This window comes from Schistocerca cancellata, unplaced genomic scaffold, assembly GCF_023864275.1.
Source record: "Schistocerca cancellata isolate TAMUIC-IGC-003103 unplaced genomic scaffold, iqSchCanc2.1 HiC_scaffold_799, whole genome shotgun sequence".
In the NCBI taxonomy this organism is placed as follows: domain Eukaryota; kingdom Metazoa; phylum Arthropoda; class Insecta; order Orthoptera; family Acrididae; genus Schistocerca; species Schistocerca cancellata.
This window is the reverse complement of record NW_026046810.1, coordinates 4710596-4782684: the sequence shown is the minus strand read 5'-3', so window position 1 is coordinate 4782684 and position 72089 is coordinate 4710596. Positions and strand designations below refer to the sequence as shown.

General features: G+C 42.8%; 1 protein-coding gene across 1 annotated transcript; it reads right to left on the bottom strand.

Moving 5' to 3' along the window:
* Window positions 1–23184: 23184 nt before the first annotated feature.
* On the bottom strand, window positions 23185–68894 carry LOC126143451 (ankyrin-3-like). The gene is made up of 4 exons (XM_049915379.1): window positions 68692–68894; window positions 44275–44848; window positions 39908–40054; window positions 23185–23572 (listed from the first exon to the last, which is right to left on the bottom strand). The coding sequence occupies exons 2-4, from the start codon at window positions 44835–44837 to the stop codon at window positions 23185–23187; spliced, it is 1098 nt and encodes a 365-aa protein (XP_049771336.1). The 5' UTR covers window positions 44838–44848; window positions 68692–68894.
* Between the last annotated feature and the right edge of the window lie 3195 nt (window positions 68895–72089).

Sequence of the window (72089 nt, the reverse complement as noted above, 5' to 3'; positions counted from 1 at the left end):
TTATGGATTCCAGAATTTCTTATTTGTCGGAGTACTACAGAATGCGACAGTAGCAACAGAAATACAGTGACACAGAACAGCACTAACCAATTGCAAAAACGCTGAAAATAATGAAACTTGGACTCGATATGTTGAACTGAAATATGTAACTCAATTCTCGTGACCGGTTCGAACATTTGTCACCTTTTGTGAATTTTCCTTACCTCTGCAGTGCTTCTTTTTGGAATTCTGTGTTTATTTCTCCTTATTTCCTGCTTATGACCTCTTTAAGTTTTCTATTTTTTTATAATTGAATTTGATCAACTATAGATAGCTTAGAACCTAAGACAATGGTACGTCGTTTCTCTTCTTCCCAGAATCTCTTTATGCAGTGGCTGGCGGTCTGGCTCTGTTCATTTGACATCAGCCTCCTAGGTTGTGAGTTTTGTTGTCGGACAAGAAATTTTGCACTACTGACCTGTAGCCTGAAATTTTCCCCGTCTTGTCTGGTGTCTTCGGTGACGTTCGGTTTTGTCGTATCCTTTTCTTGGCTGTTCCAGCCACCTCGTGATTTTTTTAATTTGGAAATACGAGATTAAAATTTTTCTCCAATAGCCGGTAGTCATTCGTACAATGACCGTAAAACTTTCATCTCCTCTTTCTTATTGTGTCTGCGACTGTTCCTATATTTCCCTATAGCTCTTCATTTCTCCATTTCGTCAAGCTATTAGTTTAGTCCTTTTGTGGCCCTGAAGTCTTTCTGCATTTCCAGTTCTTCTCCTTCACCTCTTGTACTCGGTGTTAGGCATTTAGATCTGCATGGTGCATTCGGTGTAATTACTGTTGCGTGGTGTTAAATTTTTGCCTGGAATGATACTGATTTTTTATTATAACGGTTTTGGGTGAGTTTGTTTGCTAATTCAATTTTCCTCGATCTTTCTTTACTTGTGATGTTGTCTAACCATTTGATTGTATCCATTCTCCCACATAAGCTTATCAACTCTTTTGACGTTTCCATTTTGTGTTTGTATATATTTTTCTCTATTGTGTACATGTTCAACGTATTCCGTTTTCGCTTCCTACATTTGTAATCAGGTTGTAGCTGCAATTCTGTACAGTGTTTCTATCATTATCTTTTCATCTGTTTTGTCCCTAGAAATCATAGAAATATTGTCAGAAAAAACAAGATATTTCAAGTCAGATCATGCTTTTTCTTGTTCTAGATGGATTCCTTCGACGTTTTCCTCTTGTAGTTCTCTGTCCCTCCCTGTCATGTCCTTGTCTGAGGTCAAACTGAAGACAATCGATGAGAGCCCATCGCCCTGCCCAACCCTGTGTCAGTTGTGAAGGCTTCAAAAACTTCTCCTACGAATTAAACTTTTCAACTTGCGTCTGTAAGTGTCTGTTTGACTAATTGTCCTCTGTTAAGGACACTGACCGTTTACACAACCGTAGGCTTTTTTTGAAATCAGTGAATATAACGACTGTGTTGTGGTTCTACATTGTTCTGATCCTGATGATTCTTTTCAATTTAGAAATTTCCTCTGGGCAAAAACTATTTTTCCTCAATCCCGCTTGGTACATCCCAGTTGTGCTTTCTGATACGTCTTCTGCTTACCCAAAAGCGGTTCTACAATGAAGTTGGATACATGTGTGTGCCCGTCCTGTCTCCCTTCTTACGTGGCGGATGGATTGTGGCTTGCTTCCAGGCGTCCGGTATTCCTCCTTTCTCCCAGCAACATTTCATAACCCCGTAAAAGGTTTCAGCTGGCCGCTCCCACCTAGTTTTCACATCTCAGCCAATACCCCGTCTTCTTCTGGCGCCCTGTTGTTTTTCGGCTGGCCACTGTATTGTTGAGTCTAATGCAGTTATATGGCTCTCAAGGCGGGATTTCCTTTAGAGTCTGTCTGAAAGATTGTCTTTGTGTTGGTTCCTCGCACTTTAGAAGGTTGTTGAAGCATTTTGCTAGTAATACAGAGTTGTGTTTGTTGTTGGTAGTCATTTTGCCTTTTGAATCTTTGAAGTACAACTGCTTGTACCCTGTTATTTCTGATTTGAAAACTTTTTAGAATTCCCTTGCGTTGTTCTGTCTGAAGTCTGTATCTATCCGTTCCCCATATGTTCCTAATTATGTCATTTTGCCATTGTTGTGTTTGATTTTAAATTGCCCCTGCTCGAAACACCCACTTTCCCATAACGAGCACCAAAAAATATACTGAGATCAGTGAACACAGGATTGTCGTAGCGAAACTGAGTGTTGAAACTCCCTGACGAAAGATTCGTAACCCAAAGACTGGAAACTTGCACAGGTCACACCAATACTTACGAAACGCAGTAGGAGTAATCCATCAGTTTACAGGGCCATATTACCAACGTCTATTTGCAGCATGATTTTGGAACATATATTGTGTTCGAATATTATGAATTATCTCGAAGAGAACGGTCTATTAACACACAGTCAACACAACCAGCTTTTATTCACACGAAGTATTGAGTATTGTTGACAAGGGATTTCCGACTGATTTCGTCTTTCTAGAGTTCCAGAAGACATCTGACACTGTATCTCACAAGCGGCTTGTAGTCAAATTGCGTGGTTATGGAATATCGTTACAGGCTGGACTGTGACTTTATTCGTGATTTCCTGTCACAGAGTTCACAATTCGTATTAATTGGCAATTGATCCTAAATAATGAAAAGTGTGAGGTCATCCACATGAGTGCTAAACGGAATCGGTTAGACGATAAATCAGTCAAATCTAAAGGCCGGAAATTGAACTAAATACCTAGGAATCACCGTTACGAACAACATAAGTTGGTAAGAACGCATGGGAAATATTGTGGGGAAGGAGAACCGAAGACTGCGTTTTATTGCCTGAAGATGCAACAGATCTACTAGAGAGACTGCCTACGCTACGGTTGTCCGTCCTCTTCTAGAATACTGCTGTGCAGTGTGGGATCATTACCAGGTAGAATTAACGGACTTCATCGAGAATGTTCAGGGAAAAGCAGCACATTTTGTATTGTCGAGAAATAGGGGAGGCAGTGTCACTGACATGATACAGAATTTGGGGCGGCCATATTTAAAACAAAGGCATGTTTCGTTGCGGCAGAACCTTACCACGAAATTTCGATTACTAACTTTCTCCTCCGAATACGAAAGTATTTTTTTTTTCGCCGACATCCACAGGGAGAAACGATCATCATCATAAAATAAGGAAATCAGGTCTCGCTCTGAAAGATACGTCTGTTCGTTTCTTCCGCATTCTGTTTCAGACTGGAATAATAGAGGATTATTGTCAAAAATGGTTCGATGAACACTTTGCCAAGCACGTAAGCGTGATTTGCAAACTGTCCATGTAGATGTAAATTACGAGTTTACTACGAGTGATATTGTGGTGGACAAAGTGCATGGCACTTTCACTTGCACGCGTGAACTGTGATAATTTGTTTCATGCATGTATGATTTTTTTATATTGTTACTTTCTTTTTTGTTAGCTCAATTTATTTGCAATGTAGCTTATAGCTATGTAATTAATCGCATGAGCTGCAATCGAATTTTATTGTATGTATGTATATTATCTGTCTTTTTTGTGATGCATTCTTTGGTTTAGGATTGAACCTCATTGCCTTTAGATGTCGCCTCTAAGTAGCATCTGTGAGTCAGATATGGCGTCTAGCAAAGCCATAGAGTAGAAAAATCTCTGGTGTGAGCATTGCGTGATGTGCATGTTGTCAACATTAAGCTGAAATTGTCGCATGATCTCGGGATGCCGTCAAGTCTCGTCATGTGAAAACATTCCACGATGCATTTCAAATGGCGGCATTCAGACAAGTCGTCAACAGACCGTCACGTCACGTCACGTCACGTCACGGCAGATCAAGGTTTCCCGGGAAGGAAATGTCGACAGTATCATCGTCTGCTATCAGCGTAAGTTAACTCGTTGTATAGTAGTGGATATTGTGCTTTTGTAACTTTTTACTCTTCATTTTCTTATTGTGTTTTTATTTCGTGGCAAATCAAATTGTAAACGTTCGACGCCGACTTGGAGGTTTTTTGCACAGCTTTGTGAGATATCTGAAAGCGAAAAATTATTTAGGTTTGGCAATAACAGAAGAGACGCCCACTTTCCCAAAGCACAGAAATGTCGATGTTTTGAGGTGTTGCTTCACGCCTCAGCACTTCAGCAAACAAGACTGATCAAGAGCACAAGTTATGAGGTTTGCTTTGGCCATTCATAACCTTAGTTTCTCAATTGAAATACTGTACTCTGACACCGACTAAGCGAATTGACGTTACATGACGTGACAGACAGAGTGAATACACGCTGACGTGGCGGTGCTGTGACGTGATGTCTGCTCATTTTGCTCATAAAAACTGTGAGATCAATTTATTCCAGTTATCAAATGCAAGTTGTTATGGTGTCTGCAAAACGAGTGTCCCTAATACACAGTACATACGATTGGAATCTATCTGAACTAACGATTTGGCGACATTCAAAATTTATAGGACGTTTTACGCACAAACCTATGCCACCACAAGAATACACAACCAATGTGGCAATGTATGTCGACAACAGAAAATAAATTCTGTCCATGTGAATCCTCACTCTATGGTCAAAGCGGAAGGTGAAATCGGGCACTAGAATATGTTCACTGTTTTTTTCTGTTTATCATTAAATGAGGCGTCCTTATCATCCTTGTGCCAATGCAATTCACATCCTTAACACCAGTGCAGTACTCCCACGTTATCTTTGCTCCTCATCTCCCTAGAACTGAATTAGTAGAGACTGCGCGAATTTGAGCTGCCGGTATGTTGATTCATGTCGCTGTCATCTTTGGCATTCAGGCCATAGGCTTTACACTGTAGTGATCTGCCACATATCGGTTACAACGCAAACTATTTTTATGGCAAACTTTCGCAATTTTCTGTGCCATGGTATGTATGAAACATGGACATTTTTCTCATTTAAACCAGTAAAGATGTGGATATTTCTTTCGGCATGATGTCATATTTTTGTGCTACAAACATACTTTTTACACCTTGTGCTCACATATAACACTGCCCTTCCACAGATGTATTTATAAATGTATTCACAGATAACATAGTTCTTCCAAAGATGTTTGATTTTATGTACCTATGATCTTCCTGTGGACTTGGATTGTCCAACATAGACATGTTATTCATTTTTGGGCATGTCAACCAGTATCTTCCATAGTATAATTTCAGAACAGATTCATTAGACATATAACTACTGTACTGATGTTCATTCTGTGGCTCGACTGTTTAATGACTGGAAACCATATTTGCTACCTGTCTGTCGTTGACTTAGACCATTAAAAACTTTCTTGGTGCTGGAACATCCATTTTAGATCTTGACGATGCCTTCACATACACTATGTGGTCAAAAGTATCGGGACACCTGGCTGAAAATGACTTACAAGTTCGTGGCGCCCCCCATCAGCAATGCTGGAATGCAATGTGGTGTTCGATTTGTTATCATCCACAACTCCAAATGGATTACACGCTTTCTCTTTAAAGTACTTTAATCACCTCATGAGGTCGCAGTAACCTTGAAAATTAAATTTCAAATGGTCTTGGGAAATCGTAAATTAAAAAACAGGAGAAAAGTTGTGCATAATTCGGGCTAAGCTTGGCAGCACTTATTCAGTCGTATTTCACGCTAAACTGCAGCAGCGACAGAGATGTCGTTCAGACGCCGACTTCAGTTCTCCAGTCGCTAGGCTGGAGTGAGGGCGGCACTGTTGCAGGGACGTCGCTGCTGAGGAAAGTGGAAGTGGAAGAGGAAAAGGGGTTCATCTCGGAATCCCAAAGTGGGAGGAGTGAAGATTAAAGAGAAAGGAAACAGAAATAAACACGGAAACACTATCTGATACAACGTTTCTGGCGATTGGCAAGCCAGTGTTGGACGCCATTAATTGGAAAGGACCTAAATAACTCTTGGCCCCACCCGATTCTGCCGAAAGCCCGCAGAAATTGACAGGTGTGTGGTATTAACGTCGTACAAAAACAGTACATTGCCTCCTGTGGGGTAAAAGTTCGTCACAAGTAGTGTTGCTGTATTTGGCATTGAATTGTACATTTCAATTAGCAGCTTCAGAGTGAATAATGTAACAGTTTCTGAAACAGCCTGCTGGACATCCAGTACTTACCGCCGTCCAGAGCGAAAACATTCTGAGGCGAATTACCTCTCTAAGTGTGCGTCATCATGGTTTGGTGCAACTTACAGAATCGCGACCTTCGATCGTATGACTAAAACGGAGAATGTACTTTATACTCGAAATTGTGGAGAACATTCCCAGGTTCGCACGAATAAAGCGAGTCGGAGAATATACTTCGCCGGAGAAATTTCTCAGCTTGAGTAAATGAGTGGGGGGAGGCGGTAAAACCAAACATCATCCTCCGATTTCGTATGAATAAAACTGGAGGACCGAATCACGAACCGAGAACATTATCCGTTTTTTGAAGTGTGCTCTGTAGCATAACATCGAGCTGAATAAGTCCTGTTGACGTTAGCTTTTACAGACTTTTTGGTAGTAGAGGCAGAGTTTATATTGCCTGGAAGGCAAGAAGTATACGTACCCGAAGAAATACAGAAGAGAGAAACTGTAGAAACTTCTACGAGTTTTACAATAAAAACATTATTTGCATGGCGAATTACCTTCCAAAAAATCATGAAAGAAGAGATGAGCGACCTTTCAAACGAAGTGAAAATTAAAATGTTTTTGTTGCTATTTAGCAGACTCAAGTTTTTACACTGATGTACGAGAAAACTTTGGTATACACAGAACAAGTGTGAAACTGACATTTACGGATATTCATCATCATGTCTTCTCACACCGTAAATCTTACAGTTTGTTACGTTAGAAATATAGGCGGATCAAAAAAAGTAACAGCTGGTTGATTACAAAGCTAGCGATCTGCTTCTCCTAACGAACCCCACGAGCGATCGCCTACGTCCTTGACACGCAAGCACACCATTCTGCGTCGTATTAAGAGAAAATTATCTCGTCTTAGAAAACTCTGCCACGGTTCTGGTTTGGAGTAGATGAAAAATCATGTAATTTTAAGATTTCATTCACATAATGTATTGACCTAACTTCAGTAACAGAAAAGGTTCGTACAAGTCGTATATTCAATACGATCGCAGAAAATGCATTTCTCCACATTGTGTTTAATCATCTTAACAATTTGTTGCCGCACATAAAAGTGAAATCGAAACGTAGTGCAACTCTTTACAGAACACACTGAGGCCAGTCCCATCTTCGTACACTGAACGGTTTGCCTGTTTGAGCGAGCAGCATGAAGTCTGACGTTACGCGTGCGTTCTGTGCGTGACACGGCAGACGACACACACAGAGAACCTTCTCAGGGAGGTGGGGAGGCAGTGGGGAGGAAACCATCTCGTCGGAGAACACGCTTCCAATTTTAGATTCATGCGAAACTGAAAACTTTCTGAGAGAATATTCTTTTGCTCTGATAATCTTCTCCGGAGAAAGATGTCTTTTTATGTATACGACTCCTTATCCTCACGATTTCTCCCCATGAATGCGAAATCGAAGGGAGTACCCACGACATAAACTAGAGCAATTGTGGCGGGAGGGGGCAGGTCATACTATTCGCAAAGAATTGGGAGTAGGCAAACCAGGCATCATTTCTTGATAGAGAAAACAGAAAACTGGCGACAAACTGCTTTCAATAAACATTTTAAACATAAGAATGCATTCGCTTAACAATACAGTAATTTAAGTTCTTGGATTGGACTCAGATGTTTCTGATACTTCCTTTTTTTTTTAATCTCGCTGTATTCTTTCACGCAGTTTCTATTTACAAACCAAAAGTCAAAATTTAATTACTACCTCCGGTCCCCCTGCAGGAGCAGCCTGTGCTTCTACAAGTAATTCCACACTCATCGTGTTTCGTCCACTTGGGTCTGCACTCAGATGGTCGAGAACCCACGTCGTGTGTTCACTCACCGACTTGCATTGCAGGACATCCACAACGGGTACCACAACTCTAGAGACCTCGCTACTACTATTCTTCGAACAGAAGATAAACTACACCAACGTTGCCTTTAACATGTGGATAACTGAAAACCACTTTCTGTTACTTGGTAAGTAATTACATGACTAATCTTTTACAAATTAAATGCCATTGTCTGACACACACACTACAGATTCATACACGTCATGTAGTAATACGCTTATTCTCCTGTTCTTCATCAGCAGCATAACGAGTACCGCCTGCCTGCCACCACTAACTCTGCAGTCGACTGCATTTTATCTGCAAACAGAACATGCCCTGCTCGAAAGCTGCCTTTGAGATGTAGGGATGTGTCTTTCTTTCTTTCTTTCTTTAATTTGATAAAAATGATACGTTTATCTAAAACTACGTATAGTAGATTCTCGGATTGAATGACAAAGAGTAACAAACATTTCTCACGAATATCGAAATTACAATTTACACAGATCTGTCGGTAGTAACATGTCAAACCGAAAAATCATAATCGAAATTGGTTTTACACTGTGCTAGAAAAGAAACATTAAAATACAGTAATCATTACATGTATAATGCATTATGAAAATATCAATAGGTAAACATTGTGTTGTTATGCAAGAGTACAATAATGATTTCTGCAGAGTGTGTGTTTCTATGTACTCGAGTAAATGCACGTAAGTATACAGGCTAAAGGAAAGGAACAATGTGTTGCTGCATTCTCTGTTGTCTGTCAGTCACAAAAAAAAAGATAAAACAAATGAAAATGTGTCCACAAAACCTTAACCTATGCACGTGCCAGTTACTTATAATTACCCCAAATGCGAAATTTAAATGTTATCAAGAAGAGTACTTAATACCTATGAACAACTAAAGTCAATGTGCAGAATAAAAACAATTAAGAAATTCTCTCTTTCCGATGAAGTCGATTAAATGTGGGCGAAAAAGAATGATAAAAGATATTATTCTGTGAATGAGAAGAAAATCGATTAGTGGAAGCAAAGTCACAAATTTCATCAAAGCAAGTAAATCGTAATAAGCGTCTTCAAACCTTCAGGTTGTTATTCCCAAAGAAAAACAGGCATATGTCTGAAAGAAAGTGTTTATCTTCCTGTAAATTCATAGTTTTGTCTTACCGCTTTGTAACACGTTATCGCAAACCATTAGAAGTTCTAGAATGAGAGTTTCACTCTGCAGCAGAGTGTGCGCTGATATCAAACTTCCTGGCAGAGTAAAACTGTGCGCCGGACCGACACTCGAACTCGGGACCTTTGCCTTTCGCGTGCAAGTGCTCTACCATCTGAGTTGCCCAAGCATGACTCACGCCCCGTCCTCAAAGCTTTACTTCCGTGAGTACCTCGTCTCCTACCTTCCAAACTTCACAGAAGCTCTCCTGCGAAAGGCAAAGATCCCGAGTTCGAGTCTCGGTCAGGCACACAGTTTTTATCTGCTGGGGAGTTTCATTAGAAATTCTATTCATCAGAGAAACACACCCAAACACAATCATCAAAAAATGCTCCAAAAGTTAAATCATCACGTTATACCTAACAATCCCAAACATCAGTGTGCCACACTTCATATTATAAATCATAAACGTCTGCATAATAATCATGAAAAGTTCGCTATCCTCACTTCCTATTATCTCACCATACCTTTGTTGTAAAAATCCATAAGTCATTGCTACAAATACTCCATCTACACTCCTGGAAATTGAAATAAGAACACCGTGAATTCATTGTCCCAGGAAGGGGAAACTTTATTGACACATTCCTGGGGTCAGATACATCACATGATCACACTGACAGAACCACAGGCTCATAGACACAGGCAACAGAGCATGCACAATGTCGGCACTAGTACAGTGTATATCCACCTTTCGCAGCAATGCAGGCTGCTATTCTCCCATGGAGACGATCGTAGAGATGCTGGATGTAGTCCTGTGGAACGGCTTGCCATGCCTTTTCCACCTGGCGCCTCAGTTGGACCAGCGTTCGTGCTGGACGTGCAGACCGCGTGAGACGACGCTTCATCCAGTCCCAAACATGCTCAATGGGGGACAGATCCGGAGATCTTGCTGGCCAGGGTAGTTGACTTACACCTTCTAGAGCACGTTGGGTGGCACGGGATACATGCGGACGTGCATTGTCCTGTTGGAACAGCAAGTTCCCTTGCCGGTCTAGGAATGGTAGAACGATGGGTTCGATGACGGTTTGGATGTACCGTGCACTATTCAGTGTCCCCTCGACGATCACCAGTGGTGTACGGCCAGTGTAGGAGATCGCTCCCCACACCATGATGCCGGGTGTTGGCCCTGTGTGCCTCGGTCGTATGCAGTCCTGATTGTGGCGCTCACCTGCACGGCGCCAAACACGCATACGACCATCATTGGCACCAAGGCAGAAGCGACTCTCATCGCTGAAGACGACACGTCTCCATTCGTCCCTCCATTCACGCCTGTCGCGACACCACTGGAGGCGGGCTGCACGATGTTGGGGCGTGAGCGGAAGACGGCCTAACGGTGTGCGGGACTGTAGCCCAGCTTCATGGAGACGGTTGCGAATGGTCCTCGCCGATACCCCAGGAGCAACAGTGTCCCTAATTTGCTGGGAATTGGCGGTGCGGTCCCCTACGGCACTGCGTAGGATCCTACGGTCTTGGCGTGCATCCGTGCGTCGCTGCGGTCCGGTCCCAGGTCGACGGGCACGTGCACCTTCCGCCGACCACTGGCGACAACATCGATGTACTGTGGAGACCTCACGCCCCACGTGTTGAGCAATTCGGCGGTACGTCCACCCGGCCTCCCGCATGCCCACTATACGCCCTCGCTCAAAGTCCGTCAACTGCACATACGGTTCACGTCCACGCTGTCGCGGCATGCTACCAGTGTTAAAGACTGCGATGGAGCTCCGTATGCCACGGCAAACTGGCTGACACTGACGGCGGCGGTGCACAAATGCTGCGCAGCTAGCGCCATTCGACGGCCAACACCGCGGTTCCTGGTGTGTCCGCTGTGCCGTGCGTGTGATCATTGCTTGTACAGCCCTCTCGCAGTGTCCGGAGCAAGTATAGTGGGTCTGACACACCGGTGTCAATGTGTTCTTTTTTCCATTTCCAGGAGTGTATAATTAATCCTTAAGTCTTCACATACGACACAGTAAAATTCTTACAGTCAATGAAGAAACCCTGGTTATAGCTCAGGATTAGAGTATCCCAGTGGAAGACGAAGAAATTAAATATCTTCTCCGATAGTTGACAGTACGTGTCATACCTGTGCAAATATTCATACTCTACCTGTTTTATCAGTACTATCTGGAATCCGTTATTGCATACGTCTGTACGTTAGCCTGTAAGAGAAAATGCATTATGACGCGCAAAATTCGATGTTATTGTTTCTCATGTTGCTTTTATCTTTTGTGATGCCTTTGTCTTTGGCGAAGGAGTCGTTACTGTCTTTTACGTAACTTTTGCTTTTAAAATGATGTATTGTAAAGATCGGGGTCAGTTATGTTAGAACACGGAATGGTATATACTCTGTAACAATCATGACACAGTGAAAATAAACATCCGAAATGGCTTGTACTTTTAGTGCTGTATGAGATAAAAATGTTATTGTCATGTACACATACAGGTCAATCAAAGAAAATTTGTAGAAAAAGTTTAACTACTACGTACAAACAGTTGGCGTTATAAGGAAACGAAGTGTTGTGTATCGTTATGGTGTTGTCTTCATGAGGAGTACAAAGTCGAACAATTGAACAGTGAACGGTTTTGTATTGGTGATGTGATGAAGACCTGTCGAAGCTTTCGTTCTGAGTGTTTCAAGATGTCCTACGTTCCGAAGTGGGATTCGTCGATTCCGAAATGGTCCTTTATAAGGTAATGCAAATTTGTGACACCTGTTCTTTGCTTTACTAAGACAATGGGCGTGTTTGAACTAAAACTTACTGTCCAACTTGAAATTTTTTAGTGTGACTTACCTTCTGTTGTAGCGTTTTCCTCTTCTCAGCTGCCTCTTTTGTATTAACTGTTGCAGTGTCTGTCTGTTAACGATGACGTAGACGCTGTGACTTGGGGAGAGACACAAGTTCTTTTATTTTGTCTGGCTGATTTTTATTCTTCAAAATTAAATGTGGCGAGAGCAAAGTTGTATCAGTAGCAGTTGAATTAGTGGTGATCTGAAAAATCTGTCCAATGGAGTGTGTTGTTTGGTTCGTCTGTTGCTGCTTCACGACTGTCTTCCTTGGGTCTGACTGACTGCGAAACGTCGAAATTTAATCCTTCATCTGCATTGACTGTGGCAAAATACGTGTCAGTTAAAAATGATGTGTACCATTGGTTATTTTTTGTGTATGAAGAAAGCTCTAATCTGTTAATTTCCCATTCGTGTATTGAAATGCTCTGCTGAAATTGTAATGCATCTTCATAGTCCGAAAATGGCATCATGTTCTGTTAAAAAACTCATACGCAGCTTAGCTTCAGTTTTTAAAAAGTTGGACGATCCAAAAATCCGCATAAATTGTGTGGCTGTGAACAGCAAATTTTAAGTGTGTGAGTGGTTTTTAACATCTATTCTTTTTCCTGAAACTGCTCCTCTAACTTTAGTCCTTTGTAATGGGATTGTAGAGCGAGAATTATTCGCATTGTGTTTATTGCCCGCTGCATCACTAATCGATGTAACTGGAGATCCGTAGTCGGTCAGCGCGGTGAAATTATGTAAGTCAGTTGGTATGCTTCTAATCGCATGATGCACATTCTTTTGTGGCTGTTCTTTTCCCTGCAATAACGTGACTCTTATGGGTTCCAACGTGATGATATGTTGTTTTACTGTATTGATACCGTAAAAACTGTAAACTGATTAAAACCTGAACTTTACTATTAATCTCTTTAATAAAAGCAAAGTGGTCACCGTGTGTTAATGGTCTGCAAGTAATGCTGTTCGTGAAATGGTGACTGCCCATTGATAATTTTCGTAGCAAACAGATCCTGAAATGGAAACATCTCACCTCGTAATGTAACTGCTTGGAAACACAGTGCTTGGCTGCTCTCTGCGCTCCAGTTGCAAATTTCTGACTCCAGTTGCTGAGAGCCTAATTGAATGCTCCAGACAGTGAGGAAACTGTTTTATACACACCACTGAGTGAGACACTGCTTTGAATAAAAATGGCTTGGGCCGAGGAATTGGTGAAATATGCCTTTAGCGAAATGTTTTTACATTATCGGATATATTATTACCCGTATGCAGTTCATATTACAACATTTATTAACATTGTCAAAGGAAGACACCGATACCAAAATCTTACTCTCACAAACGTCAGTGAAATAATGGACAAAAACCCTGACAGTGAAAATTAAACAATCTTTAATGAAAAATCTCAAATTCCTTTATTTTACTAATTCAAAAATGAAACTAATGTAACCAGCGCGACTACAGTGCCACTAAATAAAAAAAATGTTCCCTTCATTCCTCTTCATACTCTTTTCTGATATCCTTACACCTCATTTCATTCTGAACCGTTAATCGTATCTCTCTCCTCTGTTTCACAGCATTCAAACACGAGGCACTATACTTAAATGCAGGCGCTCTTAACTTCACGCCTGCACTGCCCAGAGTCCCCTGCTCGGCTTCTCAACTTACAACTACCCCCCTGATGCTGGAACTCCAGCGCCCCTCTCTCTCCCCGGCAGCGACGACAAACACGTGGACACCTTCTAGCGACACAGCTGCTCCTCCCTTCTTCCGCTTGGTAGGTAAACAGACCTGGTTAGACACTGTTCATATGAGACCCTGCTGCCTCAAATGCTGTCTCCTGTTCCTTATCAGCAGGTTAATGAGCGCCACGTCGCTGCCGCCATTTATTCTGATATCGACCGCATTTTTTAAATTTTTTTTGCCAAGGAAAGATGCCCAAATGAAGAGAAATAAGTACTTCCTTCTAGCACTGGGTAAGTAATTACATGTGGTTAACATTTTTTTAATATTACTCTGTGCGACGTCAAAGGCTATTATCTACAGATTCCTATTTGGAATGTGGTAACAGGGGGTATTCTGCTGTTCTTTATCAGCATTTAATGGACGTCTTTTAGTCTACTCTGCCGATGACTGCATTTTATCTGCGAACGGAAGATGCCCTACTCGAACAATCTTTTTGAGAAGTAGGGATCTTGAGTACTTCTTACTTTCATTTTATAACAAATAACATCTGGTTAACGTTTTAAACATTACATTCTGCTGCCTCAAATGTTTTCTACAGAGCCCCACATGAATTGTAGTAATAGCACTGTTCTTTTCCAGCATGTCATGAATGTGTTCTGGCTGCCACCATTTCCTCTGTCAACAACGGTGTTTTATATGCAAAGTGGAGATGCCCTGCCCAAAAGCACGCTTTTAAACATACAGAAACCAGTACCTCCTTCTTTTATTTGGTAAGTGATTACATCTGGTTTAGACTCTCAATATTACGTTCCACATATTGAAAATGTTACAATAATTGTGCCGATAATGGAAAAGAAAAGCGTTGTTATTTTGTGTCGCGTCACCAAGACCTCAGTGAGTGTCCCTGCAGTTTCTTTGCCTCAGTCTGCTATCAACTGAAGGCCGCGGCAGGCGCCTCTTGCCGACACGCTGTGGTGACGTCATAACCCCACCGCCCACACACGCTGGCCCCGTAATCGAGTCAGCCTGGCCTTGTTGCCTCTCACCGGAACAACAAATCAACACTTTATTAAAGTCTGGAGCTCAGTATGACACACTAACACGCCAGACTGGGGTCTTCTGCCGTTTTCGAAAAAAGTCACAATTCACGAACGGTTACAGATAAATCGTTGCACTTGTTCCGTTTTACCCTTGTACATTAAACTTTAAAACGAAGTAACACATTATAGTAACCAACTTCACTTAAGTTTACACTGTTATTGCAAGTTTGTAGCTGAAACAAGAAAAATAAAAAAGTTTTACAGCAGTATTTATGGTAGGTAGAAAGAATATTGGACTGGTTTATGTTTTATAAAAAACAAACTGAAATGCATTTATTAAAAAATATCGCAATACACAACTAAATTAATTTACATTTTTTATAAATAATTTGTATACGTAATTGGCTTTCGTGTTGTAATGGTTCTTTATTTACGTGACCATTACGGCACTCCAACCCCAGTTTTCGATGCCAGTAATATCGTACTGCTTTTCTGCGAAGTAGCAGACATATTTTTGTGACAATATTCACATTTGGTTTTATTAGTGTACAGGTACACCGATGTATCGATATATTACAGTGATATGGTTCTTGTGTGTATTCATTTCTGTGAGACTCATAATCTTTGACTTACTTGTAACCGTTTTCGCGTGAATGCGCACAGAGCAGTCTTTGTTTCACTTTGGCAGAAGTTAAGTTGTTATTTCGCTTTATAAAAGAACAGTCAAGTCTGATATTTCGTTAAAGTGGAAATTCAATATAGGACGACTGATAAAAAACTGTTTTCTTGATGTTACAATGAAGAATAAGTATATGTGAATTGCCAGCCGCGGTGGCCGTGCGGTTCTAGGCGCTTCAGTCCGGAACCGAGGGACTGCTACGGTCGCAGGTTCGAATCCTGCCTCGGGCATGGATGTGTGTGATGTTGTTAGGTTAGTTCGCTGTAAGTAGTTCTAAGTTCTAGGGGACTGATGACCTAAGATGTTAAGTCCCTTAGTGCTCAGAGCCATTTGAACCATTTATATGTGAATTTACCAGAAGTTTAATAAAAATGTGGATCATGAACACCAAGTCAAAAATTACTTGTACCATACCCTTATTCTGATCTGGTATTGTTTGATCATTAAGAATTCCCCAAAAACGCATTTGTTAGGTGTTCAAATATTGCTAAAATACAGATCTGGACCTTCTAGCAGTCAAAGTGGAATCAACCTAGAATCAACAAGATGAGCCATAACAACTTGGACGAAATCCACGTGGGAATCCATTAACGGTAAGTGCCAAATTAATGACTCTTTTTTCAGTGACCTCATTATTTCCATTCTGACGATACCATCCACAGTGGATAACTTTGTTGCTGCCCGATAAAGGGAACATATGGTGCGTGAGCAACATTATTAATCTGATTTCTAACTTACTTTGCAAGTGGTGGTATTGTTAGAGTGTGAAACGATTCAAAGCATTCTGCCTTGCACAGCGCAACATCACACACTGGACAAAAGTATGTTCTTTCCGTTTCGACTCTCCAGTTTCTTTTTTAACTTTGTCACCACACGCTTTACACCATCTCCACGGCCTCGCTTTGCTCTGAGTTGGAGGAATTTTTCTTATGAAATGTCGCCCAAGAAGGTTGTCGCCTGCAGTCGAACACTTCGCCGCTACTTGATCCTTTCCAGCCATCGTGGCTAGTGTTTCTCCAGTTAACACACATGAGTTTATCTGGAGGACATGGTTGCCTGTGTAGCATTTTATACATAACTGACGAAGTCGCCTTTTGCCTGTCTCAGAAAATACGGGACTCTATCTTTCCCTTGGAGCTCTCTTGTTTGATGCGGAGGGAGTGCAGAGGTTTAGAGCCTTTGACAATGCGTCCTCCCGCCTCTTTTTCTACATCATTTAGTTACTGTGTTCGTGAAGAGTTACTCACCGCAAAAGGCGCAAAATCTGCATTACGAAACTCTGCACTTGGCCGGTGGCCACCCGAGCGAGAAGCAGAACGGGTACTTCTGCGCATGCGCGGGCGTATCGAAAAAAAAAAAATACGAGCTTACGGAATATCGGACCAGGTTTGTGATTGGATTCAGGATTTCCTAGAAGAAAGAACACAACATGTCATTCTTAACGGTTCAAAATCTGCAGATGTAGAGGTAATTTCGGGAGTACCGCAAGGAAGCGTGATAGGACCCTTATTGTTTACAATATACATAAATGACTTAGTTGACAACATCGGTAGCTCCGTGAGGCTATTTGCAGATGACACGGTTGTCTACAAGAAAGTAGCAACATCAGAAGACTCGTACGTACTCCAGGAAGACCTGCAGAGGATTAATGCATGGTGCGACAGCTGGCAGCTTTCCCTAAACGTAGATAAATGTAATATAATGCGCATACATAGGGGCAGAAATCCATTCCAGTACGATTATGCCATAGGTGGTAAATCATTGGAAGCGGTAACGACCGTAAAATACTTAGGAGTTACTATCCGGAGCGATCTGAAGTGGAATGATCACATAAAACAAATAGTGGGAAAAGCAGGCGCCAGGTTGAGATTCATAGGAAGAATTCTAAGAAAATGTGACTCATCGACGAAAGAAGTAGCTTACAAAACGCTTGTTCGTCCGATTCTTGAGTATTGCTCATCAGTATGGGACCCTTACCAGGTTGGATTAATAGAAGAGATAGACATGATCCAGCGAAAAGCAGCACGATTCGTCATGGGGACATTTAGTCAGCGCGAGAGCGTTACGGAGATGCTGAACAAGCTCCAGTGGCGGACACTTCAAGAAAGGCGTTACGCAATACGGAGAGGTTTATTATCGAAATTACGAGAGAGCACATTCCGGGAAGAGATGGGCAACATATTACTACCGCCCACATATATCTCGCGTAATGATCACAACGAAAAGATCCGAGAAATTAGAGCAAATACGGAGACTTACAAGCAGTCGTTCTTCCCAAGCACAATTCGTGAATGGAACAGGGAAGGGGGGATCAGATAGTGGTACAATAAGTACCCTCCGCCACACACCGTAAGGTGGCTCGCGGAGTATAGATGTAGATGTAGATGTAGAATCCCTCTGCTGACTCTTTGATGCTGGTACCCTTTCTGCCTCCAGATGGCTGTCGCGCTGGACCTGTACCGTACGTTTTTGACAGCTCCGTCACTCTCTTAATAGTAACTGGTTCCAGAACGGAGGAGCGTTCCCTTTGCACAGCTAGGCCACCAAATTTAATTACCGTCAACGTTCATGTCCACTGTAAGGTACAGTGATTGTCACAATGTATCTGTGAAAAAAATCATTTTAGATGTTTTAAACAGGTAAATGAAGTCTAAACATGAAGATGAACAATATTCAGGGCCAACATTTTAATCAGAGTCATTTGTTTTGCAAACAAATGACATATACAAATTACACTGAAATCGGCCTGCTCTCTCGCAGGCGAATTGTTCGATGTACTGACTAGCCTCTAATTTGCATCGTGTAGTGTGTGCTTCGCATACACACATTTACCAAAAGACATGGGACATTCTGATTAAAAATAGTCCGACCGTGCATGTGTAACGTCAGTCCCGGATGGCGCGTAAATATTTAAGCGGAATGTCTCAGCGACAGAACATGCAATTGACGTCTGCTGGGATAAAATTAGACGTTTTCAGGTGTGAACCCATCCCTTAAAAGAACTGCCGTTGCGCTGTTTATTTCTGCATCGGTAGTAATGGCAGCTTGAAAGCCAGCTGATGTCCCTACACCTGCCGTTGAGACTTGCTGCAAAAATAATACATCAAACGTGACATCTTGTATTATATCATCTAGCGCACTAAGTGTAACAGACGTTGTTATCGAAATAATGTTTAGTGTTAGTACATGCGCGGGCAGTCTGACGACGGGAATTCTGAAGCGCGAATGACGCCACCTGTTGCTGTTTTCCACGTGAATAACAGTGTTGTAAGCGTTTTCGCCCAAGAGACAAGACCGAATGTTTACACAGGCTTTCGTTACGTAGAGAGTAATGCAACATGTTACAATTATGTTGCTCTTTCCGGAAATAACTGTTTCTTTGGCGTCATTTTTATCGATGAAATTCGGATCTCTGAAATTTCTTTGTTATTTCGTGATCTGGCGTGCGCAGACGCGTACTTAAATGAAAAAAAGTACCGTAAACTCGTCGCTGTGAAAGCGGGCTTGAAACGCATTTGGTCGGTACACACCTGTCTGAAGCGTATTTCACAATGCTCTTCCACTCCTTCCACCGATACCCGCGCTGTTGGTGCTGCAGAGGAAAGGAAAGCTGAAGCCTGTTTCTCGTCGCTCTTGCTAAGCACAATAATATTCCCAACTTATTTTCTATTTATGGTTACGGTCGTATTCAGTGACACTGTAACGCTCTTGTCATAGCTGATTCCCCGTTCTACCCTAACAGATTCGAAAAGTTCGGCTCTATTTGTCACTTGCAAGCCTAAGATGCTGTCTTCACGACTCGTTTCTCAGATTCATGGCTCGAGGCAGTTTTTGGGTAAACCACTTGGATCAGTTTGTTATGACTCTCTGGCCCTGCCACCAGCCCCGGCTACCCGAGTCTCCCACTGCAGAGGTGGCAGGTTAAAGGTTCCATCTGAAACTATAAATAACCAGGAAGTGCACCCCAGATGTTCTCCGGGTTTCTTACTTTCCATTCAGAGCTCTTAATAGACGAGTAGTTCAAAGATATTTCTAGCATCGCGACTGCAACAGGAAAAGGCCGGAACAGCTGTGGTACTCAAACTATCCTCCGCCACACACCAGAATGTATCTGTGAAATTATCATTTCAGACTTTCCGAATCGGTAAATTATTTCAGAAAGGCGTTATCTTGTGAATTTTGGAGCAGTTTTGACACAAAACGGGATGCGTTACATTTTATCTTCATTTGCACAATTGACACGACAGCAGATCTGGTGCAGTTATTGTTTACAAGTCTGAAGATAAAGATTTACAATATTCAGGACCAATATTTTAAATTGAGTTATCTGTATTGCAGATAAATGATATGTATAAATTACATTGAAAACGACTTCCTCTCTCGCAGGCGAATTGTTTGATGTACCGGCTAGCGTGGATTTCGCATCGTGTAGCATGTGCTTCGCATACTTCCGTACGAAATTTAATTTTTACCGTTTTCTGTCGCACCGGACTGAGATTTACGTATTTCGTTATCAAAATAAATTTTAGCCATTTCTCAGATACCAACCACACACTTTGAAGCACTAGTTTAAATAAATGCGAACGTTTCAAAATACACTCCTGGAAATTGAAATAAGAACACCGTGAATTCATTGTCCCAGGAAGGGGAAACTTCATTGACACATTCCTGGGGTCAGATACATCACATGATCACACTGACAGAACCACAGGCACATAGACACAGGCAACAGAGCATGCACAATGTCGGCACTAGTACAGTGTATATCCACCTTTCGCAGCAATGCAGGTTGCTATTCTCCCATGGAGACGATCGTAGAGATGCTGGATGTAGTCCTGTGGAACGGCTTGCCATGCCATTTCCACCTGGCGCCTCAGTTGGACCAGCGTTCTTGCTGGACGTGCAGACCGCATGAGACGACGCTTCATCCAGTCCCAAACATGCTCAATGGGGGACAGATCCGGAGATCTTGCTGGCCAGGGTAGTTGACTTACACCTTCTAGAGCACGTTGGGTGGCACAGGATACATGCGGACATGCATTGTCCTGTTGGAACAGCAAGTTCCCTTGCCGGTCTAGGAATGGTAGAACGATGGGTTCCATGACGGTTTGGATGTACCGTGCACTATTCAGTGTCCCCTCGATGATCACCAGTGGTGTACGGCCAGTGTAGGAGATCGCTCCCCACACCATGATGCCGGGTGTTGGCCCTGTGTGCCTCGGTCGTATGCAGTCCTGATTGTGGCGCTCACCTGCATGGCGCCAAACACGCATACGACCATCATTGGCGCCAAGGCAGAAGCGACTCTCATCGCTGAAGACGACACGTCTCCATTCGTCCCTCCATTCACGCCTGTCGCGACACCACTGGAGGCGGGCTGCACGATGTTGGGGCGTGAGCGGAAGACGGCCTAACGGTGTGCAGGACCGTAGCCCAGCTTCATGGAGGCGGTTGCGAATGGTCCTCGCCGATACCCCAGGAGCAACAGTATCCCTAATTTGCTGGGAATTGGCGGTGCGGTCCCCTACGGCACTGCGTAGGATCCTACGGTCTTGGCGTGCATCCGTGCGTCGCTGCGGTCCGGTCCCAGGTCGACGGGCACGTGCACCTTCCGCCGACCACTGGCGACAACATCGATGTACTGTGGAGACCTCACGCCCCACGTGTTGAGCAATTCGGCGGTACGTCCACCCGGCCTCCCGCATGCCCACTATACGCCCTCGCTCAAAGTCCGTCAACTGCACATACGGTTCACGTCCACGCTGTCGCGGCATGCTACCAGTGTTAAAGACTGCGATGGAGCTCCGTATGCCACGGCAAACTGGCTGACACTGACGGCGGCGGTGCACAAATGCTGCGCAGCTAGCGCCATTCGACGGCCAACACCGCGGTTCCTGGTGTGTCCGCTGTGCCGTGCGTGTGATCATTGCTTGTACAGCCCTCTCGCAGTGTCCGGAGCAAGTATGGTGGGTCTGACACACCGGTGTCAATGTGTTCTTTTTTCCATTTCCAGGAGTGTATATGACGTCCGTTTCGACAGTGGATGTCTGCCGTGAGTGCTATTGTGTTTGACGATGCGAAGAACACAGGTGGAGTTCTGGGCTGTTTTCCGTCTGCTGACGCGTGCCCTACCGTTCCAAAGTGCCGTAATAGCAGAGTGGAACAGGTGAATGGCGTTAGGCGCGATCCGATTTTTGGGGAGTCGCCGTTTTCTCTTTTAGGATGCTCTAGCGCGGTCACCGCTCGCCGTCAGAAAATCTCTGCTGATTGCTGCATGTTGTAGAAGAGTTTGTCCAATTTAATTTTGTGTTGGGTTTTCAACTTTGAGAAACACGTAGTCTGTGAAATACATGAAAATCTGAGAAGTCGGAAAATTTTGAGGCTTTCGTTGTGAAGCCGACGTACTACAGGGCAGGAAGCACGAAATTTGGATTTAGGAGCCCAAAACATATGATTGTGGAATCGCTGAGAAAGATCTGCCGCAGTTTCTTAGTAAGTGGTGTCATTCCACGTAGGAGTGGCTCTGGATAGTTACTGCTGGTCAACTTACTGTTTCCAGCAATTTGTGATCAGTAGTGCAATTGTACAGTAGTGGATTTCTTTTCCTGTGTATGCGCAGTATATTACATTTATTTATGTTGAGGATCAACTGGCAGAGCCTGAAGTATTCATCATTGCCGTGGAGGTCACTCACCAAGTCAATACTGCCTTCTGGCATTGCTGCTTCCTCGTAGAGAATGTTAAGGAGCTTCCGTGTGTAACGCCGCCAGATGAGGGCAACAGAAGGTCTTGTTCAGAATGCAGTCTGCCACTTTGGTCACACATGCACGCACGGGTATGCAAAGTCTAATTGTATCACAGCAGACAGGGGAATGAATGTTCCAAATGTGGTCTGCTTCCAAAACACCTATAGAGATGCAAAACTGTACTTTGGGAAACTGCCGTATAATTCCAGTGATCGCTCCATGTCTCACGTGATTGAGTATAATTCCCTGAGAGATGGTAGTTTGTTCTGTAAGAGCAGCAAGCGAGGTGTGTGGGAGAGGAATGATTTTAGGTGGATCTTCAATTGTCTTTATTTGAAGGTGAGCTGGCAAGAAGGCTGCAGGTGGTGTGAGCATGATGTGGTGTGAGCACTGCTACCAATGTGACATTACAGTTAAACATGAAAAGTACTTGTGTGGTGCACGCACATAAGTGAATTCGGTGTGAAATCGGAAGTGAAGATAGATTCTAAGTGAACAGATTATATGGCAGTAATATGTGTATGGTGCAGTTTGCACTGATGTAATTTAGCGCCATAGACACTGCTAGCAAATAGTTTGCAGTAATTAGGTAATGTAGCAGACTGTTGGGAAGAAGTGACGTTATTGCGGCTGGGAGACGTGTTACACAACAACCGCTATTCTCGGATTTGTCTCTTGGAAGAGATTGGGCTTTTACGTTTCGAAATACAGGCAGTTGTGAGAGACGTCGGCTGTATTCTTGTAAGCTGTTTGAATACTGTATGCGGGACGAGAAACACAAGACAGAGAGGGAGAGAGAAGTGGAGTTTATAAATGATGGAGTATTTTGCAATTGTTGCTGAGCTTTTGCAGAAATTGCTTGTGAAATGTTTTACATAGTGAATTCTCAAAAGGAAGGTTTGTCACGTTGGTTTACAGATATCTCCTGTTGTTGCATTAGTTGTGGTGTTACTGGGGTGATTGTGTGGACTGCGAAAGGTAGAAATGAATAGACAAAGTGATTTTTTTTCAATTTTTTATTTTAATATCTTGTACAATGAAGTACAGGATGTCATTTTCTCTAGTGGCACGTATTAACGCTCTGTTAGCATCTCGACGATCTCCTGATGGTTTTCCTCCCTGGCGTAGTCCAGGGGGGTCCTCCCACTATTACTCGTCACCCCCCTGTCGGCTCCGGCCTGCAGCAACGCAGCCGCCGCTTCTGCGTGGCCACACCATGCCGCCTCGTGCAGCGGCGTCCACCCCCACTGATCCCTGGCGTTGGGGTCGGACGCCGCAGAGAGCAGCAGCCGCAGCACAGCCGCGTGGCCTCTCTCTGCAGCCGAGTGCAGGGCGGTGTCCCCGCCCCCGCCCCTCGCCCCCACGTCCGCCCCAGCCGCGAGCAACGCCCGCACCTCCTCCACCGCCCCCTCCTCAGCCGCCTGTATCAGCCTCCTCCCTCGCTCTGCATCAGAAAGGCTCCTGCACATAACATCGACACTCTTACTCTCTACTATCGAGACACACACACCAAATTAAGAAAACTGTCACAGCCGCAAAACTGCCAACAATTCTGAATACACTTCTTCTGAGCGACAAATCACAAATCTAGAAATCTCGCTTCTGCGATACGCGTTAACCAGCGTATTACAGACAGATCCACAGAACTAGCCCATAATAAAAAAACTTCAGCCATCTGCCATTAAAAATAGGTGCACTCCATCTTTTAACATATTCATTTGGTTTTCCTCGTAATTCACTCCACAGATCCGCCTCCTTTCACCTCGGCATGCAGTTGCTACCCAATCCTTCATCTACATTCAAACACACCCCTAAAACTACCTTCTCTGGGTACCAATTCCTTCTGTCACTTAGGAAGAAAACACTAGAAACTATACACATCTGTAAGTACTGAAATACAATTTCCTCACCAGATAGCTAAGTGATTCAGACCAGTAACATGGAAATTTCCTGACATACCGACAAAAAATATAAGTCACTGCTTCGTACACAATAAGTTGGTCGACATATTTCAAATACAACAAGGGCACCAGGTAGACTCTCCCTGACACACACACACACACACACACACACACACACACACACACACACACACACACATGCAACAAGAGATACATCCACTGCAACATTCATTTCCATCTACTTACACACTTTGAAAGCCACCATATGGTCTGTGGTAGGCGGTATCCTGCACAACTACTATCCTCCGTCATGTTAACTTTGTGTAACTTTTTGCAATTTTTGAAAATTCTGGACACAAACTAAGTTACACACCGCTACAGGCAGCGTAACACTTTACATTTATAGTTAAAAAGGTCTTCGGAACTGTAAACGTACACCAACTATGTTGCTCTTGAGTAAAATTTCTGTTTCAGTAGTAGTAGAAACACTTAAACCGTAACTTTAGACCAGTCTCAAAAATGTACTATATTTCCTGCATCTAATGCTATGCATAAATTAGATCATGCCAGAAAGAAATCAGGTGCGTGCAAGAAATAGAAACAGACAGTGTTGATTCATTATCGCATGTTCACTTACAAATATCAAAATACATGTACAGATCTGGCATTGCTGAACTTGAACCGATGTCGCGAGAACCTCTCCCCACAGCTGATGCAAGTCAAAGGCTAATCCCAAGAGAGAGCCAGTAAGAAGCTCCAAAGACAAGTGAAATACTAACTAGAAACTACAGAGGTAATAAAACTGGTGCATTTAGTTCAAAATAATCAATGTAGGTGGAGCAGCAACCATATGAAACAAAATTAATAACTGGTACACACAGAAAGTTATCCTAACTGACAGCAGTCATTTCCTCTTTCCGTTCTGCTCGCAAATTCAGCGAGGGAGAAACGACTGCCTGTGTGCCTCTGTATGAGCGATAATGCCTCTCACCCTATCTTCACACGCCTTGTCTCAAGTGTACATTGCCAGAACTAGAATTGTTCTGCAGTCAGCGTCAAAAAACAGTTCCCTAAACTTTCTCAACAGAATTCCTCGAAAAGAATTTCGCCTCCCCTCCATTGATTCAGATTTGAGTTCCTGAAGCTTCTGCGCAATACCTCTGCGCCGCTCGAAACTGCCGGCAGCGAATCTAGCAGCCCAGCTGTCAGTCCTTTAGCTGTCTTCCTTTAATTCTACCTGTTGCCGATACCAAACACTCTAGCAGTACTCGAGAATAGGTCGCACCAGCGGCCTACGTGCAGCCTCATCTACAGGCCAACCACACTTTCCTAAAATTCTCCCAACAAACTAAAGTCGACCTCCCGTCTTCCCAACCACAGTCCTCTCATGCTCGTTCCATTTCGTATCACTTTGCGAACTCTCGCTCACACATTTAAGCGACGCCTCTGTGTCTAGCGGAACACCGCTACTGCTGTACCTCAACATCACGTGTCTGTTTTTCCTGCTCACCTGCATCAACTTACATTTCTCTACGTTTACAGATTGTTGCCATTCGTCACACCAACTAGAAATTTTGTCCAACTCGCCTTGTGTCCTCCTACACTCATTCAGCGACGACATCTTACTGTACACTAGGGGACAATCAGCAAACAGCCGCAGATACCTGTCCACCAGACCATTTATGTATACGGACAGTAACAACGGCCCCACCACCCTTTTATGGAGCACTCCTGCCTCTGGCGAACGCTCGCCACTGAGGACAACATACTGGGTTCTGTCACTTAAGAGCTCAGGTCCACTCACATACATGGGAACCTATTCCATACGTTTCTATCTCTTTCAACAGTCAACAGTAATTCACCATGTCAAATACTCTGAGGACATGTACGAATATGTTATTCAGAGGTGATCGATAAGTGAACCACATCACAGGAAAATCTGCACAATGCAAAGAATTGCGATCTTTGGGGTAAAAATGGCTCAGTCACCTCTATTGCAATCACGGATTGTATTAAAGAGTCGGCACAGAAAGAACTGGGGGCAAATACTGCCCGTCCCAAAAAGAAAGGATTGTAGTTTACACAAAAGTCAGCCTTACCGCTATTGGACGCATCAGAAAGGCGACCGAAAATAAACCACACGGTTTGCCAGAGCCGCCAAGAAACTCCACTAAGAAATTTGGGGAATAAATCCATCATTGCAGGCAGCTTCTCAAAATAGGTAATTTGATCAACCATAGTGACGTTTGTATGGCTAAAAAAATAGTGCTGACATTACACAAATTAGCTGTTGCTGTAAAAACAAAAACATTATTTTCCTTGCAAGAAAGCTGTTTAGCGTAAGACACTGCATGAAATGTGATTTACCTGGAACAGACCTCTAAGTCACGAGCAAGACTCGCTCTAACGGTACCGTGGCACATTGCATTAATAGTAATCAGACGACGACGGACGTTACTTATCACGTTTTTCCCAAGGATGAGCACTTGCGACGTGAATGGATGGTTCGATGCAAACGCAAGGACAAAGTGAATGTGAAACCTGCAAGTGTGTGGTCAGCTCCTTATCGGCCAGAAGATTATGAACGGGATTTGAGAAATGAGCTTCAAGGGTTACCTTCAAGAAAGAAGTTATCATCAGCAGCAATCCCCTGCATAAACATTCCGAACTGGCGTGGACAAGAAATTGTGGAAAGCGGTGATGCAAACGAAAGGGTAAGACGTCTGCACATACATAACACTTTCAATAATTGAAACTGAAAAATTACCACAATACAAATGAATTCACATAAATGCAACGCTTTTTGACGCATTACTATATTGCTTTACGGGAGTGAATGACTCGCTATATTGTACAGGCAATAAATAATGTTGCTTAAGTGTATTTGCTTTTCCTCCTGGATATAATAGCTACATTTGTCCTAGAAATAGCCATTTTTTAAAGTATTCTCGATATGTTAACTATTTTAAAGCTAGTATATAGTTCAAATGACAAAATTAGCATATTTCGTGTAATTTGTTTACATTTATTTCTGTAACAATAGCTGATGCTGACCAGTTGACTTTGCAGCGTAGTGGTATGGTTTCTGACTCCCATGTTGGAGGTTACGGGTTCGTATACCTGTATTTCCTCTTACACTGTATTTTTACATTTTATCAAACTAGGCTATTGTAGCCGCTTATGCCACTGATATTTAATCGCTTTTGTCAATTGATCTGATTTTTAGTGAAAAATTAATGCAGTTGCGTAGTACTTAGTCAAAAATTTTAGGAATAGTAGGCCTACTTGGTAAATAATTTTAGGAATAACAAAATTAAAATCAAATTCATTTCTTAGGCATCTGGAAGTCGTGCACAACGCTGTGGAGCAAGAAGTTTGCAAAAGCAAGCTTTGACGGCTTTAGAAACTGTGTCACCGGAAAAAAAAAAAAAAAAAAAAAAAAAAAAAAAAAAAAAAAAAAAAAAAAAGAAAGAAAGAAAGAAAGAAAAAGAAAAAAAAAGTCGACCGAACCACATGTACAGATTAGTGGAATTCAGAGAACATGGCCCATGCATGAACTTTTAAGAGCTCTGTCACCTAAAGCATACACTTATTTGCGAAAGCAAAAAATTCCTTTGCCGTGCAGGGCAACCCTTCACAAATGGACGAAGGAATTTAAAAGCAGACCGAGTATTCTTGAAGATATCCTGTGTTTATTGAAAGCCAAGTCACACACTTTTACTACTCGAGAGAGAGAGACAAGCTGTTCTGACTTTTCACGGAATCAATGTTGATGGCCAGATATGTTACGATTCATCTGAAGACGTAGTAGTCGGACAACATTCCAATGCGCAAGTTTGCACGATACGTGGGTTGTGTAAGCAGTGGAAACCACCAGTTTACTATGATTTCGACACTGTGATGACCAGTAATTTGCTTCAGAGCATCATTAAGGCAGTTGAGGAATCAGGAATCGGTGTTGTTGCTGTGACGTGTGACATGGGCGGAAAAAATATAAAAGTTTGGAAGGAACTGTCTGTCGATACAGAGAGAACTTATTTCGTAAATAAAGCAGACGACACCACGAGTGTATAGGTTTTCTTCGATGTACCACATCGGTTAAAGTTATTACTGAATCGTTTCTTGGATACAGGCATTACGCTACCTGATGGGTCCAAAATATCTCGGGCAGCTCTACAGGAACTTTTAAAGCATCAGAAGAGTGACTTAACGATAACACACCACATTACTGAAGCGCACTTAAACGTAACTCGACAAGCAAGGCAGAATGTACAGACGGCAGCGCGACTATTTTCACGACAAACAGCTCAGGCTTTGAAGTATATTCTCCATAAAGACGTTGAAAGTAATTTTATTGAACTCGTTAACGACGTCTTTGATGTCTTGAACTCTGGAGTTCCAAAATATGAATGCTCATCCCTGCGTAGTGGGTTTGGAATAAATCTCTCAATTTGAGAAAATACTTTGAACAGATTCTTAGACATCTGTCCAGCAATGCGCGTTGGTGACAAAGAAAGAATGTTGCCTTTCCAAAAAGGTTTTATAACTTCAATGAAATCTCTCTCTTTGGTCTTTTCGAAAGTATGAAAAGTGTGTAAGTTAGCTATATATTAACTTGTAGACTGAATCAAGATTGCGTGGAAAGTTTTTTTCCTAGGGTATGAGGATTAGGTATATTTCATAACAATCCTACACCTTTTGAAGGAAGGAACAGGATACGTATCCTTATACTGACGGGTAATGCAAGTGATATCTCTCTCTCTGGGAACACGCCAGTTACTAAAGAATTAAACACGGAGTCGTCCCAATGTGACGTCGACACGGATCCTGCATCCCCAAGTTTCATTACCAGTGAGCTCTGTGTAAATGTTGCTGACTAAGCGCCACTATGAGAAATCCCAGAAACTGTGAATGTGGAAGAAAATTTAGTGACATTTAGTAACAATGGGGGACGACTCTGTAACCTCAAATGTTCTTCCAGATGCGGTAAAATACATTGAAGGCTATATTGCATTTAAGTGCCACAACATTGATAAATCACTGGGCTTTCCAGGAGCAAAAAGTGAAGGAGATCATGCTGCAGACTGGATATCAATTACATCTCGTGGTGGTCTTTACACTCCAATGGCAGCATGGGAAAACAACAGTGTTGCTGTTTGAAGAAGAATTTGCTGCTGTTCACGGAAATGGACTGTGTAAACAAAAAAATGTCGTCAAGTCTCTGTGGTCTATTACAAAACAAAAGTTTCCTGAGGTTCATGAAGCAGTTATTACTCCTTACATAAAAACGAGAATATTTGTAAGGATTAGGCATCTCAATCAAGGAGCAAAGTTGGAAGCAATGAAGAAATGTGCCGCAAAGACGAAGCAGTTATGGATTGCATCGTTGTCTGATAAACGGCAGTAGAAACAGACTACATTCATATCTGTTTCTTCATCAAACGAGTGAGTTATTTTTCAACTTATTTATCATCTATTTACTGTTAATGTGTACAAAACCTGTCGTGCCCCTTGTTTTGACTTGTACAGATGCGTATCGAACGAAAGCAAAAGTAAAGTGAACGAGTAACATGGCACCGAGTCTGTGGTGCGGCGCACTTGCCGTCTAAGCACACGGCTGCGCCGCGCCAGGGTCCTCGTCGTGACGTCACGGCGCTCCACCCAATAGCAAGCGTTTTCGCTTGAGTGCCCCCCGTGACCCCCCCCCCCCTGTTCTGGAATATCGCGTAGAAGCAGCTCGTGACGTAGCTGGGTAGGCAGGGCGGGCACTCGCTAGCTCGCTCGCTCACGAGGTTTCAGACACACGGTACTCCGCTGTAAACAAAACACCGCCAGGCTAGGCTACGCCACTGTACCAGACCCCTCCACTGTTTACTTGTCTGCACTGCAGAACTACTAAGCAACTGTGTCGTCTATATGCAGGTCATTTCTGGTACAATTTACGTTGCATGCAGACGTGTACACTAATGAGGCGAAGTTAGACTACTACTTTTATATGGCGAATGTCAAATTCTGTCGAAACTGGAATGTCTGTCCTTTCCGTCGTCGTACATCGCGCCGGACCCTTGCACACATTATTAGGTCAGTAGTGCGAAGAGGCAGCTTCGACGTCACACAGAGGACGAGGGCGAAGGCTGCAGCCGACAGGGCACTGGAGGAAGCTGCTCTGGCTGCGATGCCTATCAGTTGGCACAGTGGCACCAGACGTACAGCCGAGGAACGAGGGGTCAGCAGACGAGTGTCACTCCCACCTCGTATTTACATTAATGCCACCCTTACCATCTGACACTCCACAGGGAACTCCTGAGGACGTGATTTCGAACGTGGCTTAAAATATTGTCTTTCTGCGCTGCAGTGCATGGCAGACGATTCTGAAAATCATCAGAAGTACCAGGCTCTTATTATAAATGTATCAATTGGCACGATACGAAATTGCATTATGGGACCTCACTTCATCCACGGGGTGATTAAATAGAAATACGTATGCACATATTCTAACATAACTAACATCCAGCCTGTCCTTCTAGAGGTAGTTCCGTGGACAAGCGACAGTGTATGTGGATCGAACACGGCCGCTGCCCAGACCCTCCCCTGCTCCAGTGACCAATGAATGGAAAGTTTCCCAGCCGTTGTATGGCACGGAATGCTGCAGTACAAAGGCCAGCCAGGTACCCTGATCTGACTCAAATGGATTTCTTTCTACGGGGAGCACTGAAAGATAGAGTCTGACATCAACCCCAGGTGTGTCAGATGATGCGCGCCAGACCACACAACGACGTATCATCCAATGTAGCTTGTCCAGTTCATCTCTCTCTCTCTCTCAAACAGCTATTCCAAATGTGTCTAGCAGTCGATGGTGTGCAATTTGACCATATTATTCATTAAAATGTGAAACCACACTTCACTAAGGAAAGTATTTAGTTTGTGGATGACAAGGCATCAGTTGTTTTGAATAAATGTTTAGCTTATTTAAAATCTATTCCGTCTACGTACAATTTCGAGCAGTTTCTAATTTCTAACTGACAGCAGGTCTTTTGCGCTGTAGAACCACCCTGGTGCTTCCAGGCAGAGACAGGCTGAGCTGACAGAAGGTCATGGGATAGCGATACAGATACAGATGGCAGCAGTATTGCGTATGCAAGGTATAAAAGGGCAGTGTGTTGGCGGCACTGTCACCTGTACTGAGGTGACTCCTGGGAAAGGGTTTCCATCTTGATAGCCGCACGACGGGAATTAACAGGCTTCAATTGCGGGATTATAGAACTTGTTTATGACTGTTCGTATTTTTAAAATGTAGTTTCCAATGTATCGAAATTTAATAAAATGCCGTTGTGGCCTTTTGTAAGTGCTCTGCAAACAAAGTGCAGTCTTTGTTTCACCTTTGCCACAATATTATCTGTGTGGTCATTCCAATTTAAGTTGCTCGTAATTGTAATTCCTAGGTATTTAGTTGAATTGACAGCCCTTAGATTTGTGCGATTCATCGTATGCCCAAAATGTATCGGATTACTTTTAGTACCCATGTGGATGACCTTGCACTTTTCTTTGCTTAGTGCCAATTGCCACTTGTCGCACCACACAGAAGTCTCTCTAGTTCATTTTGTAATTGGAATTGATCATCTGATGATTTTAGTAGACTATAAATTACAGTGTCATCTGCAAACAATCGAAGAGGGCTGCTCAGATTATCTCATAGGCCATTTATTTAAATCAGAAACAATAGAGGGCCTTTGACACTACCTGGTGGAACGCCAGATATCACTTCAGTTCTACTCAATGTTTTGCCGTCTATCTGAGCTGTGACCTCTGTGAGAGGAAATCACGAATCCAGTCACACAACTGAGGCGATACTTCACACGCACCCAATTTGATTAATGCAGGGTGTCTACGCACAGAAGGAAAAAAATTCCCGGATTTTTCCCAGATCTTCCGATTAAAAATACACACTCCTCCGGGTGAAAAAAACTTTCTCCCAGGTGAAAATACACTTTTTCTGTGTTAAGTGAGAGTATACTTTCCCTCAGAACTGTAAAATTTATCAATGATTTGAATGGTTATGGTTTTATACAGCGGATTAGAATTTCCCGGTACTTGAGAAAAGGGAACACAGGGGGGAAAAACACGTTTTGGGAAGTTCTTTGATGTGCAGCAACATATACGTTGCATATTTTAGTATTACAAAAGTACAAATTCGAATTTCACAAAACACTGCATGTTACGTTCCGAAGCATTGAAGTGGACATTGTTATGCGCTTTTGTAAGCAGTCACAGCTCATGTCACGTGATCTCGCCAGCTGATGACAGCAGGTATTCAGAACATAGGACACGTGATATAGTCAGCGAATAGCAACATCACTCAATTAGGGCAAAAACACAAACTGGACAAGTTAATGGTTTAAACTAATTACATAGTGTTGGTACAGGAAAAGCAAAGCTTTCAAATATAATATTTGTCACGAAGATTAATAAGCTACAAGAGAAGCTAAGCTTTCACATATAATGTCTATCTTTCTTGCACATTTGCACTTTAAGATACATCACACAATATGCCAGTAAAATGTTTAACACCAACATAAATCTCTGATGTTCTGGGTTCGAAATTTTTCTAAATAGCTTGTCATCAAAGAGTTGGTCTTTAAATTAGAGCCAAACCCTCTCCGATTTAAGAAATTCATCGTAAATTTTCGCACATAGTTCATCGTAGAGGGAGACCGAGAGATGAATACAGTAAGCAGATTCAGAAGGATGTAGGCTGCAGTAGGTACTGGGAGATGATGAAGCTTGCAGAGGATAGAGTAGCATGGAGAGCTGTATCAAACCAGTCTCAGGACTGAAGACCACAACAACAACAGTTCATCTTGCGTAAAAGGAAATTTACTTTGAAGATAATGATGTTCAAACCACAATTCGTAATATTTCCCCTCGATCTGTCAGAAATAGATTTGTTCCAGCAGCTGCCAGAGAGCTTCAGGTAAGAAGCGTCCCCGCGCTTGCGCAGCTATGACGACGTAGGAAGCCCGTATGTTCTTATGAGCAAAACATTAAAACATCTTACATTATGTCATAAAAGGAACAAGGGATCAGAGGATACTACAAGAGACCCGGAATTTCTTGAACCATACTGAAATGAATAATTTGTGTTGAAGTGAACATGCGTATGTCCAGATTCCAAACGAAGTGGGCTTCGATCTGATATTAAGCTTTTCAGTGTGCTTTTCGGGGTGTAAATTTTCTTGAAGTACCAGCACTGTATTGTCACATGTTTGGTTCTTTATTATGGCATAATGCCATACGTGCTAAAAAATGAAAACTTGCACTTGAAATGGAGCAAACAGTTGAATCAACCGATAGTGTGGAATTAAACACATCGTTTCAAACAAACTGGCTGATTCAGTGGAAAAGATAAATAAAAGCTGAATTTCTTTAGCAAAGTGACAAAAATAACTTCGTTGTTAAGCAAGGCGATTAATGCTTGACAGTCAGAAAGCTGGATATTATATTAAAATCTGGAACTAGTAACATATTTTAGCCTTCCGTAATTATGTGAATGTATTTTAATTCACTTGGTAGTTCCCAACGACAGAATTCATTTTTTTTTCCATTCGCGTGAGAACAGTAAACGAAGAGGAAACAGCAAAATCACTAAATGTAAACACACATCACGTGGAGCTCCCCCCCCCCCCAAACCACTGTAAGTCAAACAGCTCTGCGCATCAGCCCCAGATCTATGATATTTCGTACCAGGTCAATACTGGACGGTTAGATGGTGGCGCCACCCTAGCTGCTTTGTGAAACAAGGTTATTTTTCCTCAAAAATACGAATTCCCCCCCCCCCCCTCACCTCCGAAATTGCCGCCCGGTTCAGATACTCCGGTTTGCTGCGTACACAACCAACAGCGACATTCCTGTTTCCAGAAGCGGGAGAAGGTACTACTCAGACGCGACTCAACTGCACATGCGTGTGATTCCACTCGTAACTGCTTAAATGAATCTGATGTAAACAGTTGTGATGTCATGCTCATCAGAGGTAATTTGTTGTTACGAAGCATTGCATTGTCTTCCTACAGCCTTTCACACATTTTGCTGTTGGCAGACGCTTGTATGAGCACTGTGTTTTATTATATATATATATGACACATTTCCTTTGCAATTTAAGTTTCATTCTTTCATTCATATTTTGTAGATGCAGTATTATTCTGCAGTAGCGGGATACAGTAATACCCTTTGTTAGAGTATCGGTTCTTAACAGTCAAAATGACAAAAAATTAACTGAAAACAAAAGCAATGAAAAACTCCCAGATTTCTAAAAAATTCCCAGGTTTTTCCCAGTTTTCTTCCGGATGAAAAAATTCCCGAGTCTTTTCCAGATGTCCCGGGACGTATACACCCTGTAACAGTCTCATTTGATACCATTCCTCACAAGCCTTCTGGAAATTTAGGAATATGGAATTGGTCTGAGACCCCTTGGCGACAGCACTCATTATTTCATGGGAATAAAGAGCTAGCTGTGTTTCACAAGAACAATAGTTCCTGAATCTGTGTTGGTTACGTATCAAAAAGCCATTTTCTTCAAGATGACTCATAATGTTAGAGTACAGCATATGCCCCAAAATCCTACAGCAAATTGAGGTCAGTAATATGCATCTGTAATTCAATAGGTTACTCCTATTTCCTTTCTTGAGAATTGGTGTGACCTGTGCTACTTTCCATTCTTTAGGAACAGACCTTTCATCAAGTCAACGGTTGTATATGATTGCTAAGAAAGGCACTATTGTGTCTGCATACTCTGAAAGTAACCTGATTCGTATTCCATCTGGACCAGAAGACTTGCCTTTCTTAAGTGATTTGAGTTGCTTCACAACACCTAAAATATGTACTTTTATGTCACTCATGCTAACAGCTGTTCTGGTTTCGAATTCTTGAATAGTTACTTTGCCTTTTTTCGTGAAGGAATTAAGGAAAACTGTATTTAGTAACTCCGCTGTAGTGGCACCACCATCAGGGACATTTCCATTGCTATCGCGCAGTGACGGTGTTGACTGTTTTGCCACTGGTGTACTTTACATACGACCAGAATGTCTTTGGGCTTTCTACCACATTTTGAGACAATGTTTCATTGTGGAAACTATTAAAAGGGAATAAGTCAAGTCCATTCAAAAGACTCCTGCCACATTATCCACATTAAATTACTTGTTTGGCTCCCACGTTTCCCTTTGTATAGGGGAGAAATTTCTGTATTATACAATAGCTTATTGCATTCTGCTCTGGTTAATTTCAAAAGGCATGTCTAAGAGTCTCACTGCTGTTGGTCCCAGGTGTGTGTGTGTGTGTGTGTGTGTGTGTGTGTGTGTGTGTGTGTGTTACTGAAGCATAAATTGCTCCATACTTTATTTTGAAATCCACCAGCTATTGAGTCATCTCCCCCCCATGAACCATGGACCTTGCTGTTGGTGGGGAGGCTTGCATGCCTCAGCGATACAGATGGCCGTACCGTAGGTGCAACAACAATGGAGGGGTATCTGTTGAGAGGCCAGACAAACATGTGGTTCCTGAAGAGGGGCAGCAGCCTTTTCAGTAGTTGCAGGGGCAACAGTCTGGATGATTGACTGATCTGGCCTTGTAACATTAACCAAAACGGCCTTGCTGTGCTGGTACTGCGAACGGCTGAAAGCAAGGGGAAACTACAGCCGTAATTTTTCCCAAGGACATGCAGCTCTACTGTATGATTAAATGATGATGGCGTCCTCTTGGGTAAAATATTCCGGAGGTGAAATAGTCCCCCATTCGGATCTCCGGGTGGGGACTACTCAGGAGGACGTCGTTATCAGGAGAAAGAAAACTGGCGTTCTACGGATCGGAGCGTGGAATGTCAGATGCCTTAATCGGGCAGGTAGGTTAGAAAATTTAAAAAGGGAAATGGATAGGTTAAAGTTGGATATAGTGGGAATTAGTGAAGTTCGGTGGCAGGAGGAACAAGACTTTTGGTCAGGTGATTTCAGGGTTATAAATACAAAATCAAATAGGGGTAATGCAGGAGTAGGTTTAATAATGAATAAAAAAATAGGAGTGCGGGTTAGCTACTACAAACAGCATAGTGAACGCATTATTGTGGCCAAGATAGACACAAAGCCCATGCCTACTACAGTAGTACAAGTTTATATGCCAACTACCTCTGCAGATGATGAAGAAATAGATGAAATGTATGACGAGATAAAAGAAATTATTCAGGTAGTGAAGGGAGATGAAAATTTAATAGTCATGGGTGACTGGAATTCGTCAGTAGGAAAAGGGAGAGAAGGAAACATAGTAGGTGAATATGAATTGGGGGGAAGGAATGAAAGAGGAAGCCGCCTTGTAGAATTTTGCACAGAGCATAACTTAATCATAGCCAACACTTGGTTCAAGAATCATAAAAGAAGGTTGTATACCTGGAAGAATCCTGGAGATACTAAAAGGTATCAGATAGATTATATAATGGTAAGACAGAGATTTAGGAACCAGGTTTTAAATTGTAAGACATTTCCTGGGGCACATGTGGATTCTGACCACAATCTATTGGTTATGAACTGCAGATTGAAACTGAAGAAACTACAAAAAGGTCGGAATTTAAGGAGATGGGACCTGGATAAACTGAAAGAACCAGAGGTTGTAGAGAGTTTCAGGAAGAGCATAAGGGAACAATTGACAGGAATGGGGGAAAGAAATACAGTAGAAGAAGAATGGGTAGCTCTGAGGGATGAAGTAGTGAAGGCAGCAGAGGATCAAGTAGGTAAAAAGACGAGGGCTAATAGAAATCCTTGGGCAACAGAAGAAATATTGAATTTAATTGATGAAAGGAGAAAATATAAAAATGCAGTAAATGAAGCAGGCAAAAAGGAATACAAACGTCTCAAAAATGATATCGACAGGAAGTGCAAAATGGCTAAGCAGGGATGGCTAGAGGACAAATGTAAGGATGTAGAGGCTTGTCTCACTAGGGGTAAGATAGATACTGCCTACAGGAAAATTAAAGAGACCTTTGGAGAGAAGAGAACCACTTGTATGAATATCAAGAGCTCAGATGGCAACCCAGTTCTAAGCAAAGAAGGGAAGGCAGAAAGGTGGAAGGAGTATATAGAGGGTTTAAACAAGGGTGATGTACTTGAGGACTATATTATGGAAATGGAAGAGGATGTAGATGAAGACGAAATGGGAGATAAGATACTGCGTGAAGAGTTTGACAGAGCACTGAAAGACCTGAGTCGAAACAAGGCCCCGGGAGTAGACAACATTCCATTTGAACTACTGATGGCCTCGGGAGAGCCAGTCATGACAAAACTCTACCATCTGGTGAGCACGATGTATGAGACAGGCGAAATACCCTCAGACTTCAAGAAGAATATAATAATTCCAATCCCAAAGAAAGCAGGTGTTGACAGATGTGAAAATTACCGAACTATCAGTTTAATAAGTCACAGCTGCAAAATACTAACGCGAATTCTTTACAGACGAATGGAAAAACTGGTAGAAGCCGACCTCGGGGAAGATCAGTTTGGATTCCGTAGAAATGTTGGAACACGTGAGGCAATACTGACCTTACGACTTATCTTAGAAGAAAGATTAAGAAAAGGCAAACCTAGGTTTCTAGCATTTGTAGACTTACAGAAAGGTTTTGACAATGTTGGCTGGTATACTCTCTTTCAAATTCTAAATGTGGCAGGGGTAAAATACAGGGAGCGGAAGACTATTTACAATTTATACAGAAATCAGATGGCAGTTTTAAGAGTCGAAGGACCTGAAAGGGAAGCAGTGGTTGGGAAGGGAGTGAGACAGGGTTGTAGCCTCTCCCCGATGTTATTCAATCTGTATATTGAGCAAGCAGTAAAGGAAACAAAAGGAAAATTCGGAGTAGGTATTAAAATCCATGGAGAATAAACAAAATCTTTGAGGTTCGCCGATGACATAGTAAATCTGTCACAGGCAGCAAAGGACTTGGAAGAGCAGTTTAATGGAATGGACAGTGTCTTGAAAGGAGGATATAAGATGAACATCAACAAAAGCAAAACGAGGATAATGGAATGTAGTCAAATTAAGTCAGGTGATGCTGAGGGAATTAGATTAGGAAATGAGACACTTAAAGTAGTAAAGGAGTTTTGCTATTTAGGGAGTAAAATAACCGATGATGGTCGAAGTAGAGAGGATATAAAATGTAGACTGGCAATGGCAAGGAAAGCGTTTCTCAAGAAGAGGAATTTGTTAACATCGAGTATAGATTTAAGTGTCAGGAAGTCATTTCTAAAAGTATTTGTATGGAGTGTAGCCATGTATGGAAGTGAAACATGGACGATAACTAGTTTGGACAAGAAGAGAATAGAAGCTTTCGAAATGTGGTGCTACAGAAGAATGCTGAAGATAAGGTGGGTAGATCACGTAACTAATGAGGAGGTATTGAATAGGATTGGGGAGAAGAGAAGTTTGTGGCACAACTTGACTAGAAGAAGGGATCGGTTGGTAGGACATGTTTTGAGGCATCAAGGGATCACAAATTTAGCATTGGAGGGCAGTGTGGAGGGTAAAAATCGTAGAGGGAGACCAAGAGATGAATACACTAAGTAGATTCAGAAGGATGTAGGTACTGGGAGATGAAGAAGCTTGCACAGGATAGAGTAGCATGGAGAGCTGCATCAAACCAGTCTCAGGACTGAAGACCACAACAACAACATTGAGTCATCTTGCAAACATGTCAGTTCACTTTGAGATGGCAGTATATTTTCAGTAGGACCAACTATCTTTGCCCACGTCGGTTGCCCTTTTCTAAAAATAATAGTTAATTATACCATAGAATTATGCAAAACTTCTCCTCGGTGAATGAAATCCACTACTCATCACACCTGGTGACCTCCATCGAATACAGGAGTTTGTTTACGAGTGACGAGCCATACAGTGCTGTACGCATCTCCACTCAGCCACACCCACTGCATTTCTCCCTTCTCGAGAGCAGATACCTCAACCATTAGACCAGCTGAGTGTGTTTGCTGGCGTAGATGGAATTACCATTGTGGATGATGTTTTTTACCCATGATTTGCTAACACTACCACCAGAGATTCTGATGTACATCCTCTGAAGTAAGATAACACATCCACCGATTCAATTTCCCTCTTGCTACTCTTCCCAAAAGTGGATAAACTCTAGAGCAAGTGTCGATGAGGTGTGCTCAGGCAGCCTACTGCTCAAGGAGACTGCCTGCAATAAGCAGCTAATATGGGTTCCTGTTACAGTGCGGCACAGATTTCCAATAGTCACTACAGATGTAACCGACCAGAGAACCATTTAAGGAATATTCGAATTACATTTTAAGCCATACTCAAAACAAGCTGTATCCTCATTACTGTACTAAATATTAACTTTGTCATTCTTACTTGTATTTCTGTTTACCTTTCTTTCGCCATTTCTTCCCGAGTGTCTTCAATAACTTATATCTACAACCATTCACATAGGTTTTGTTGAGTGGAATTGTGTGAAAAATCCACACCCATTTACTTCAGAATCAATTTGTAAGACACACAAACGTCACTAAAAACAAAATCTAGATTAAACACATCAATACATAAAGAATTTGGAAATGGGTATAATTTGAATGGGACACTTCCTACATAACTACAGTTGAGTGACTCTGAACCGAACGTAATTCTCACGGCAAATACAGAGAACGAGAAATCTTCTGCATATGTGCTCAGTCTTCAAAATATCATAGCCAAAAAAGTGAGAAAGGAGTAATGTTTAATGGCAACTGTAACCTCTATCCAAAAACTTAAGGAATCTGTATTTTATTTTATTTACTATATCGGCTGGTTAATGCCAAAATAAGCAGTACTGTGAGGGTAAGACTTGGGCACGTGTGGCAACACAACTCACCGGAAGCGAGAGACGGCTGCGTCATCAGGTGGAGGGGTGTGTTGGGCAGATGTGGGAGGCGCAGCTGCAGCAGGAGTCCGGCTGTGGCCGCTGTGGGGTTGACGGTCAGAGTTGGGGGTGGGCCCGCCCCCTGTGTCGGTCGGCGAGCTGCACAGAGAAACACTGTGTGGGTGGGCGTGTTCACACAGGGGCTCACTGCAGGCGGTACAGCTGAGGGACTGTCCACCGGGGCAACAGAACACACAGTGCCAACAACACCAGCCTGTCACTTAAGGTGACTGTACCACCAATTAACTGGTCTTTTTCTGCACTACTTCTGCTATATTCTCCACTGGCGTAGCTTAAGATGCAGAACAACACATTGTTCACAATGAAGCACAAACCAAATCCCAAACATAAGGACCAACAATTTTGCTGCCCTGACAGAACAACTATCAGACAGAATTTAGAAGCAGTTAAAGTCAACTGGCTGCTACTTTTGGTTGTGCGGTAATTTGAAAATTGATGTATGCATGCTGAATTATATCACTGGAGGGATGTATGCATGCTGAATTATATCACTGGAGGGATGTATGGATGCTGAATTATATCACAGGAGGCAGAGAGAGAGAGAGAGAGAGAGAGAGAGAGAGAGAGAGAGAGAGAGAGAGAGAGGCAGAGAGAGAGAGAGGCAGAGAGAGAGAGAGGCAGAGAGAGAGAGAGAGGCAGAGAGAGAGAGAGAGAGAGAGAGAGAGAGAGAGAGAGAGAGGCAGAGAGAGAGAGAGAGAGAGAGAGGCAGAGAGAGAGAGAGAGGCAGAGAGAGAGAGGCAAAGGCAGAGAGAGAGAGGCAAAGGCAGAGAGAGAGAGAGAGAGAGAGGCAGAGATCCAGCGATAGAGAAACAAACTGGTAAGTTGGGGTATCAACTTACTGTTGAAACTATACGGTCATGGATATGCAAGGGCTGTTTGATGTGAAGCCCAAGGGAATGAAGAAGATGGACAAGAATTACAAGAGCTATGCTATAAAAGTTATCAAGAGTATATTCAAAATTTGCATTTGAGTAAAGCAAATAGAACTATATATATGCATGTAATGTCTCCACAATTCGATTCATTGAAAAGACAGCAGTGGTGATGTGTTTCTTAAACACCAATTTTCGTGTTGAGCAGTTTGCAGTAGAGGCCACCATTAAAAGGAAAAAATGGGTTACGCAGTGTATGCAATTTTATCTGATGGATAATGTTTACAACTTGTGAAGTAACCTGTAGTTTATTCAATATGGATTTTTTTTTTAATTGAAAAGGAAACAAAGTAGACTTGTATGGAGCATATGTATCCGAGAGACAGAGGCAACAAATGATAGCTGGATGAAAACGTCACATCAATACTGACGTTGTGGGAGATATGTCTTACACCTGTAGGTGGACAGCGAATATAATCCGCTGTATCCCAGTAGCAGGAAACCTGATACGATTCCCTGGACGACCTCTGGTAACACCACAGGGAACTTCAAACAAGACAGGGGGGGCAGAGATTTCCTGTCTGTTTAGTGAAAGGGAATGCACGGAAAATATTCAGGGCGATAGCTGAACAGAGACGAGAAGGAAATGTGATTGTAAGTCACAGCATTGAGTGTGACAATGTTATTGTGCTGCCTGGAGCATTCTCTTCTTGTTTGCCCCCAGTGTGCATGAGTAGCCCCAGTGCTCATAGCTCCTGCTTTACTGGACATCTCATCTCAGGGAGTCATACCCCGCTCTTTGGGTAATCAGGAAAGTCTTCAGCCCAGGTTTGAACCTCACTATCACTTGAATTTTGAATACGAATAATCAGCATTGATGTCTGAAGACTTCCAGCATCAGGTGTCACCCTCTTTCAGCGAACAGCCTTTCCAAAGAGGGCAGAGGGGCCGACAGAGGTTCAGGGCACTCTCTTTCCCTTGAGGCCTGAAACTGCTCCTAAATGATGAAGAATTGGCAATGATCAACAACGTGAGGACCACTGCATAAAGATACATAACGTGCATCAACATGACATGTGGCATGTTATTCAAAAAGAGCCATAACAGTCTCTCCATTAGCAAAAGACTAGTCCCCCATTCAAACCTCCAGGCGAGGAGGCCCAAGAGGGAGGTGATCACGAGAAAAAGGTTGAGTAACAAACGAAAGGATAACATTCTATGATTCGGGAGCTGGAAAGTGAGGAGTTCAAATGTGGTTGGGAAGCCAGAAAATAAGAAACGGATTTCTGGTCACATGAGAATAGGGTAGTAGCAACAGCAGTAGGATTCAATATCAATAGAAAGGCAGGACAGAAAGTGAGTATAGATATGTTCTGTTGAGAATCAAAAGCAAACCTACAACATGCATAGTTCCGGTATACATGATGACATCGCAAGTTGAAGGTCAAGAGAGAGAAAAAGTGAGGATATTGAACAGGTAATTCAGTACTATGTAATAGTCATGGAGGGACTGGAATGCGATCGTAGGGGAGGAGTAGAAGAAAGGGTTACACGAGAATATGTACTTGATAATAGGAATAGGAGAGAATAAAGGCTAGTTAAGCTCTACAGTAAATTTATCCTAGTAATAGCTGGTATAGTTTATTCAAGAATCACTAGACGAGGGGGTATACTTGGAAAAGGACCGAAATATGGGAGGTTTGAAGTCACACTATATTATTGTCACGCAAACATTTTGAAATCAGATACTGGACTGTAAAGCATACCCAGGAGTAGATATAGAGTCATAACAATTTAGCAGTGATGAAGAGTAGGCTGAATTTTATGAGACTCGTGAGCAGCCATCGATGTACAAAGAAGTGGAATACAGTAGTACTAAGGAAACAAGAGATGAGATTTATGTTCTCTGAGGCTACAGATACTGCAATAATAAGCAGCTCAATAGGTAGTTCAGTTGAAGAGGAATGGATATCTTTAACAACAACAGTAACAGAAGTTGGAAGGAAAAACGTAGGTACAAAGAAGCTAACTGCGAAGAAACAATGGAAAACATAAGAAATCCTTCAGTTGATCAATCAAAGAAAGAAGTTCAAAAATATTCAGGAAAATTCAGTAATAGAGAAATATGTCACGTAAGGATGAAATGAATAGGAAGTGCAGAGAAGCTAAGGTGAATTGGCTGCACGAAAAATGTGAAAAAATCAAAGAAGAAATGATTCTTGGGACGACTGACACAGCATATAGAAAAGTCAAAGCAATTTTCCACGGAATTAGAGGCAAACGTGGTAACATTAAGAGCACAATGGGAATTCAAGTGTTAAATACAGAGGCGAGATCGGATAGTTGGAAAGAGTACACTGAAGGCCTCTCTTATTGGAACAACTTGTCCGATGGCGTGACAGAAGAACAAAGAGGTGTCGGTATGGAAAATATTGGTGATTAGAATCAGATTTTAAAAGCGCTTTGGAAAATTTAAAATCAAAGAAGGCATAAGGTATAGACAACATTCAATCAGAAGTTCTAAAATCACTGGGGGAGGTGGCAAAAGGTCTATTCTCACTGGTGTATAGAATGTATTAGTCTGGCAATATACAATCTGACTGAGAGAAATATAATCATCACGATTTGTGAGACTGCAAGAGCAGAGAAGCGTGAGAATTATCGCACAATCAGCTTAACAGCTGAAGCATCCACGTTTCTGACAAGGATAATACACAGGAGAATGGAAAAGAAAATTGAAGTTCCGTGACGTTCATAGGATTTGTGGTCCTGGAGAAAGTGTTCGGCAGTATCAAGTGGTGCAAGATGTTAGAAATTCTGACAAAAATACATGTAAGCTATAGGAAAAGACGAGTAATTTGCAATATGTACAAGAGGCAAGAAAGTAAAATAAGAGTGGAAGACCAAGAATGAAGTATTCGGATTAAAAAGGGTGTCAGACAGGGATGTAATCCTTGGCCCCTACTGTTCAATCTATACATTGAAGAAGCGATGACGGAAATATTGGAAAGATTGTAGAGTGGAATTAAAATTCAGGGTGAAATGACATAAGATTTGCTGATGACTGGTTCCCTCACTGACAGTGAAGAATAATTACAGGGTTTGCTGAATGGAATGAACAGTCTAATTAGTACAGAATATGGAATCAGAGTAAATCAGAGAAAGGCGAAATTGATAAGAAGCAGAAGAAGTGGAAACAGTGAGAGACTTAGCATCGTGACCGACGATCAATAAGTAGATGACATTAACAAAGCAGGGACGAACAAAGCAGGGACGAACAAAGCAGGGACGAGCAAAGCAGGGACGAGCAAAGCAGGGACGAGCAAAGCAGGGACGAGCAAAGCAGGGACGAGCAAAGCTAGGACGAACAAAGCTAGGACGACATCAAATTCACACTAGCACTGCCAAAAAGGGAATCGTGCTTACGTGGCTTCTGCTGGTGGCTCACCGAGCATACTGCTGACTTCAATGACTTCTTGCGGGTACTCGAGCACAGCGTCCGCCCAGCCCCGCGTGGCCATCACTTGCGGGTGGTCCTTTATGAAGCCGACGGCAGCCCTGGTGGCGTCCGGGCACGAGTGCCTCACTGCCCTGACGGCCGTCGCCGCTGCGGTCTCCACGGCCAACTGTGAGATCAGCTGCCGCTCGCAGGCAGCCTTCAGGGCCGACAAGCCGTACTTGTCGGCCGCCGAGAGCAGCTGGGGGGCCGTGTCGGGCAGCTGGGGGGCCCGCAGGGTATACGTGTAGGCCACCAGGAGCCTCAGCACCGGGCCCTCCACGTCGTCGATGCTCACCTGGCCGCAGCTGGCCTCCAGCATGTCGTGCGCGAACATCGCTTCGAACACGGGGCTCGCGGCTGCCAACACGGCCCTGTGAGCCGCCACCCTCGTCTCGCCCGCCACCAGCGTCACCAGGGAGCCTTCACCCCCGTCTAGCAGGGCGGCCAGGGCCTCCGTTGTGTTGTTCTGAACCTCCGTAACTGCCGACATGGTGGGTGGTCCTGAAACACAGTGCCACTGAGCAGCCCTCGCACTGCACCCTCAGCACTTGTACGAGGCGCATGCATACTTGTATGAAACAACAGCTGTTAAAGTGTTGTACACCCTAAATCAATTGCAACGTCACCAGTTTCCTTCAAATGACAAGGGTCCGTACTGCTTCGTGATCACCTAAAGTTTGTAACTACCAGCACGGTGCTACGATAGACTGCTTTCACCTTCTAAAAATGTTATCGTTCTCATTTAAAAGATGGTTTATTTATGTCATAGCAAAAAAATTGGCAAAGCAACAAACTTCTTTCAGCCCTAAATCCAAGCTCGTGGCACCTCTGAGAAAAATTTTCTTCCTCCTTATCTCAGGTTCCTCAGATCCGTGACTCCTCATCAGAAGCAATGCACATGTAATGCAGAAATTAGTTTCCTCGGTGAATTTCTCAGGGTAGGCACGATTAAACTTGACCTGCCATGGTGGCCAAGCGGTTCTAGTCGCTTCAATCCAGAACCGCGCGCCTGATACGGTCGCAGGTTAGAATCCAGCCTCGGGCATCGATGTGTGTGATGTCCTTAGGTTAGTTAGGTTTAAGTAGTTCTATTGGACTGATGTCATCTGATGTTAAGTCCCATAGTGCTCAGAGCCATTTGAACCGTTTTGAACCACTGTAACTGTCTAAATTCATTGGTATGTTTAACTCTCCTTTGAACAGATTGATATCTGCGTCTTCTTTCTTAAGAAAAAGATGCAGCGCCCACCTCCGTGGTAAAGAATGCTGCATAATACAATCATAAATCATGTCGCCATTTTATCCGATTGTTGCGAGCTATGGTGCACCAAGGTATTTCCAGGTTGAGCAGTTTAGAAATGAAACTCGTTGCCTCCATTTCCAGAACGTGTGTTGTGGAACTTTCGCACAAATATATATTTGCATCTCCTTTTGGCGTGGACGTGTTTGTATAGCATCTTTGCCCCACAGAACGTTCGGATACTTATTAGATGACAGATACGTCATGGCTAAACCAAAGTAAGCTCTATCACAGCTCCGACATCACTCTTGACTCTCCTGGTCGTATGAGGGGGCAAACGACGGAGTCAGTGAAATAGTTCCACAACCTACAGTGTAAACTGGTTTCCGAAATTCAGACAAGTGGGTTTCGCGAGAACGGCGTCCACTTTTTTCGAATCGTGCCGAATTAGCATCTCCATTCCACCAGCGAAAGACGTCTGCCGGACCGTTGCGGTGCCAGGAGAGCGCCTAAGAATTCGTCCCAAGGCTTCTGTCACGCCAGCTCGACGTGGATGGAGACGCCGAGGCAGTGCTGTACAGAGCGTAGCGCCGGACGTCAACGCAGGGTCGCAGGCCAACACGTACACTGCAGGCTTCTGGAAGCCACCCGACCAACCCAAGTCTTCCTTTCCCATCCCTCATTAGTTAGTTGGAGACTTGTTTCCGTTTTATATAGCTTTGTCGTTTTTTATGCACTCAATGTTACAGGCTCAAAACTCTTGACGCTGGCGTTGTAATCGCATAATTAACGACTTTTTACTGTTGTTTACAGGTATTGTTACCGTATTTTCCTACATCCGAGTGCTGCTGCAAGTCAATAAACGAAGTGGTAAAAGCTGTAAAGCCGTTCACATTTCCATACAGTCTTCGAGCATCGACATGTTCCTCGTCTAAGAAACAGACGTCATTGTCTTATAAATCTTTAATGTATCCCAAGATCAGTTGTGTAGTATTCTACTTTATTGTGACACTCGCAACGCGACTGTAGTTTACACTGAAATTTCACAGATTCTTTCACTCAAACGGTTTTCTAGGTAATCACAAATTTGCCAAGATACTGAGCGGGATCGCGTCTGAATTATTAGTAGACAGAGAGCCATGGTCCCTATCACCTTCAGCATATTTTGGAGAGAGAATCTTCGTGCGTGTCTGCGACGTGTAACCGACAGAGAAACGTGCGTGAAATGCAAGTAGTGGACTGGGTATGCAGGGCGCGCCGGTGAGACACTCTGGACTCACATTCGGGAGGACAGTGGTTCGACCACACACCGTGCAGTGGTCTGCAGCAGGTCTGCAGACGAAGGACGAATGCGTGGACGTGGCTGCTTGTCATTTGTGTCTTCTGCACCGGTTTTCTGTTTGCTGTCCACCCACACAGGTTTTTCTTCATAGAGTCTCTCTCAATAGGAGTGCCGTGATGGTGCCCTAGGAGAGGCATGACCTTTAAGGTAGCCCTACCGGTCTTCATTACCGAATGTTCCACAAACTGCAACAGGTATTTAGCTGTCTGTGTGTCGTTTCCCAGGAAAACCATGAGGAAGTGGTCTCATTTCGTCCATCATTAAAGTTGTTTACAAGCTTTCCAATGAGTACGACGTGCATTAAACTAGTTTTCAATATTTATGTAATTTCCAATGGTGGTGATGTTTCCACCTACAGTGTAATTTCCGTGTGTGGGTCACACAAGTCAGAAACGATTTCACGGTGCCATCAATTTGGAATCTTTACAGTCGCCTCATCAGTATGAATTGCAGACTTCTTTATTCTTTTTCCATCCGAATTAGAAATTAATCAGCGAAAGCACTCTACACCCTCTCGAAGGTTTTTTGTTAATGAGTAAACATTTGGCTGAGCTTTCGATATTAATTTGGCTGAGCTTTTGATATTAATGTATCACTTTCTTCCACCCCTCAGAGGCGTTTTCGATGTGATGGGGCCTTCCACTGCAATTCCACATATCTGATGGCATCTGGTCGTCATCAACCAACAACTGGTCCAGAAATAGTCAAATAATCGACGAAACACTAGTTTTTCAGACAGTATTTTCTGAATAGACAACCAACCATTATCCAATATTTCTAAGACAATATATCGTACTCTGGATAGATTGTTAGAGAACAATGTCTTTCTTCGTTTTTCTTAAGAGGGGACTTCTTTCCACGTCGTTGATTAACATGAAAATTTCAACTCGTAATCTCTGGTTTAGGAAATAAATTTCCAGCTGATTGGAATGGGCATTAGCAATTTCCAGAGTCATTATGAGAGAAGCAGGGTTCCATCCGAGCACATTTTTGTCATAGTAAACATTAGGACTATATAGTATGTCTCAAACAGTGAGGTGCATTCTGACTCCTAACATGTACACAATTGTCTTTCATGATTCAAACCAACTGTTAGCAGTGGTTAAATTGTGCTCTGTGCAAAATTCTGCCAGGCAGCTTCCCCTTTCATTCCCTTACTTCAGTTCTTTTTCCTCCAAACTTTTCTTCCACTTCGTATTCCGACTATCGATTTCGAGTGCCCCATCACAAGATTTCATCTCGCTTAGCAATCTGACCAATTTCTTTTCTCTCAAAAAGCATTTCCTTAATCTCTTCGTCATTTTCGGAACCAGTTGACGTGCAGGCCAGTACTTCTGTAACTGGTTTGGCTGTGTGTCTGTCCTGGCTGTGGTAGCGACTTCACTGTGCAGCTCAGATAGCAATAACATGTTAGTGTTTTCGGCCGAGAACGATATTAAACAAATTTCCAGTGACCTCAGGGAGAAATCTAAGGAGGAGCTATTCTCAAACACACGCATTTCTTGCTACCAGATGCTGAGAAGAAGACAGGCATTGTGAAGAATCTAGCCACACCAAGATCAAGGACCCTGATTAAAATACATAAGAATAATCATCCAACTAAGCTAATTATAAAACTCCGGGGGCATTCGATCTGCGACTCTACACTTTTTTCTCGGCCAATTTCTGTTGGAAAAATGTGAAATTTGTGAGACATCGTGGAATAGTCCCTATTCAGCCCCTACAGCTTCATGAAATTCCAACAGCTGACAGCACCGTATATAGCCTCCAAAATGGCGTCCGTAAAGGAGGTGCGACCCAAGCTGAGAGCTGTCACTGAGCTTCTTTCGGATGAAAACCATAGCATCGGAGATCTTCATACCCGCTTGCAGAATGTCTGAGGAGATTTGGCAGTGAACAGAAGCACCGTGAGGCTTAGTGCGAGGTGTCTGTCAGCATCAGAAGAGCTTACTGGTGATCAACGCCTGGCCTAGCAGCGCCATCGTCGCAGCAAGGTTGTGCATATCTGGCCGACCTCCACGTGTCGGTCAGATGCAGACGGCTGTGACTCCTGCGATGTGGGAACGTGCTCTCCTTCAATGTGACCGGTGGATCACTCAGAGCTGAACAATCCGCATCTCGCACCTTCCGACTTCCGTCTGTTTGGTCCAACGAAGGATGCACTCCACGGCAAGCAGTACACGGATGATGGGCAGGTCACTGATGCAGCAAGACGTGAGTGGCTGATCAACTGTTTACTCACTCGGTCAGTTTTATCAGTTGAACGAAACAACCAGATGAAACTGGCCATGTCAGCTATATGAACACTTTTTCAACCACTCTCTGGGTTTGCAATGTAGCTAATTATTACGAATTGTCATCTTACATCGAAAGCGTAGCTTACCACGGAGCTGGGAGGAGAGCAGAATTTTGGTTCTCACGCTGGCACAGCTGATTTCAAATGAATAACTTCAGTACTTTCGGAGATATAAATTTTTACCTAAGGGACGACTGTGATGGATTCATCTATAGCATCAATTGAAACTACAACCAGAAGTACAGGTCCATAAAATCTAATTGTCCGGAATTTTCTTTCGTTTCATTACCACAGATTTCTGACTAAATAAAAAGTACTTTGGAAAATTATTATCTCGTCATGTTTTGGCTACGCACGTGTTTTGGCTACGCATGTGTTTTGCAGAGTCTGAGGAGATACGTTGAAATTTCATGGAAATTAAGTAAATGTATGTGTGAGAACGTTTCTTGTACAATAGTGGAATTTGTGGCGTATGCCCGACTTAGGTAGATTTTGTGAAAGGCAGCCAGAAGGGGCGTTGAGTATTAAATTTGTAAGTAATTTATGTTGCGGAATGGAATCTAATTTTGTCTTCATTAAATTTTATTTTGTTTCGGAATTACGTGATTTCTCGTCTAAATTACCTGCAGTAATCTGATTGGCTGACATTAAAAATACCTGAAGTATACAAGTGCTCGAAATGATCTGACTGGCTGTTTAACACATTAGCCAACAGGAATTAAGCATATCCCGTGCGTACGAGTATGGCTTTGTGACTGCTATCTGGGAGTCAATTAAGTCGTTTGGGAGCCATCTTCTGGTAAACGCCTGTGTTAAATCGCGCTGATCAAATTTATTCCAAAATAAAGAAATTTGCGCGTTTTATTGCTTCTCTTGCCGTTGACAAAGAGCGACTACAGTACTGAATATTTTGTGAAAGCTTGAGATTTGTGAGTGATTTATTTTAGGAGAGATTCGCATGTGAACATTTTATTTCGTACACAAACACGGCGCGGCGTGTTTCGTGCAGATTACGAGACATATGCATTATAGGAATGTTTCTATACTGGGTCTGGGTGAGTGATTTCACTGACTTGTTTTCAAGGTTTATTGGAATGCCGCAATTGTTAGATTAGCCCAGAATTTTGCCATTCTGCATGCTTTTCGAGGAGCTAAGGCCTGCACTGAGTGCAGGTGATTTCTGGATGAGACAATATTCCATAAAACCACATTTAAAAAGTCTGTAGAGCCAACGTCAAATCCTGACTCTGCGAATACATCACAACTCCATTCGTATTGCTCTCGCACAGATCACGAAGACAAGTTTAGACTGATTACTGCACACACAGAGGCACTTTAATGATTCTTCACACACCCCTGAACGTGAATGGACCATGAGAAAGTCCTAGTAAGTGATACAATGGATGTACTCACTGCCATGCACTTCACAGTCGTTTCAAGGGTGTAGATAAATGAGACTCAGTTTGGGAGGAGGAAGAATCACACTATCTTTTAAGGGACTAACAGATTGGTTTCTCCAGTAAATATAAGAGCCTTGCTGCTCTCACACGTAAACAACTCGGGTAATACATAACGAGTCCGTAATTATGAGCAATACATCATCCATCTGCGGTAACTATAGACTTTGCATTACTGTACTGAAACTTCCTGCGGAGCTGAAAGGAACTTTTACAACTTAACGGTCGTTAAATACTGGAAGAAACCCATAGTGTGTGGCTTTTTCAGTCCTTATTACGACCATGTGCTCCCTCTGAACGTCATCACATCATCAGCGCACACAAATGCAACTGTGAGGCCACATAAATTGACGGCTGTGTGTCTACCAAACGTCGGTTTTCGTCATTTGATTTTTTTCCCTGTATGCAGACATCGTGAAGTGATCAATGGGCAGAATTACTCACAACAGAATCAGTGCCCATACTGACACATACGATGAGTTTCTTTATGCACTTAGTCGGGGAACTGCGATTGTGCAACACTATTGCATTGTAGGTAACATATGAGACACTTCGCCTGGGTAAAAACCAGGACGGCCTTCCTGCTGAAAAAGACACACGCGAGATTCTCCTGTTCTCCGGCAAAGTGGCTCTGCTTCCCCACTCAAACCACCAACCTCCGAAAACCATGCAGTCCTTAAAGGACTGCTTAAAATCTGTTCGTGGCTCAAAGTCAGATCCCTTATCAGTGAAGAGACGTCGAATGACTAATCAGTTGAGTGGAAAAAGCTAGTCAGAAGTCAAGACGTATAGATTACATGTACCAAATCACCCACCAAATGTCTGAAGTACGGCAAGCTGCAATCATTCTGGAGTGTTGTACATGTGAGAAACAGATTTCCTCTAGAAAATATTAACAGCAGCTACTGAACCTTACAAACACATTTTCTTTTGCCAAATTCCAGCATGCTGCAGTACCATAGGGCAAGAACTACTATTCATCAGTACATAAAAAACCAGCCCAAGTTGCAAGTTTTTACTTTTTATACATACGATGACCAGTTTCGAGCCGAGACCCATTTTGAAATCGTCATAACATAATCGGAAATGGTATTTCCGAAAATACCAATGTGCAACAAACATTTTTGACATGTTCGTAAATGCTATTTTTGACTTACGATGATTTGAAAATGGGTCTCGGCACAAAATTAGTCATCGAATAAATTAAAAGTAAAAATTTGCTACTCTGACTGGTTTCCCATTCTACTGAATTTGCCACGAGTTTTTGGTCGTACGTTTGTCTGTATACTAAGTGCCTCTGAAAAACCTACACGAGGCAAAATTCTAACTTCAATAAAAGTCGAACTAAAGAATCGTTAATCTCGCAAACTAAGAATCAAAAGTAGTCTTGCCTCACCTGGGTTCCGCGAGTTCCGGAACCTGTACAGAAAAATGGAGTAGACAGCAACATGAACATCATGTCCGCCCTTTTTATTGCTCATGAAAGCCACACATTGCATGATGTACCACCACACAGCGAGACCTTCAGAGGTGGTGGTGCAGATTGTAATACCTCTAATACCCAGTAGCACGTCCTGTTGCATTGATGTATGCCTGTATTCGTCGTGGCATACCATCCACAAGTTCATCAAGGCACTGTTGGTCCAGATTGTCCCACTCCTCTATGGCGATTCGGCGTAGATCCGGCAGAGTGGTTGGTGGGTCACGTCGTCCATAAACAGCCCTTTTCAATCTGTCCCAGGCATGTTTGGTAGGGTTCATGACTGGAGAACGTGCTCGCCACTAGTCGAGCGATGTCGTAATCCTGATGGAAGTCATTCACAATATCTGCACGATGGGGGCGCGAAATGTCGTCCATCAAGACGAATGCCTCGCCAATATGCTACCGATATGGTTGCACTATCGGTCGGAGGATGGCGTTCACGTATCGTACAGCCGTTACGGCGCCTTCCGTGACCACCAGCGGCATACGTCGGTCGGCCCACCACATAATGCCACCCCATAACAGCAGCGAACCTCCACCTTGCTGCACTCGCTGGACAGTGTGCCTAAGGCGTTCAGACTCACCGGGTTGTCTCCAAACATGTCTCGGGCAAATTGTCTGGTTGAAGGCATATGCGACACTCATCGGTGAAGAGAACGTGATGCCAATCCTGAGTGGTCCATTTGGCATGTTGTCGGGCCCATCTGTTCCACGCTGCGCGGTGTCGTGGTTGCGAAGATGGACGTCGGGAGTGATGTTGCGCATCATGCAGCCTATTGCGCACAGTTTGAGTCGTAATACGACGTCCTGTGGCTGCACGAAAAGCATTATTCAACATGGTGGCGTCGCTGTCAGCGTTATTGCGACGCATAATCCATAGGCAGCGGTCACCCACTGCGGCCTGAGCGAGGCACGTCATGGACAGTTCCTGTCTCTCTGTATCTCCTCCAAGTCCGAACAACATCGCTTTGGTTCACTCCGAGATGCCTGGACACTTCCCTTGTTGAGAGCCCTTCCTGGCACAAAGGGACAATGCGGACGCGATCGAACTGCGGTATTTACCGTCTAGGCATGGCTGAACTACATAGAACACGAGCCGTGTACCACCTTCCAGGTGGAATGGCTGGAACTGATTGGCTGTCGGACCCGCTCTGTCTAATAGGTGCTGCCCATGCATAGTTGTTTACATTTTTGGGTGGGTTTGGTGACATCTCTGAACAGTCAAAAGGACTGTGTCTGTCATACCATATCAACAGTGAACGTCTATCTTCAGGAGTTCTGGGAACTGCAAAACTTTTGTTGTGTGTGTGTGTGTGTGTGTGTGTGTGTGTGTGGAGGGGACGGGGTTGTAGTTACACTCACCACACGAGAGGGCTCCCATGAAAAGTGAGCCATGGTAGGGCAATGAAACAACGTTGAAACATTTGTTAGGACATGGGGAAGAGCAACAGTGTACAAACCATTAAAAATCGTATTTTAATTTCCACATGAGAGGGTAAACGTTAATTGCGTTCAGTGTTTACGTTCCACGTTACGAACTTCGGTCAGTGTGGAGACGGTGTGCATCGGCGGCAGCCCCGTCAGCTCGCCACGCCTGCCCTGGACACGGCCAGTGCTGACGCGGCCCGCGCCACCGGCAGAGATGAGGCGCGCCGAGTCACAGCCTCCTGGGCGCTGCGGACGTGCGTACAGCTAGGCACGGCAAACGCCAGGTCTGCTGCAGGCAGAAACGCCTGGGCGTGCTCATCACTATAAATCTCTTATTTTGGGGCAAACTGTTTGGTATTGTTTTGGATTCTGCAGTTTTATTCAGATGAAAGATTTTCTTACTATCGTAAAGCTACAAATGTGATCATACTTCTCAATTACTGAATCCTGTTGAAACAAACGTAGATCAACATGAGAAGATGATTTCCCCCTTGAAAGCTTCGGACATTTTACATTCAAGAAACTACAGTTACTTGATCTGTTTTGTTATCGAAACTTACCCCAACCCCATTACAATGAACTCGTTTCTTTTATTTATTTTCGTTTCACATCCTCACTGAAAATGTGAACTAATTTACATGTCTAAAAGTCCAACTGTTGCCAGTCATTAGATTACAGTCGTTTTCAACGAAAGGAATTCTAAACAGGAAATAAAATACACTCCTGGAGATGGAAAAAAGAACACATTGACACCGGTGTGTCAGACCCACCATACTTGCTCCGGACACTGCGAGAGGGCTGTACAAGCAATGATCACACGCACGGCACAGCGGACACACCAGGAACCGCGGTGTTGGCCGTCGAATGGCGCTAGCTGCGCAGTATTTGTGCACCGCCGCCGTCAGTGTCAGCCAGTTTGCCGTGGCATACGGAGCTCCATCGCAGTCTTTAACACTGGTAGCATGCCGCGATAGCGTGGACGTGAACCGTATGTGCAGTTGACGGACTTTGAGCGAGGGCGTAGAGTGGGCATGCGGGAGGCCGGGTGGACGTACCGCCGAATTTCTCAACACGTGGAGCGTGAGGTCTCCACAGTACATCGATGTTGTCGCCAGTGGTCGGCGGAAGGTGCACGTGCCCGTCGACCTGGGACCGGACCGCAGCGACGCACGGATGCACGCCAAGACCGTAGGATCCTACGCAGTGCCGTAGGGGACCGCACCGCCACTTCCCAGCAAATTAGGGACACTGTTGCTCCTGGGGTATCGGCGAGGACCATTCGCAACCGTCTCCATGAAGCTGGGCTACGGTCCCGCACACCGTTAGGCCGTCTTCCGCTCACGCCCCAACATCGTGCAGCCCGCCTCCAGTGGTGTCGCGACAGGCGTGAATGGAGGGACGAATGGAGACGTGTCGTCTTCAGCGATGAGAGTCGCTTCTGCCTCGGTGCCAATGATGGTCGTATGCGTGTTTGGCGCCGTGCAGGTGAGCGCCACAATCAGGACTGCATACGACCGAGGCACACAGAGCCAACACCTGGCATCCTGGTGTGGGGAGCGATCTCCTACACTGGCCGTACACCACTGGTGATCGTCGAGGGGACACTGAATAGTGCACGGTACATCCAAACCGTCATCGAACCCATCGTTCTACCATTCCTAGACCGGCAAGGGAACTTGCTGTTCGAACAGGACAATGCACGTCCGCATGTATCCCGTGCCACCCAACGTGCTCTAGAAGGTGTAAGTCAACTACCCTGGCCAGCAAGATCTCCGGATCTGTCCCCCATTGAGCATGTTTGGGACTGGATGAAGCGTCGTCTCACGCGGTCTGCACGTCCAGCACGAACGCTGGTCCAACTGAGGCGCCAGGTGGAAATGGCATGGCAAGCCGTTCCACAGGACTACATCCAGCATCTCTACGATCGTCTCCATGGGAGAATAGCAGCCTGCATTGCTGCGAAAGGTGGATATACACTGTACTAGTGCCGACATTGTGCATGCTCTGTTGCCTGTGTCTATGTGCCTGTGGTTCTGTCAGTGTGATCATGTGATGTATCTGACCCCAGGAATGTGTCAATAAAGTTTCCCCTTCCTGGGACAATGAATTCACGGTGTTCTTATTTCAATTTCCAGGAGTGTAGCTTCGTACATCGAAAATACTGCTGAGCTTAAACTTTTTTAAACATGCACATTAGAAAAGATAAATATTCGCCTCTTGCAAGTGAAAGGAGAAACTTTACAAGATAAAAAAATTTTATTTGATAAAACAAGTATCTCTCTCTTGCCTCCTCTTCTGTCCCCGACCCCCTCCTCCAGCGTGTACAATCGCAAGATATTTCATTAACATTCAGTGCTCCTCACCCCATAGTCAACCAAGATACCTAAAGAAGAGCACCAATATGTTCACAGTTTCGTGTAAAAGCAACCCAGTACAAACGTAACTTCCTCAGATTTACAAATAAGGTAAAGAAGCACGAATTCTGTTGCTGCTGGTCCATGAAGTTGTTTTTGTATGTCCGTCCCTAAAACAAGTGGAAATTTAAGTTCGGGAGTACACTATTTGTGAACAAGTGTAATGAACTGCATAATTAATTGATTGCAGAAATCTCTCAGAACAATGTGTGTTGGTCAGCTACCGCCAATAGTTTCACATTTTCCTGTGTCAGGGAGGGAGACACCACCATTACGTTTCTGCCTGCAGCAGACCTGGCGTTCGCCGTGCCCAGCTGACGTGACGTCACCAACAAGCGCCGAGGCCTTCCTCTGAGTCGGTGTTGCCGCGACCAGGCAAGTGGATGTTTCTTTTTTTTTCCACAGTGTGCTTGTCCGTGACGTTCATAAAGGTACAAATATTTTGTTAATCTATTTTGATACTCTGTTGCAAAAACGTTCTCGTCTCTTACATTCTCGCATCATTTTCGGATGATGAACTAGTGATAGACTCCTTGGTGCCGAGTATAAGCAACTTTATTTCTCCATAATTTTTCAGAACCGGACAGCCGATAACTGAAAACTATCCTCTCACGATTTAGCACCTTCCGGCTACAGGTGTTCATGAAATATGCCTTATGGCGAAAGCTTCATGTCCTATAAAACATACGGTAGTTTGTAACCCGTAACACAAGATTCACACGTCATTTTTAACTTATTTTTGTTCAGCCTTTTGTGAAATATTGTGTTTCCAATATCACTGTTACGGTGAATGACCGAAATTGGAGAATGTCGACTTTCTACGGTGAATGCCAACAGATACCAAATACGTCGGTGAAAGATCGAATATTTCATTACACTGTTGTACATTCGGAACCTGTCCGGTGTGTGTCGACAGTCACACATATGTTCTGGTGGAGGTCCAAAACAGAAGAGTCAAAAAAAAAAAAAAAACAAGCGACTGGCTCTCTCCCGCCAAATCCTTTGTTCTGCTCGGAGTCAATCAGCTTTGTCAGTCTTACGCAAGCTTTGATAACGCCAGCAACGTTTTCTTAATTTTTTTCCGGTACCCTAATTTATACTAAATGGATATTGCAGTAAATCGTGATCTTTTTCATGTAAAGTTAAATGCATTAATTGCGGGTAATGGAGAAGACACCCTTTTTTTATTTTTCTCAAGAAAAAGGATCTAAAACGCTTTCTGAAGTGGTTTCCGCTAAAATTAAATGCAACACACCTTTGGATCACTGACGATTAAAACGTTTTGATGTTTTAAAAATTAATGATGAAGAGAAGTTAATTCTACCGCTAAAACCAGGGGAAACAAAACATACAGTATTATCTTACCAATGAAGAATTGTACAGTATAGTCTAGTATATGAAACATCAGAATAGGCCACCGAGGAAGAACACGCATGCTTAAAGAGTTGCAAGTTAAATACAAAAATATTACGTATGGACTTGTAATGTTGTATTTAAATTTATGCAAACAGCGTCAAATGAAAAGCAGTGCACCTAAGAAAGGTATTGTTGTGAAGCCAATGGTTAGTTCTGAATTAAACTCAAGATGTCAAGTTGATCTGATAGATCTGCAGTCCAACAGAGATGGCGGATATATGTTCGTAATAGTGTATCAAGATCATTTAACCAAGTTCGTCCAGCTACGACCTTTGAAAACTAAAAGAGCTGAAGAAGTAGCGCATCACGTTCTTTGAATATTTTTAACATTTGGTGCACCAGCAATATTGCAGTCAGATAATGGTAGAGATTTTAGTAATCAAGTCACATCCGAAATATGCGCTATGTGGACAGATGTTAAAACGGTTCATGGAAAGCCTCGTCACAGTCAAACAAGACTCAGTTGGAAGGGCCATTCAGGATATACAGAATACGCTAACTGCATAGATGAACGGTAACGACACAAATAAATGGTCAGATGGTTTATCCTTTGTTCAATTTGCCAAGAACACTACATGCCACGAAGGAATATGCCAAAGTCCTTATGAAGCCATGTATGGCGTTAAAAGAAAAAGAGGCATAGCAAAAGTTACTTTCCATTGATGAGATTTCTTTTCAAGAAATGTCGCTGAGAGAAGCAGCTGCAGCTAATTCTAGAGGCGGGGGACAAGGCTATACAAGGCGTCGTTGCAAAAGGAAGAGTTCCACAAATAAATGCAGTTGTAAAAGCAAGGGGCTCTTGTGCAATTCCAAGTGTCATAACAGTTCAAGTTGTTGCAATAAATAAGATTTGAATCATATAATTAAGTAATTTTTTATAACTATTATTTTCTTTTCTCATGTAGAATGTACTGTGTATTTTAAGTTCTTGGTCATTCCTTTCAGAAAGAGGCGAAAAAGTTACGTCACACTTGTGACGTTTTATAGCGACTGAATTACGGAGAAGAAAATATAAATCTCCAACATGTTCAAATTTCACCATTAGTGCATGGTGAATGTCAACATTTACCGGTTTAAGTCAGAAATAAGGGTATTTAGCAAATATTTCCCACATACGCTAAGCGACTATGTGAATGTTGACATTCACCGGTGAAAGTCGACATTGTCCAGATTTCGGTGTTTCACTGTAACAGCACCACCACCACCAGATATCCGGCAATTGCTTCCGAAGTCTACAATGATACACTCGTAATTTGCGTTTACTATCGCAATCGAAAGCATGCTACGATTGTCCTCACATTTACTACTTGACAGTAGCGTAGGTTGGCTGTTGCAACTACCAATGGAGAGAACCACAACATTCAGCTCCGTCTCCAAATTGCCATTAACGTTGATATCATTACCAAGATAGACATAACGCTATCACTCACACCACAGGCAATGAACAGACTGAAACAATGTACGGTAAGAGAGATTACTCAGTTAAGCGGGACAAAATTTAAAATGTGGTGGGAGACTGGAATACAGTAGCAGGTATAAAAAGAGAAAATAGTAAGAAAATATAGACTTAGGGTGAAGGGATGAAAGGGGAATCCATCTGACAGAAGTCTGCACATACCATAATGTAATGATCGCAAACACTTCGCTCGATAACCATGAAAGAATAATACATACTTGGAACAGAAAAAAAATGGTTTAAATGGCTCTGAGCACTATGGGACTTAACATCTGAGGTTCCATGCTCTAGGCAGGATTCCAACCTGCGACCATAGCAGTCGCGCGGTTCCGGAATGAAGTGCCTAGAACTGTTTGGCAACCGCCGCCGGCCTAGGAACAGAGTTTTCGAACCAGATTTTAAACTGTAAGCCATTTCCTGGTACAGACTTACACAGACGATAATTTATTGGTTACGGACTGCAGTTTACAACTACGCAAAGTGACAGTAAACGGAAGCAGATTAAGGACGTGGAACCTGAATAAGTTAAGGCGCAGAGTTTTTCGTTAATGTTACAGGCAACGGCTGATTGAAACAGAGGAAGGAATCGATTACAATACGAATAGATATCTTCATTGAGAGAAGAAGTGGTGAATGCAACGGAGAATGTTAATCGGAAAAAGGTACAGTTGAAATCTTTGGATAAAACACGAATGTTTAATTTAATAGACAAAAAATATAAAAACGTAGCAAATAAAGTAGACCATGGGGAACAGAGATGTCTAAAAATACGCTGACAGAGTCGAAAATCGCAAAAGGGATTTTGCACTTGGAAAACTTGGGTGCCGACATTGAATAAAAAAAAAACTTTGCTCAAAGGAGAAGCAACTGCCGAAAGCTCATTTGGGTAACCAGAACTAAGCAAATAAGAGAAGGATATATGGTGGAAGGAGTATGTAGAAAGGAGAGGGGGAGGACCTATACGAACTGATATGAACGCAATGTTAGATTCCTGGAAAATGTCTGAACACGAGAGACAATACAGATCCTACCACTTAGCTAATTAGACAGACTGAAGAAAGGCAAACCTGTGTTTATAGCATTTGCATATTTAGAGACAGGTTTTGACAAAATTAACTGAAAGACACTCTTTGAAGCACCGGAGGTATCAGTGGTAAAAAACAGGGACGCAAGATTATCTACAGCTTGTAAAGAAACCAAGCTGCAATGACTTTGAAGGGAAGCAGTTATTGAGAAAGCAGGAGTAGAGAGGATACAAAATGCACACTATCAGTAGCAAGAAAAGCGTTTCTGAAAAAGAACATTTGTCCACATCGAATAAATTTTAATGGTTGAGTGGTATTTCATAATGGTATTTGTGTGGAGCGTAGCCTCTTTCAGCTATGTAAGTGAAACATGGACGATGAACACTTCTGTCAAGAAGACAATGGACGCTTTCTAAACGTGATAATAAATAAGAATGCTGAAGATTAGATACGAAGATCGTATAACTAAAGAAAAGTTACTGAACTGAATAGAGGAGGAAGAGGAAATTATGGTACAACTTGTCTACAAGAGGAGTTGGTTGACAGGGCATATTGTGAAGCATCAAGGAATCTTCAGTTTGGTAATGGAGGCTTAATTGTAGGGAAAGACCGAGGCTTTCCAATGGTAAGCAGATTAGAATGGATGTAGGATGAAGTAATTACGTGGCGATGAAGAGGCCTGCAGAGGATAGACTACTGTGGAACACTATCAACACACAGACGAATTGTTTTTCTTATTAATGAAGCCCAACAGCAAATAACATAACTTTTCATTACGTACGTCAGTTGCGTATTTATTGCCAGAATATTTGTTTAATGTAGCCTCTAGCACATATACTTGTGATTTACTCGTGTATGTATCTCTATTATTTTCTGCAAACAGCCTTATGTTAGGGAAATGTTAAGACTTTAACGCAGTTTTCTTATGGCGACTGTCAGCAAATGATGAAGGTTATTACAGGGTGTATACGTGCACAAGGAAGAAGAATTCCCGGATTTCCCCGGGTTTTCCGGCAAAAAATAAACTTTCTCCCGGGTGAAAATACACTTTTTCCGTGTTATGTGACATACTATTCCTCGAAACTGTAAAACTTGTCAATCCTTTGAATGGTTGTGGTTTTATACACTGGCGTAGGATTTCCCGGCACTTTAGGAAACGAAATTCAGGGAGAAAAACACTTATTGGAAAGATGGCTGATGCGCAGCAACATGTACACTGTATATTTTCGTGTTACGAAGGTATCAATTCGAATGCCACCAAACACCGCTTGTTACTTTCTGAAGCATTGAAATCGAGATTGCGATGCGTTTTCAAAGCCAGTCATAGCTCATGTCACGTGATCTCGCCAGTCGATGTAGTGGATATTCAGAGCACAGGACACGTGATGTAGGCAGCCAACAGGAACATTACTGTCAAGTAGCGCGAACACACAAACATGAAACGTTCATGGTTTAAACTAACATACATAGTGTTGCTACAAGAAAAGGAAAGCTTTCACCTATTACTGTCTAAGATTAATAAACTGCAAGAGAAATTAAACTTTTACATATAATGTTAATTTTCTTTTTTTTTTTCTTGTTTCTTTTTTTGCACGTGTCACTTAAGATACACTCCACAAACGGGCCAGTAAAATTTGTAACAACGACATAAATGTCTGATCTGGGCTCGAAATTATTCTGAATGGTCGTCCTAAAAGGGTTAATTTTTAAATGAGATCAAAGGCTCCGTGATTTAAGAAATCCACCGTACATTCTCGCACATACATCATCTTGCGTAAAAGGAAATTTACTATGAAGTAACGCTCTTCAATCAATCATTCGCATTATTTTCCCGCGACCTGTTAGAAATAGGATCGTTTCAGCAGTTGCCAGAGAGCGACAGATAAGAGGCGTCACCGCACTTGCGCAGCTACGATGACGCAGGAAGGCCGAATGTTCGTATGTATAAAACATTGAAAGATCTTACATTATGTCATGAAAGAAAAAAGACATTAGAGAATACTCCAAGAGCATGGGAATTTCGTGCACCATACTAAAATGCATAATTCGGCTTAAATTGCACATTTGCATGTCCTGATTCGGATGAAAATTTTTTGGAGTACCGGTACTGTGTAATCTCATGTTTGGTTCTTTATTATGGCATAATGCCAAACGTGCTATAAGATGAAAATGTGCACTTGAAATTCAGCGAACAGTTAAAACTAGCTAATAATGTGGAAATATACACTTTGTTTCAAATAAGTTGACTGCCTCTGCGGAAAAGGTTAATAAAGCCAAATTTCTTTAGCGAACTGACAAAAGTAACTTCATTGTTCTGCAAGGCGATTAATGGTTGACTGTCAGAAAGGTGAAAACAAAATAGTCTGAAAGTAATAACAAATTTTAGCCTTCCGTAATTATGTGAATATTTTATTTCACTTGATAGCTCCCGGGCACAGAAAAAATCCGTTTTGTTTTCATTTGACGCGAGAGCAATAGACGAAGAGGGAACAGCAAAATCACTAAAACGTAAACATGAGCCACGTGGAGACTACCCACCTCTCCACCACAACTCAAGACTGCTCTGTGCATAGCCCCCGTATCTACGATATTTCCGAACCGGGGTAATAGAAGAGTGTTTTTTTCAAAAAATATATTCATTTTGTAGCGCACATCTTTCTGAAGGGTCTGATCCATAGAACACACGTGTTCGAGGAAATGTGAGACATGTTATTTGGTTAGCAGTGTGCCAAAGTGCAATGTCACGCCTCTTCACACAGCATTTTTCTGTCGCTCGTCACAGTATTTCGCTCTGTGAAATTCAAACATGGAATATTGTGTAATGGAAGCCATCAAACTATATTCAAGACGGTGGAAATTAAAATGTCCTGCGCTGTCTCACCTGCCCCTCCTAAAAAAACTCTGAATTAATATTGGCTGGGATTATTTGTAACCCAAAGAACAAGAACTCTTTACAAAATTTGCACTCTTTATTGCTTATTAGCTAACAACTTGCTGTTTTGTGACAAAATTATATATAGGATACATAAAACCAGTAAAGACAAGAGACAAGTAAGACAGTACACATTTCTTCAATCCGTAAGTCCTAGCATTTTTCTCCCTACTCTTGCTACAGCTTTACATGGCGTGCTTTCTTTTCTGGGAAAGAATCTATTACCTCATCCAAGTTCGTCAAACGTTTTGCTAAATGAGAAAACGACATGTCGCTGTCTAGTACTGAAAGATGCTGTTAATACAAATAGTAACCAAGACTGGTGTGGTTTCTCGATCTGATTACGCGTATTTTGTCACTGTCTGCTAAACGAAATAGGTCTGCATAATATTGCAGCAGTTTTTACACACACCAAAGAAACAAGATATTTTGGCATTTTTTTATAACACCACATAATTCACAAAGTGCCAATATCAAATTCGTTATTCGGCCACCTACAAGCAAAACGTTTTTGTGTTAGGAAACAGTTACACATTTCAATCACACTCTCTAGCTTCTCAAGCACTAGATCGGAAAGTACTAGTACGAAACTTGATATAAATTTGGAATCTTCATATTTTTCCGTAATATGTGTGATGTCCCCGTTTCTTCTCCTTCCTCGTCCGAACAAACAACCTTGTTATCACTTATTTTGTAACTATTCCTGCCAGTGTCAAAAATTATTCTCCGGTTAACTCCACTAACCCTACCGCAATCACCGGTTTAGTTATCCCACGTTTATTCTCCGGTCAGGCGTTATTACGCGTTCGAGCAACGCGTTTTCCGCGCCACTGCCAGAATACAGCTTTAGCGGCTGCCATCCGGGGACTGTACGACTGGCCCTTACTAGTGTAACGGTCTGGCCAAAACTTTCCTGTCAAAATTTTCTTTTCATGGATACACCGAGAAGGTAAGTAATCTTTCTTACCTCTTATTCCTGTTACTCGTTTATTTCCGCTCTGGTAGTCTCAGCCTATGGATTTCGCTTGTAATTATAACAACGCTGATCATTCGCAATCCTAGTCAACCATATAAACAGCGATTGGCATTCACCCGTTCGGCTTTGTTCCGCTCAGCTTGTGTAGCCCTGTCCCCTTTTGTCTGCAGGCAAGTTTATTTCTAGACGCGACGGGGATTCCCCTGGCATACACATCACGTACGCTACGCACGCATACAAAACTTCAACTTATGATTCACTCAGAAATCGACTTTCAATTTGTTCAAAAATGTTCAAATCCTACAGTGATGCGTTTCAAAATCATATGAAGACTCGATAGACCAACGTGCGCTGGATGCTAGGCGCTTTGAGAAACGATGTCTTTTTTGTCAAGAATACGAATTTTACCCCCCCCCCCCCCCCCCCCACGAAATTGCTGCCCGGGACAGATACCTTGGTTTGCCACTCGTCCGCTAGACCCGCGCCTGTTACGCATGCGTGAATGTGCCAGCTTAGGCGCGTCGGTGAAATTTTTCCGGGCAGCACCTGGCTGCCTGCTGCTATTGCTCATACAACTAACTGCCACACTTCTGTAACCAGAAACGGCAGAAGGTACTGCTCATGCGCGAGTCAACCGCGCTTGAGCTCGCTCGCTACTGCTCAGAAGGATCTAATGTAAGCAGTTGTGACGTCACGCTCATCGGAGGCAATGTGTCGTCACGAGGTCTTCCTAAAACCTTTCACACATTTTGCTATTGGCAGACGCTTGTATGAGCACTGTGTTTGTATGTTGTACATGGCGCATTTCCTTCGCAACTCGAGTGTTATTTTCGTTTTCTATTCTCTCGTTCACGTTTTATTGCTGCAGTATTATGCTACAGTAGCGAGATACAGCAACAGCCTTTGTTAGAGCGTTGGTTCTTACCAATCGAAGTTATAAAAAATTAACTGAAAACTATCCATGACTTTAGAATGCACTGACAGTACACAGACATTTTTACTTATTGTTTATTTTTTTGTTTACACGTCAAGCTCCGTAGGGCCAAATTGAGGAGCAAATCTCCAAGGTCATGGAGCCTGTCAGTACATGACATTACAACATAATAGTTATGACAAAAATAAAATGTTAACGAACGCGAAAAAGTAAATCCATAAAGTCAATCAACAATACAACAACAATCACCTTAATCTTTCAAGGAAATCTTCTACAGAATAGAAGGACTGCACCCATGAGGAAACACTTCAATTTCGATTTGAAAGCGCGTGATGTACTACTACGATTTTTGAATTCGAGCGGTAGCTTATTGAAAATGGATGCAGCAGAATACTGCACACCTTTCTCCACAAGAGTTAAGGAAGTCCAATCCAAATGCAGGTTTGATTTCTACAGAGTATGAACTGAGTGAAAGCTGCGACATTAGCACATATTCACGTTAATTTTTTTTGTTTACAATTTTAATATTCTCTGCGCTATTTGGTGTGGAGCACAATTAGTCTTCTATTACTAGCGGTGGACATTTTACCAAAAATTAATTCAGAGTCGTAACTACTGTGTGTTCAATGTATGTCTCTTATTTGATTTGTTTATCTACACGTTGCCAACCTAACGAAATATATGCTGAAACTGAAGTCTGTTTCCTTGTGAGTGAGTGAGTGAGTGTGTGTGTGTGTGTGTGTGTGTGTGTGTAGTTAGGGTGCGTTGTAGGACGTTGATTGAGAGTGTAGTATCTGCCAGAGCGTATTAAGAGTTTTCATGTTCAGCTGATTTTCGATTTTTTGTTTAAATATTTTTGGAAGGGTTCATGTAAGAGTAGGGACAAAGGGATTGGGTGTTAGTATTCTGGTAATAATCATCATCCTTTGAAATGTTATTCTACTATTGTATCTGTTAATGTAAGTAGTGAATTACTCTTATATGAACTCCACAAAACACTTAAACCAAAACTGAAATCAGCTGCACACCAAACTTTTCAACCACTCTGACAATTATTGCATTCACTTCCAACTTTCTGTAACTCTCACTGAACAGAAGTAAACAGTTTTCACCATATAATTCGTTGGGTTGGCAGCATGTACATAAACGAAAGAAGAGGAGACATGAATTGAACACTCTGTAGTTACGACCTTAAATTACAGCTTTTGGTAAAATGTCAACAGCTACTGACAGGAGAAAAAAAGAGAACACAAAAATGTGTTGACCACGTGAGAAGAAACGCAGATTTGCGCCAAAAACTATTTAAGTGTAAGTAATTACCTTTTCACACAAAAATACTATTAACTTTTATGATCTACAAGCGTCACATATCAAAACAAACTGAATCATTCTATATTCCACCAAAGATGCCTTAAAGCAAAGGGCAAAACGCGTCTTTAGCAAATAAAGTACACTGCAGCAAGAAAAAAGGATTCATTACTTACCAAAGGAAACGATCAACAGCTGTAGATACCTAGCAAATTACATCTTATGACATACCATCAAATTAGTTTCTGTTTTAACTTCTGTAGGTCAATCTAGAGTATTGTAAATATTGAAGTGTTCCATGTCACTGCAATTCTCATTTCACTTGTTATCAAATACCGTTTAAAAAATTAAATCTATCCATGTTGAAAAACTGTAGTTACCTTCACATCTCGATAGGTAAATAAATTTTGGATATTTATCATATGACCAAATATTGGACTCATTAGAAGTTATCTTTCCATTTCTTGAACCGTTTAGGAAATCTGGGGCCGATAACAGCCACGTGGCTGACGAGGAGCGGGGCCAAGTGTGGGCCGCATGGCGGGCGGCCCGCCGACGTACCACCGTGTATCTCGAGAACGCTGATAGCTACCGCTCTGCTCTCAACTTAAAAAACAATTTCGGTATGTTGACTGTATTTCATACGCAATAATGTATTACCTGAAATGAACTATAGGCGAAGCCCACGCAATGGACTTTCACCTCAGAAAGCTCATTAAAAAGTCGTGTAGTGGTTTACGTAAATACGATGGAGCACGCAACCACGACGAATAACGAAAAGAAATTCAGTTCTTTATCGACAAAAGGCATCAGGCCGTAAGTCGCAGAAGAATAAAATTTTTTCACCGAACCGTTTCCTTTAAATCGGATGGTAAGTGTTTCATACCTGCCGCCGCGTCTACGCCAGAGCGCTTCGGCGAAAGTTCGTGTGGCCCGGGGTTGTGTGACTGACGTCACGCTCAGCGCGTTCTGTGATTGGCGGCGCGGCAGCGGTTCGTGTGCAAACTGCAAACAGCGACGCACGTGGCAACCGAGGCCCAGCCCCGTGGGTTTTTGTGGGAACGGGCCTTACACAAGTTTCTGCACATGCGCAACTGGCGTGACGTTTAATTCCCTACCGGCCCAATACATAGGATTTGGTGAACAATGTGCGCGGTTCGCGGCGTGCACTGCTAGCCCTTACCATTCAATTACTTGTTACGTCAATGCCACCACTTGGTAGCACTCGGCAGCAAATTTATCTACGTTCGCCATAAATCCCGCCAGCGGCAGCGTACACCACAGATACACACTACACATAGCAAAATCAGATCGGACATCAGCGTATGTTACACTGAGGGGAAAAAAAACACTTTCTGAGATTCTGAACGAGATGTTTTGGAATTTATCGTACAGTAATACATTTGTGGAGCTGAGAACCATGAAGCACCAAATCGTCGATTGTTAGACAGTAGCATTTATTCATGCTTCTGACATCTGTTGGGTCAGTTTATCTGTACTGTAGGGCCACATTGTACTTATATCTCAACACTCACTGAGAGCTGTCACTGGTTTCTCCGATATTCACTTAAATATAGGGGGTCGAAGGCTAAGTGCTCTTGGCCGTTACGGCTCTTAGCGCCTCACTTGTCTTGTAGTTAAGTCACCTTGTCGGCAGATGGTACCAACTGAATTTAATCATTTACGCAAACTGCTGTTTATGTCTGGAGTTGGCCGTCTACTGTGAAGAAATCGGCTTTCCAGTGGAGTAGCAACATGAACTCTATTGAACGTGTATTAACTGCTAACAGAAAGGAAAATTACCTGGAAAAGTTGGCCGCAAAGAATTTACGGCAGTCAAGACGAAATCAGTTGTCACAGAAAGTGACGAAATCAAGCGTGACTACAAGCCAACAGGGAAGTGTATAATAACCGTGGAGTGGATGCAACGTAAGAACGCCCGATTTTCGGCCCAGAAGTTTATTAGTTAACTAACAACACATGAATTATGAACCTTGCCGAAAAAAAAATACAAAGCGACGAAACCTCAAACTTACACTAAAAACGCGAAACGGAGGGTAGTGGAAGCTCAAACATTATTCCGTTCTTAGCATAAACTACTTAATTATGGACAAAACAACAAAATCAACAACACCATTTCTTCCTTTTTGCAGAGAAGTGACGCCTATTATTACTACTATTATTATTACTATTATTATGGACAGCTGCTCATGAATGTTGATGAGCATAGCTGTTAGATAGCAGATGTTATTAATTTCGTGCTATAACATTTATCTGAATTTAAAAATTTGTCAACACCCAGAACGTATACCTGCGAGGGACTACAGACACATCGAAACAATGCCCGACGGAATGTGGCACTATTTTCCGTTCGTTCCAAATTATTCTAATGGAAGCTTTCGGCGATCAGATGACTGTAGCATTACGGAAAATAACAAGCAGCGAATTATTAAACACTCGACAGTGAAATGTAACACTATTCGCCATTCGTTTGTTTGCAACAATTTTATTTTGTAATTAAAGTACGACAATGGATTAGGAGCAGGTCTGCCGTGAGTTAGGCGACAAACCAGACAAAAGCGTGCAGAACATCCACAGCTCCCTGAAATTCCAGCACAGGCCAGCTGCCCGCCTTACCTTCCTCTGGAACTCTCGCGGAGAAGAGATGCTCTGGCGGCGCACTGCTCCCCGTACGGCTGCTGCGTCACGACTGGGCCGCACCGACAGCCGGGGCGCGCGGCCGCCCCCACCCAGCTCTGACGTCACGGGGCGGCGTTGCCAGGCAGGCGAGGAACGGCTGCAGCAGAGCGAGCGGGGCGTCTACGTCGGTGTCGGCACTGCCAGGCCGCCTGCCTCCGACACCCCCTTCGCATCGCGTTCCAAAAACCGGCTTTCTTATATCGACTTTCCGATACCGCTTCTGGGTGGTTATGTACAGCCTTAAAAATCTATTTTTGGAAACCGCTTCTAGTTGCCTGTTTTCCAATTCCGCAATCTATTTTCGCTTCCATGTAAACGCATCCGGTTTTGAAACATGCTTGGGCTGACACGTTTCTTCTTATTTTAAAAACTTTCAGGTAATATGGACGGAGTGGCTTCTTGTACATTGAAGGACAAGTAGAAATATTAGACCAACTATTTACACCTCGTCTACGTCCATAGGAATAGCAACAGGCTGAATCAGATACCGTAACAGCTCTTTTCCTGCTGCCATATTTAACTGGGCAGCAAATGCGTTTCAGGCCTTAACATGTAACCACGAGACCGAAAAGCAGTTTGCGAAATTATGTTTTCGTCTTTCCGGTAAGGTGTCGCATGTAGAAGCCATTTTAAGGCATGTACACACTAGGACCTAGGCTAGCGTCACCAGAAGCCCCGTTTTTAATGGGACTGGCCATTTTTTCGTTCTGTGTCCCGTTGACTATCCAATGGGATGCCAAATGCCCTGGCTTTTTCGTAATCAGAAGTAACATTGTTTCATTTTGTGTTTTTAATTATTTCTACGTCAATTTCGCATGACAGACTTTTTTTTAAGATTTTCGTGAGTCTTGCTTTGTCTAGAATTCAAAGATGGAATACAGAAGCTGTATTTTGGTCACAGGATGAGGAGAGGTGTGAACAGAAGATTTCCGGTCATCACGCTCGGTGAAAAAGACTCAAGCGTGAGTTTCGCGATTCGTATCCATCATTTACTACTGCAGAAATAACGGACGGATGTAACAAGTTTCCGGTAAAGAACGTTACAGGACTATCAATGTGCAATTGTACTTCCAGTTACGAACTAGCTATTCACTGGTAGATGACATACATTTGCAGTAGATGCGACCGACACGATGTCTTCGGACTGTTTGAGAGAACAATGAGAAGCAGACGGCAGTTTCAACACTAGATTCGGCAAACTTGCTTCAGTGCGCTCCATTCTCTGTTGTCCGTTGTGTGAAACTAACTTGAGCCCGTTAAAACGGGGAAACGAAATTCGTCTTCCTCCAAAACCATGGAAGACGAGTTCGCTTTTTTGAAGGAAACCACGACTATGCGAAGGTAAAATGTGTGCTGCGTCGTTCAGTTTTTTCCACTGAACAAACATGGAAGGCTTGCCGATATAACGCATCACACGAAGAAAATGAAGCACCTGTCGGCAGTTTCTTCGGGAACTGACAGTGTAACTTGCTTTGTTAGTAGGAATGAACTACAAACAGGCGAAGATAAAAGCACCGTTACCGCAAAACATACACGTACTTACACGTATTTTCTGTTACAGGACTACATGGTTCTTGTCATCAGAGACCTGTTTGAGAAGAAACGCGTATGTTCTGGGACAAAATGCGAGTCCATCTAAGTGAACGTTTTATGGCCTTACGCAGTACGTTACGTTCAGTCAGGATTTGAAGATGTAATGTCCCTGTGATGGCTGATGATGCATCAAATGACAAAACCTGGAAGCTGGTGCCGATTCTAGCTGGATAATTCATTCGTGCAGAAAGTTGGTCAGCGCAACGTAATCTCTCTTCAGAACAATGGCGGAGAAACGGTAGCATTATTGGCTAACTGTAGTCTGGGTATTTTAAAAAATAAGAATATAGTTTACGAGATTGTCACATTTTGTGCATATAATTGTAATTTCAACGTTGGTAGGCACAAGATGGCAGGAACAAACAATGTTTACTGCAAACTGAACAGCGTTCTCGAGATGAGCACAGAAGGCATCCGTTGTGCTGTCCACGTGGCACAGAGCGGAGGTAGAGCGCAGAAATTCTTCCCACCGACACAGAAATGACAGCGAATTAAATTTTTCCAGTATTTTCACATTTACACTCAGCGTGTGGAGAAACTGAAATCCTTCTGTGATTTCGTTGATACTGAATACAAACAAGTTCTAGGTAGTATGAACACTAGACGGTTGTCATTGTTGCCAGGAGTTGCAAGAGTTATTGAGCTGTATAAACCTCTGAAATCTTATCTTCTGTCTCAGGATAGGTGCCTTACATTGGAGCAAATTTTGTGAGAACCCACGGACACGTCTTTGGCTTCATTTCACACAAAGCTAATGAAAATCTTTTCAGAGTCAATCCATAAGCTTGAAAGAACCACGATTTCAGTTACACATTCAGCTAAAGAGGTAGAGCTGCTTAAAGAAAAAAAATCGGTGACAGGAAATTTGGTAAACTTCAAACTTAAGTTAGTTTTTCGATTTTAATTAACTTTGTAAAGGAAGGCATTTTCAGTCCGGTACGAGCCAGTTATCAATTTATTTTATGACACTTTTGTGACTTTTTTAGAGAAGGGAAGAACTTGTGTGTTTCATCCTCTGAAATAGTTTCATTGGGTGGCACTGAAAATTTCCGTTTCTTGGGCTTAACTTTTAAATTGTCTGAAATTCTTAAGACAGTAGACTGATGTGCAACATTTCAGTTGAGACAGGATGCCTGAACAAAATTGTATCCCAGAAACTTGAGGAATGGGAAAAAAGCTAATTTGGAAACTCTTGAGAGATGGTGTGATGTATTGTATACACTTTAAAGTACAGGTACTTGATGTAAAAATATAGAGACGCATGTGAGGTTTGCTCGTGCTTTACCAGGCACAAATGCTGTTGTGGAAAGAGTATTTTCAACTGTGAATTCCTTTTGGATTGTTAAGAAAAACCGTTTTACGACAAACTGTTGAAGCAATTGTAATAGTTAAGACTCGTTATGAAGATCTCACCTGCAAGGATTTCTGGAATCTGCTCCTAACCTAGTCAAAGCTTTCGAAAGCTGTTAGGTCTTCTGATAAGTACCAAGTTAGCAGCAGTGCACGCCGTACAGTAGCTGAACTTTTTGCTTATTTTTGATGTCTACATTATCGTTCGTTTGTCAGAAATCGTTCTATCATCTTCTCAGTATTTTCAATTGTAATCATTTTCTGGAAAAACAATGAAATATGAAATGAAGCAGTGGCGTTACAATCATGTTTTGAAGTGCATTGTTAGAATGTCTTTATGTGTATGAGGTTTAGTTTTTATGTATGTTAGTAAAGCAATGCAGTCATATATG

Coding starts and splice junctions, on each gene's coding strand:
- LOC126143451 (XM_049915379.1), bottom strand. CDS start 44,837: ATGTCGGCAGTTACGGAGGTTCAGAACAACACAACGGAGGCCCTGGCC. Junction 40,055..44,274: donor GAGCCACCAGCAGAAGCCAC/GTAAGCACGATT, acceptor TTCTCTGTGCAG/CTCGCCGACCGACACAGGGG. Junction 23,573..39,907: donor GCAGCCGTCTCTCGCTTCCG/GTGAGTTGTGTT, acceptor TGTTATGTGCAG/GAGCCTTTCTGATGCAGAGC.